Source organism: Amia ocellicauda, chromosome 7, assembly GCF_036373705.1.
Source record: "Amia ocellicauda isolate fAmiCal2 chromosome 7, fAmiCal2.hap1, whole genome shotgun sequence".
In the NCBI taxonomy this organism is placed as follows: Eukaryota; Metazoa; Chordata; class Actinopteri; order Amiiformes; family Amiidae; genus Amia; species Amia ocellicauda.
In genome coordinates this window covers 34,678,869-34,750,289 of record NC_089856.1, presented here as the reverse complement: position 1 = coordinate 34,750,289, position 71,421 = coordinate 34,678,869, and the positions used below count along the sequence as shown (strand labels likewise).

Here is a 71,421-nt window from a genome sequence, read left to right as displayed (position 1 = left end):
AAACAGCAAATACGAGTTCCTCACACTTAACACTTTCTGATCACCATTGATTAGGTCACAAGTTTGTGAATATGCAGACTTCAGTCAAAAGAGATCTGTTAGTTGTGTTTGTTTTGTTAGCTTTTTTTTGGCAGGGTGATTATTTCACAACAGGGCAGGAGAAATACCAAAACAACTGTACAGGGGAAGATATTAAAACTGCAAACATAATTAAATCTGAACCTTTTTAAGGCTGGTAATTAAAAAAAAAAAAAATAACCCCTTTTTCTTAATTGAATTAAGAAACAACTTGTTTTTAAAAGAGATGAATGAAGTAGGACTATTGTAGGCAAACTGACACATCAGACACTCCTGAAAATTAAAGTCTGAGGACAAAGGCTGTAAGTGGCGCCCCCTTGTGGTAAAGTGCTATTACCCTAAGTGCTAAAAATTAATATGCCTTGTTTAAAAAAATGTGGTTTCCTTGCCTTTATAGGCCATACAGGATGCCTATATGTTTATTTCCACAGGCCTGAATGCTGGGGATATTTTTAACAATTAGGGCCAAACTGGTAAATTGACAGTAATGGCAGTCCACATTAGCAATCAGGGGACAATATGTAATAGCATTTGGCTTGACTTTGCTGTTGCAACCAGCAAATTTAGTACCAAGAAATAAGCAAGGAGAAGCTAAATGGTGTAAACTGCCCAAGAAGGCCATCAGGAGATGCTGAATGTTATCTGAGGAGAATAGAGGGCACCATTCACCACTACAATCTCAGCAGACAGACACCAAGGTCTTCCCAGCCATCGCATCTCTCCCTGCTTTGAGGTTTATCAGTCAGAGCTGGCAAGCAGCTGCATTAGTCTCTTAAAAGAGCTCATTCTGCATGAATTACAGTGTGCCAAAGACTGAGATGAGAAGAAAAGCTGAAAGTCGTAATTAAAGTAACTACATCAGACAGAGAGATTTTCTTTTCTGATTAGATAAGAACCTCTTGCAAATTAATACTCAATTAAAAAGTCACTGAATTCCGATGTAAAGCTGTGCTCAGGCGCAGGAGGTAAATTCCAGCAGCCACATGTCAGCTAGGTGGATAATCACTTGGAATTCAAAACCCTGAGTAGAAGAGGGTCTGAAATTACCTCCTTTGAATAGCAAATCAGCAGTGCTGAAAGCGTAATGGATTTCCATACAATTGTTATTCTTCATTAAAAATATTCGACATGGGCTACAGGATGCAACAGGTGCAAAGGCAAATGATGATGGGTGGGGGAAGCATTATGCAGTTCTTCAGAGGCAAAATGAGCTGATAATGACCTTTGCTGGAATAATCCCATGTTGCTATTACCCTGCATAATAGCCCTTCAGTTAATATATGGTACTAGAGAATCGGAGACTATTCCCATTGCTTTGAAGGACTGCAAGTGCTACAGCAACATAGATCTGTGGTGATTCAGGCTTGGGCACTCATTTAGCAAAACAACCATTACAAACATTTTAATAAAATAATGGGAAATGTGCATGGGGGAGGGAAAAAAATATATTTGATATATTTAAATATATATTTTATATAAAAAGTTACCAGGTTACACTGTCTCTATCATGATCTCTATCCAGTTCAGTTTATGTTATTAAACATTAAACATCTTTTTCCAACCACCACACATGTCCTCCTGTCTCTCTCTCAACACAATAGAACACCAGATGAATTATAACATTTGGGGAAATTGCAAACTGCTTGTCTTCTTTCAAACCAGATTAATTACAGCACATGAAAATAAGCAATTGAAACTGATGACAAATGACAGTTTTTGAAGCTGAATATTAAATTAACTGCCACAAACACAGACTTTATTCCTTGACAGTCCGAAACAAAACAAAGCCAGATGCATATCCATGAAGCACACATATACATCACGTCAACTAAAAAGAGACTTAACTTTCTATTAAAATTAATTTCTTGCAAAAAACAATCAATCTTTATAGAGGTCTAGTCTGTCTCTTACCTCAATCAGTTTATCTTCTGCAAGGATCTACCTGGATCACAAGGACAATCTACATTCTACATCTACATCACAGTCAAATCTACATGTGAATTATTGACAAATGTAACAGTAATTAATAGCTTTTTGGTCAAATTGTAACCTTACCAAACCCTATAAAAAAATAATCAGTACAGGATTCTATGATCCGTGACTGCAATCGATATCTGGAATTGATATGCTTTGGCACAGCTGGGTGCACTTCGTTGAAGTGTCTTTACTTGCAGGATGTCCGCAGCTAAGAGAGGGACTTATTCAAATATCCAGCACTTTAGCAAGAGCCCACTTGAAACATCCCCTGAGGTGAAACACCAGGTATAATGTGCTGCCTGAAATATCACAGAGACTGCAGGTGGGGAAAGTGGGACAGCACCGATGGCTTTTCCAACAAGAACAAGACAAATGTGAAACAAACACACCTTCTGTCACGTGGGACTCATTAAAATGCAATTTTCTTAGATTAACAACAGATAATAGTTAATCAAGGCCATGAAAGACAGTGCCTTGTGCAAATACAATTAATATCATTGTGCTGTATGAACAACGATGAAGAAAATAATCTTCTTTTCTCTCTGCATATAATCATAGAATAAATCTTATCAATAGCGGTCAAAACAATAGTATACATTTTCTAGATACAAAAATCTTCTCTTTCTTTTTTCTTCTCCCCAATAACCTTATCTAACAGATGTCTTACATTTCTCTCTCACTTACAGAGATCTTCCATGAGTTTAATATAAACTGAAGCCAAGGGCACCTTGCGTGAGATTATTGTGCAGGTTTTCGAATTCACACCTTCCTCCTCGGGTCTCTGAAATCAAGTCCGGAAAGGTGTTCTGATTGGTCAATAACTCCTCAACCAGAGATGAGAGACAGCAGAAAGGCTTCAGGGGATTTCGATTGCTTCCTTTTGTTCCTTTAAAAATGAATAGTGTCAGTGATTATATTGTTGCATACTGGTTTAACTTCTTGGCACCACACAACAGAGCTTTAAGAAAAAAGGAAGCATTCAACTGAGTACCAGGGAGCAGTGTGGGAAAGACAGATACCGGCCTATGTAATCAAATCTGTCTGTAATATGACAGACTGTGATCCAGCCGGAAGATTGTGTGAGTTAAACTATAATGAAAATGTCAGCAACACTTCCAAGCAGCTTCAAAGATACTTATCAAAAGACATCTTCACTCTTGACCCTTCCACCATGCACAGAGATAAGCAGGCACACTGTACCTTGTGCACAACATTACTCGATTCAATTGTGTAGTCATTTCATAGCTCAATAGCAAACTTAAAGGGTTTAATACGGAGGTGTACATCAGACACGGAGCAGAGGGGGGGGGAAAGAATTAGCATATAAATAAAAAAATTAAAAATGTACGAGTTCAGCTGAGTGACAACGTGCTTGTTGTTCATGCATTACATAATTCTGATTCAGCACAGAGGTGGACGCAGATGCAGAGCTCAGAAATATGTTTAATATGCTTTTCTTCTACACAAATGCAACAGAATTGTTTTTCCTTTTTCTGTTTTTTGTGAGCAAGAACATTGACATGTCTGTTGTCGACCTGCTGTAACTGTGTCAGCTGTCAAAACACAGAGCTGATTAAGAGATATACTCATTTTTCAGTTTGTTTTGAAATCACTAAAACAAACTAAAATATTGCTTTTCAGTGTCAGTACAGGTACATTATTATTCCTGACATCTAATATGATCAAAGTTTGCCATTCCAGAAGAAGCCAACATTTGATGTGTTAGGCCTTTGTATTTCAGAACTATTTTTAAATGGACTAAAAATAGCTCTGTGCAATCAATCATTTGTCATGTATCTAGATCTCTGTCTATTTAGATTTATCCATCTGTCTATCATGTAACCTCTGCTAAACATTAATTGCTCTAATCCCGAACTAAGAAAATAGACTAGATTTATTTGGATGAGACCAAATGGAAGATTACATGCATATATCTCAAAAGAAGGCTAGCGTCCATTGATGCATATAAAACTGTAAATGGATTATGAACTTACACACTAGAATTGATTATTAGTTATATTTTGCGGGGGCACCCTTAGACTGTCTTTGAGAAGCCTCGCACAGGTCTCTGGTCTGCAGTTCAAGAGCCACTAAGTGTACTGTATCAGAGCTACCTGCCCCCTTAGAGTTTAGTCTCTGATATTGCTTTCACCGTCTTTACAATGGCATAACACTGGCATGATCAAATGAATTATAGATTCTCAAAGCCTCAGGGGACAACAGTGAAGCTGCCCACCGCTGCGTAGTGTCCAATAATAGTGTGTCACTGGTTGATGAAACTCAGTGATAAATGCTGGATTTGTGTGCCTGGGTGCCATTCTCATATTTGATAACTTCGCCAGAAGGCAAACCATGTGTCCACGACAGCTGACAACACTGCCAACTTGCCTGTAGGAATCTCAGTTTCTTCTATTATATATTTGTTTGTTTATGTGTTTGTTTATTTGTTCCGTTCTCAAGATTTCTGCATCTTCCTCAGCATTCATCATTAGTGAAATTACTCAGCCACACAGTAAAAGTAACCCTATGAGTACAATTCCAAGCCGAAGAAAGTGTCACCAAATGTACAGGTGATAGTTTACGATTGCTAATTAAAGGATTGTCTAACTGGGTGCACTCTGTTTTTATTAGAGTCCAGTTGACTCCTCACAGTAAAATACAATTCAATGCATCTGCAGTAGGGATGAATGCATTTCTGTTGTGTTCACGAGTACTTGAACACTCTGTATTGAAAACTGGCTTGCAGTGCCATGTGGAAAAACCATTCAAAAAGACGTTTTGCAAATATTTTGTGATTGAAAATTATGTCAGCTATACCTAAAACATATATTTCGTAATTGACACTCATTTTAAAATGTAATGTAGAGATAGTCCTACTGATTAAAACAGTGATGACATATATTTGGTGATTGCACTGTTTTGTAGGTGAGTAGTGTTAATTTACAGAATATGTCCCAGATTCCTAATTAATATTCCATCTGTATGCGGATTGCATTGCCTTTTCACTCGACACTACTGAGTCAGTAAGGTGGTCACCTGCCTTGTAATTTAGATTTTTTTACCATCTCTTCCTCAAGTCACACATGCACCTAAAACAAGAAATAAAGATTACAATGGAGGTACAAAAGTGTGGAGTTGGCCTCCTTTGATCCCACTTTCTATGTGAAATATCACATCAACAATGTGGCTTTCTTGAGCAAACATCTCTTTCACAGCTGCACCACCCACACATAGTCCCCTGTTTTTGAGCACATGAAAGGCACATCCTGTCATGTTGTGATTTATTCACCTCCCCAATGTGCCGGCAGCTCTGCAGACCTTCTCACTGTACATTCACTACTGTTTTCTTCTGCAAGGTAAATGTGCTCCTCAATGACATCTCTTCCTTCAAAAACTGTAGTTAAGTGGTATATAAAGGAAAATTGGCTGGAACCCAGTAATGTAGCTGTTCAGTGACATACACAGGATTTGAAACTAGACTTTTCATGTGTGTATACTGTGTTTGTTTTAGAATTTGTATATTTTTTTCCTGTAGAACTAATGATTTTTTATTATTATTTTTTGCACGCTTCTTGGCATACACTAGCTGAGCATATTGACTTTGCCAATTGCAAAAGATAAGTGCAAGTTGAATAGTATTTTTAAATGCAGTAAATCATAATTATGTAATGTTACTTCATTTCAAGTATATTAGTGTGGATAGACAGCAATATTCAGTTGCTAAGCAACCATATGAAAGTTAATTTATCTGCTCTTCCTCTCTATGACATACAATTAGTTTCAAATACAAATTGAGGTCACATTAACAAGGCCAATTTCCTTACAGAAAAAATCACTGGAAAAAAACAATGGGTATATTTTAACACCTTGATCCACATGTTTTCTCCAGACTTCAGGAGACTGAAAATAATTCAGACTTAAGATAGAAACAAATTTCATTTTTTTAGTTAAAATATAATTTGATGAAAATGGAAGAATGTTTGAAAAACAAACTGCATTGAATAAAACCAATTTCCACACTTTCTCATACAAAATAGATTGTCTTAATAATCAGAAAGAATGTGATTTGATGTTTTTTTTTTAGGTGTCCCATAAAATATGAATTGATATTATAATCTACTTTCTCACAGTACTGACACCTGATTGGTTGAATCATGTATATTTTCATAAAATAACTTCAGCTGTTATTTTTCACTCCTCATAGAATATGAAACAGGTTATGGGAATGTCTCCTATCAGTCAGAACATTTCGTAAATAATTACTATATACATAATAATGGTAATATACATATTAAAAGGGTTATGATTTAAAAATTAAACTTCATATTTTTGGAGACTAGTTCTAATGTATGATTAAATCAGTTGTAGAAGGAATACTCTTATCAGATCATAGAGTTTTTGATTGGAACTGATGATGAAAATAGATGCTTCTATTGACTGTCCATTATTGCACAAGCAAATTGTATTACTTGCCTAATGTGTAGAATTATGTGTTAAGCATTAAAAATTGAAGTGGTCAGGGGTGCAAATGTGCCGAGAGTGAAACCCCTAGTGAGTGCTCCAATCAACACATATTGAACTGCCTTGTAGTTTCTGCCTTGATAAATATAGAGCATTGAGGAAACATTGACAGCTCAGCTCGCCTATAACAATTTACAAAACTATTTGAGGACTAAATTGAAGTTTTTATATTTTATAAGTCGAGGCCACAGAAGTAGATGCTTGGCCATTTCATGTGAATGAAAACCTACACCGTTCAGTTTGTTAGAAATGAAAGTCTTCCCCATCTCTATGTGAACATCAACTGTCTGGTCAGCACTTACAGAAACCGGGGCTTAAGCTGGAAGGTACAGTTGTTATTCAGCTAAGTTTAATCAAAAGAGAGAGAGTTGTACAATGTAGAGCATTCAAGTATAGAATCAAGATTGAATCCAATAACAAAATAAAATAAAGTGTGTGTTTAACCATAGTTATTCAATTAAATCAAAACTGTTTTCTTGGGGAATAAGACAAACAAAACTATATAGGCTATACATTCCTATCTAAGTTGAATTTCAAAGCATTTTCAAATATAGATTTTTTTTTTAATGTTACACATCCCCTCTTCATGTCAGCATTAATTCTACGTTTTCAATTTGAAAGGATAATGGTATCTTTTCACTTTTCACCAACACATCTGAGATGACCACTTAAGGCTTTTGCAAAACGACGTCTACCTGTAAAAGCGATGTTAAAAGCTCATTCCCTGTTTGTCGTGTTTGGAAAGGCTCACAGAGAAGCCCATATCTGAATTATGTGTCTGTCTCAACAGAAGAGCTTTGGCAAGATAGAAATAAATATATGTCTGCCTGAAGAAAGCTGGCGTGGAAACACCATGAAGAATGCAAAGACCATCCGTCGAGGTCTCGTCGGGCAGTGTGAATACTGAGGACTCTGACAGTCCTATAAAACAACAGCTTTGCCTTGATGCTGTGGTTCAGACCAGGGACCATGTCACATTGACTTATAAAGAAAATGAAGTGCTGCAAGCGTCTTGATAAGTAGCCTACGTGTGCTTGGATTGAGAATTAGATGTTCAACAGACCAGTTATACAATAACCCAAAATCAAAACCACACTAAATGATATTAAAAAACAAAGTCCCTGCACCAGACTAGGCACTGATTTAGTAATGCTAGTATCATGCACTCAATTCCCTCTGTTAATGCATGAACACAACATTATAGACATTAAATATTAGACAGATTAATCGTTTTCAGACTCATTCGTCAGGTTATTTTCTATTTTCTTTAAGAAAATGACATAGATCCGACGTGGGAAAGAAAAAGACGGATTAGAGGCATATTTGTATTGGTATTATAACCTTAATCAGATTGTTAAATGAGAAATGAACTTAATATTAGCCATGCACGTTGTTCAAAAGGGGGGTCTGAGTCTCGGGACACTCAAAAACGAAAGCAGGCGAGAAATGCTAACGCGTTTGTTATTTACAGCGCAGAAGCGAGAGGGGAACTTGGCAAAGCTTGGATGAAAAATGAAGCCCATTTCATGTGTCAAACCAGCTGAGCAGATTTTTAATGAAATCTTTTCAGACGCTGCTGGCAATGGTGCAAAAATACTGCTTCTGGGACACGACAAAAAAAATGCCACTGAGTACCACAGCGAAGCAGAGGGAGAGGAAACCTTGCATCCAATTGCAATGGTAGTTAACGTGTGCAGACATACGAAATAAAAGCAGCAGAGCGCATTGCTCGTCTCTGAAGTGAGGCAGAAAACAGCCGCTCCATCCCTTCCACAGCTGCGTGGTGCTGAAACGGACAGCAGCCGCCAAGGAAGAACCAGGGGCTCAGGATGCGTTTGTCACACATCGGCGCTTTTGTGTAGTTTGTTTCTGGTTTGTTTTTTTGTTTGCATGTTTTGCTTATACGATCAGATATGTTTAGATTATTGTATATTAGCCTACTGCATGCAAAATATAATCATTTGCATAATTAGTTCAATACAGAGAACATGGTGTTTGAGTTTTCCTATCCAGTGCTATCGCTCCTGGTAACAACCTCTTGGGATGAAGAAATACATTACCCTGTACATTATAACAATATTAAAAATAATAATACAATTTGAGTAAATGCAAAGACATCCAGCCTTTGTATGGCATGCACTAAGAAACCTACAGTTAAGATGACGCGATACTCTGGTTATCTCCTCCCTCTCCAGATATGAGTAAACTGCAACTGGTTAAGTTCAGTATTGTTATTCATATATGCATTTTTTTTATCATAGAAAACAATGATCCGGACAGAACAAATAGAAAAATAGAAAAATGCATACTGCAGAGGATTTTGCACACCTTCATATTTTCTCAATTCAAGTATGACGCAAAGGAGAAGCCAGTTTAAAATCAACGCAAAGTGAATGTGCGACAAAAGACTGTCACTCCTGGAGAATATTTTTAAATCGGTTTTATCTGACATGTCATTGGTCAGACTGGGTGATTCTGCTCCCTTCATTCAATCCAGTCCAACTCACATATAAAAAAACATGAAGACCTAAAATGTTACTCCCCAACACTGTTCTCTAAAACCGTAAAAAATGCGGAGGAAACAATACACAGTGCTACATCAGAATCATCCGGGTCCCTAAAAGATCACAGTCGTTTTACATATCGCCGGTTATCTGTCTTCGTTTGGTTTAATTTGCCCAGCCCCTAATGAATATCACAGCCCGAAAGTTTCATTTACCTGATTGATGCAGCGAGAAAGCAGGCTCGTCTCCCAAGTCTCTGGTAATGTAGCAGTGTGCAGTCTATCGCCGTCCTCTTGACAAACTGTCCTGCAAGAACAAGAGAAGTTGATAGACTTATACATAATATATGTACCTTAGTAGAGCTCTGTAGACGTCTAGTTTAAAATTCTATATGCATATATATATATATATATATATATATATATATATATATATATATATATATATATAAATATGTATAACATACATGCATATATAGATATACATACACACACATGATACATTACATGCCATTTCCTTTCCTTTGATCACAAAAGCAAAACCGATAAACACAATTACCTTAATACTTGGTTAACACAAGGACTGACCGATAAGTGGTGGTTTTCAGCATCCTATGAACCTGAGTGCTCAATTCACAAATAGCCTCACAGCCTGCGTCCCTAGTTTGAAAGTGTCCTCGTAGCCAATGAGATGTTTAGGTCTTGCATGATTTATACTGTTGGTCGCCAGGACTGGAGTCATTTAGTCCAGTAATCAACATCAATCACTGGCCCTTTTCCCCCACATTTTGCAGTGCGAGCGAAATGCAGTCTTCTGAACAAATTACAAGCCACCGGTAAGTTTACAGCAGCTCCTGGAAATGTTGGCACGTAATACAAATGTTTGTGATACGAAGGTGATTGAACATCATTAACTGACATTTTTCATTAAACATGTGAAGCTCTGCGCCCCAGCCCTGCCTAGAGACACATTAAAGACGCATAAATCTCTGCAGCCGAAGAAAACGATCAAGGTTTCGAGAGTTTCTTAAATCATTCCAGAATGAACATTTTAGAAAGGAAAACGGTTAATAATACGAGGTAAAGTAGGTGTGTGTGTGTGTGTATATATATATATATATATATATATATATATATATATATATATATATATATATATATCAATGCGTTTGTCTGATGCACTGTGTTCTTATTAGGCATGTTTATTATTGTACTTTAAGATACACGGTTCATAGGTAGTAAGTTTTCAATCGATTGAATACAATGCCTTTAAAATGTAATAAGCAAATCAACTCTTACAACATACAGCAATCATGTGGTTTAGATCAGTGTCAAAAAAGATGCCAAACTATATATAAACATTGAACTACAATCCCCAGCATCCTAAGGAGTAAACTAGGCACATTATTTTGATAGAATATCTCACCTGGTTTAGTACTGGTCAGCCATTTTCAAAGATCTGTGAACTTATTGCCTAAACTGTTTTTTTCTAAGACAGAATTTCCATTGAGAGACCAGAAAAGTCAAAATCAAGGTCACCCTCAGCTAAACATGGCAGTAGTTGCTTCAGGACCAGACTACACCTGTAGTTCAATACAAACACACAAACAGGGCTCAGTAACAGGGTTGTGTGCGGTTTGCAGCTTGGACTGTGGAAGAGTGAATAATTGGAAACGAATTGCTTTAGCATAACAAGATACCAAGATCCTTAATTGGGCTTGTACTGTAATTAGTGGACAGCAACACAACACACTCCAAAATGCTCCCATCCTTCTGGTGGAAAAACACAACAAATAATCCTGTTGTTCCTGCAGAGAGGGTGAGGATGCCAACTTCCTATTCTATCCTATTAGAAGAAAGAAGAAGAAAACAAGCTACAAAAGAGACCTCGAAATCCAAGAATTTGTGCAATTTTATTAAAAAATATTCCATGTATGCACAGAAACTAACACATCTATCAGCTTTGCACATGTTCATGCATTGGAGGAAGGGTAGATCAAATGGAACAAAATGGTGCCATCTGAAGGTCAAGTCTTCAACCTCTGGAAATGTTTTGGCCAGGAACTTCTACCCTCTAAAACCAATGTATAAATAGTCTATTTTGCATTTAATTGTATTGAACATTTTAACATACAACACGTGTGTAGTTCATTTTAGATAGTAAGAGATATGCAACATGGTCACACATGGCAGCTTTAATAGGAATTCTTATGAGTTTTGGGTCTGCAGAACAAACCAAAAAAGAACACAAAAGCTGAGTAATAAATCATATTTCAGTATTAGTACATTGTTATTGTTTTTTGGGGAAAAATGTCATATTTCAAAGGAAGATGACCAAATCACCTGTCCCCGTATTCTCATTAATATTGTTAACATTAAAAGCATTTTACAGAAGAATATAATTTGTATTCTTCCAACGAAATATGTCAACTAATAGTTTGATCTCTTCAACTCTGTTCATTGTATTACTCATATTAGAAACCATTCAATACTCGTATTACAATGCACATACTGCGAATTTGATGTCAGGTTAAATGGGGGCAATATTTCAAAGGGATATCTTAGGTAAAACTTCTAGGTCAAAGTTGAAAAAGTTTGAGAAGCGGTGGTACACTGAATTATCCACTGTCATATGTAAAACTACAAGGACGTTTGTCGTTTTTGCCTACGCTCAGCTAGGCTTATATTATGCAAGAGGCGCAGATATATTTAAACAAACACGAACAAGGAAGCACCGCACTTCATGATAATTTAAAAGATAAGGCGTTTCTTTTTTCCCCACAGAGTACAAAAGCAAAGAGAAGTGCAACGGGGCTGATACTGTGACTGAGTGTCGCAGGACCAGGGACAAATTCTGTCGTTTCAAGCTAAATGTCACTTTGGACTGAACTCTGGACTCAACTTCTGTGTGCATGCAAGTATTTCTATTTAAATCATTACAGTTCAAGTGAATAACTAAAACATGTATTCGAGAATATCACAGACAAAAATAAATTAACTTTGTCTTCCTACAAGATAAAAACTTTTCAGAAATGTTGCTGGATACAGAAGAGATCTCCATCAGAGCCCCGAGTCTGGCTCCTGCAAACAGAACCCAATGCCCGGTGAGAGAGACTTATAAACGGATTCTACTACCACTGACATACAGTTTGGTCTTTATTTTGGGAGTGGCTTTGAACGGAACCCTGCTTTGGCAAATAGGTTACAGGTCGAAAAACTGGAGTTGCTCCATCATTTACTTGGTGAACCTGGCGGTGGCGGACCTGTTGTATGTGCTGTCGCTGCCGCTGCTGATTGTGAACTACGCCATGGACGACGTGTGGCTGTTCGGGAATGTCGCTTGCAAAGCAGTGCGTTTCTTTTTTTACACCAACTTACACGGCAGCATGATGTTCCTCATGTGCATCAGTGTCCATCGTTTCCTGGGAGTTTGCTTTCCAATGAGATCGATTGGTTACAGGACGAGAAAACTTGCCATCACTGCATCAGCAGCCACCTGGATTTTGGTAGCCATTGAGCTCTTACCCACTTTTGTTTATGCACATACTGGGTTTATTAACAACAGGACTGTGTGCTTTGACTTGACTAGTCCTAGTAACTTTGGAAGCTATTTCCCTTACGGTGTAGCTTTGACAATTTTGGGGTTTCTAATACCATTTTTGATCATTTGTATTTGCTACTGTTCAATGATAAGGACACTCTGGAGGCCTGAAGAAAACATCACTGCAGGAAGGAAGATCCGTAGAAAATCTATTCGGACGATCCTTGTGGTGTGCCTCCTCTTATTGCTTTGTTTTGTACCTTTCCACATTACCCGGATGATCTACTTGTGTGTCCGTGTGTACCTCATCAAGGACTGTGCGATTCTAAATGTTGTGATGCTCTCCTATAAAATGTGGAGACCGATCGTAAGTTGTAACAGCTGCATTAACCCACTGCTCTATTTTCTGTCGACAGACAAAGGCAGAAATCACCTGCTTGGTAAAATATGTAAAAATAAAGTACACCCATCTGCCAACAATGAAAATCAAACTAAAGAGATTGACACCATCCAAGAGAAGATTTGAGGAACGGAAAGAACGCACTGGACATCTGTCCAACATTGTTACCAAGAACACATGTACTGTGCAACCAGAGATAAAACCACAACACCTAAATTGGCCTGAAAACACCAGACTGATAAGGAAGCTTTGTAGTCCATTATTAAATGACTAAACAAAAATGGTCTAGAAGGTGACAGATGTCCAGCTTCTCTTTGCTATTTATTTTCAGCATACTAAGATGAACATGTTATTGGATAAAAGGCAAATATGGAAAGATATGTTTTGTATTTGCGGAGCCTACAGAAGCCAACACCATTTTTGTGGGTAACATGCATGCCTTGCAAACTGTCAAAGTAAGATTAATATAGTCAGAAACACATAGTCTGCTATTAAAAATGTTGAATAGTCATAAATACACTTATTAACTACTGGGTAAGCTTCTATTTTTCTTTGGGTCATACACACATTACAGGATCAAGTAGAAAATCAACTCAAGTTTCTTTTGTGTTCTTATGTCATACGTTGATGACTGATTACTTATCTATCAATGCATTTTTGTCCATCTGCAAAAGTTCTGGGGAATAAAGTAATACACAATACTGTGACTCGGCTGTTAGTGTGTATACAAAAGGGACTGTTGATAGCTACAACAGTTTGTCAGCAATTGTCTAGAGTTTTAATTATGCACAGAATATTTAAAGTTCAATAAACCAACAAACATTAAATAACCAATTACCAATAGGATCATGTTTACTACCACCACTACTTTCCTGGTATACACTTGTAAGCAAGAATGCTGTAGCTACTACAAATCCCATTTGAATTTTGAAAGTAGTACTATTCACAATCATAAAATCAACTTGACAGTAATCATATTATGAATAAAGTTTATTTGAAGTGCAGAATTAAGAGCAAATATTCACAATAGTTATGTCTGAAAATGATTTCAAAACCAGTGAGGAAACTAATTATAACTTTCTAAATCATACTGCAAAAATAGGTAAAACCAGGTTTAAATGGAGTACATTGTAAGCACAGAATATACCATTTGAACCACAACAGCAGGGGACAAAGCAATACCTGTCAACACTATACAATTCTTTAGCAAATATTTGACAATACAAATCTGTACAAAAACAGGAATAATATTCAGTATGTTGTTTCAGTAACAATAACTGAAAATACAGATTTAGGACAAGTTAATGAAAGTATATTTAACAATTGACAACATTAAATCAACAGAACCACACATGCATTTTGTGTAGCATTTAATACATGTATTTATGCTTTACTATTTAATGGACAGTACAACCTGTACAAATTCTCAATTTGGTTAATTTATCTTAAAATTAGATTGTTCAACGATTGCTTCCAAAATCTCCAGACACCACGATCAGTGCATTGCAAATACATTGATCTGCATTATACAGTATGTCTGTTCAAGGCACATTTCAGGATCATCATCAACACACATTACCAGTCTTCACAGAAGACCATGAGATGAGTGGTCATACCAATATGTAAAATTAGGAATATCAATACCCGATGAGTCCCATACTTCACTCGTTTGGCAAAAGGAGGCAAAAATGTCTTTGTACATCAGTGTTTCCCACCTTTACCTTTAAATATGTATCTGCAAAATAAATACATTGTACATATTTCTATCAAAGAATTTCAGATTATGTACTTTTCAGTGCAAATAGTTTTAAGCTTAAAATTATCATTGTTTAGAAAGCAAAGCATAATTGCACTGTAACTCCCTCCCCTACAAAAATGTGAACAGACTACTAAACAAAGTGATCAACTTTCTATAGTGAGTGCTATAGTCATTAGTCTTTATAGGCAACTTTACTTAATAGACTCATGTTTATCACAGCCCAGGAGAGAAAAAAAAATGTATATATTGCCACAATATCTTTATTAACATGAGAAAATAATCAAGTGAAATTTTATCTTGGATCAAAAGTACCTTAAATGTAGAGCTGATGAATACAGATCTTACACCAATTCAATCCCCAATTGCTTTTAAGGTGCTGAAGGCATAAAGACTTCTCTAATCTTCTCTAATGTCTTGGCTTTAGCAGTAGAACAAGTTACCAAGCTAAACGCTTTTATTTTAGGACACTTCTGTGTGCTAATGAAGACAGGTGGGTACAGTAGTGCTCCGGAAGCTGTAGAAAGTAGGGAAAAACAAAAACAGGGTTAACCTTTTAGAACTTCAAAATAGAAGATAGTGTTGCTATCAGTGTATTAGTCCCATTATTGAATGGTCAATTTGGAGATAGTTAGTGCACAGTATAGGTCGGACAGACCGTAATCGTTCAGTTTTGAAGACTAACGCAACACTGAACTGCTCTTTTCCGTACGAGTCTCAAGTGTGTAAATGACCATCTGTACAAAGCTCAGTGCTCTCAGTATTAAAGCGTGTACCTGAGCTCCGAGTCTGGAGAGGTATCGGTTCCTCAATCCGAAGGCGGTCATGGGCTTCAGGCGGGACAGATCCTCATCTTGCTGCCGACGTTGCTGCTCTCTCTTCTCTGCTCTGAAAAGATATGGGTCGCAGTCAAAACCACATGACAATGTCATTCCTGTTGTAAGCACATCTATAAATGCACACGAGGGAGAATAAACAAATTATATATATATATATATATATATACACACACACACACTTACAAATTTACACATTTTTAACAGGGCATTTAAGGGGCATTTTAATAATACTCTGCAAATTACAAAATTGAAGTTTCAGTTTACTAAAAATAAACAAACCAGACAATTTTTCATTTGATTAAAATTTTCAATTTATTGGCTTGTGTTCTTAATTTTGTTTTAATACATAGTAAAAATCTTAGATGCATACAGTACATACATAAAAGAGCTTTAAATCTCACTCTAAGGTGATCCTTTATTAATCTCAGATGCCGGACGACTTACCCAGCGGTTCATGCTTTATCCTCAAGATAAAAGTAATAAAGAAAATATAGAAATCTGAAAGTAATTTAAATGCCCCAGATACAGACAGAATAGACTGGCTTGCAGCCTATAATTTACAGAAAATAAAGTGCATTAGATGCAACCTGTCCAGTTGCATGACCCTGTAACTTTTAATGTAACAGCTATTACACCTCATTATAAAAATGTTATTTTCTCAAGGGATTGTTAAACATAAGTGGTTTTACATAAAACAGATTTAGCATTAAAATACTATTAAAAAACATACAAATCATACAAGTTTGAAATATTTTGTAAACTCAAGTGTTCCAACAAAAATACGATTTTAATAATTCATAAATATACATGTTTGTGGTTTCAATCATTACAAAACAGTGCCCTTACATCACCATTGTGCAGATTAAAACCTACAGAATGTCTGCAGTATTCCTCCCCTCTATGAAAAAGGTTAGTACTTGAAGATAACTGTCAGTGTATTTGGGGTAATGCCCAAGGTGAGAATGCAATAAAGAATACTCTTCAGCTTGAGGTTTTGGTGACCACTTCAGGAAGGATGCTACTCAATATCCTCACCTGTAAGACATTACAGTACAGTGAAAGTTATTCTGTGAGAGGTGCCAGTCTACAGAAAACATGCGTGTTAGAGAAATGAAGTCATGCTCTGGAGTGATGGTTTAAGATGTTTTTGTAGACTGCATGAAGCGTTTACATTATAGAATCCCAGTATCAGAGAAATCAATGTTATTAGTTATGTGGCAGAAACCCCAGTTCCTTAGGGTGATTTTGTGAACTAAGAAAAAAGCATTGCATTAAGAACAAGTGGTCCCTGTAAACCCAGGAGAACTGTATCTAGGTTTAAGTGCACACGCCCAATCTGACACCCTTGATTGTGTTCTGAAGATGAATCCAAGAGCTTTCCTTTCACTTGGCTAAATGGTTCAGCAATGTTTAAAGAGCACTTTTGAGATGTACAACATAAGTTAGAAAAGCAAGATTGATTATAATAGTTTGCAGTGAAATGTACAGCGAGTATGCAAATGTTCACAGTGAAAGGTCTGAGGTTTGAGCGCATGATGTGCTCTTCACACAAGCAGATGGGTGTGGGCAGTTGTGAGATGAACCTGTTGACTGTGGTGCATATTTTCATATTGCAATGGTTCCAGTGAAATCAGTGGTAGTAAAAAATAATGAGCATGGCAGAAAAAACAACTCAAACAAAACATGAAAACTCAGTTCAAACTCATTAGTCCCATTGAACCCTATTGTAAACGCAAATATACATTGATTTCTTATGCAGGATGATGGATCTCATAAGAAACACATAAGAATATACATCTTCAAGAATGTGATTTACTTACTCAGCATCAGAAATCTTTTGAAGTTTTCCTCTCGCTGAAGCTGATAAATTAAGTTCTCCTCCTAGGATTAAGACATTTACATTATTGCCAAAACTAGAACAAAAACAAGACGTCAAATTATCATCATTTCTTTTCCCTTACCTCTGAGAAAATCAACCAAGTACAGCATCACCACTGCAATCAATGCCACTAAAGCAAGGAGAGAAAACAATTCACATTACAACAGTGTCCCTAGATTAACACGTACATGTTCAATTAATCGTTGTAGCCTGTCAGTCACCCTTATTTAGGATTTAAGCAAAGTAGTCACAGAAAAGCTTTCTTCAATTAAGTACAGTATCAGTTCGATGTACTATATATACACACACTATTCAAAGACCAAAGAGTAAAGCCCATCAGGCTTTGCAGCACATTACTTACAGCTGACACAGGCACAGAAGAATACTTCAAGAAACAAGTAGCCACTGCTGTCCAGTATCGATCCAGCAGCAATGGAGATCAGAGCAAGTCCTAAGTTCTGTATGGACTGCATGCTAAAGAGAACGGAAGTGTGCGTCAGGGAAGGGTTAAAAATTCATATCCTTTAATACAATGCATGCTGAACCAATAGGCAATTAACATCTTCAATTAGGTCAATGGTGTTTTGAAGTTCCAAGTACTGTGCCACCTATTTATACCACCATTAAACCCCAGGTCACTTACAATCCATATGCCGTCCCCAGCTGGTGTTCTGGAACGACAAAGGCCACCATGGGCCACAAGGCACAAGCAAGAAGAGAATAGGAAACTCCCAGTAAGCTCTGGAAAAGAAGGGGGGCAGCCATTAACATTATATAATATACGTTATACACACACACACGTTCCCATCTTTAGTACAGTGAGAGTCAAGAGCAGCTTAAAACGCAGCCAATTTTACCATTGCTATCCAGGGGTTCCAGAACGTGAAGGCAAGCATCATGTGGGCAGCGAGAGTGGACAAAACCGCAAACAGCATCCAGATGATATTCTTTCCAGTTCTGTCCACCAAAAATCCCAAAACAGGGGATGCAGGGGCGGAGATGATGTACACAATGCTGTGGGAAAGGGTAGATTTATATACACATGGAGATACAGAATTTAAGTCTAAGCAAATTGCAGCTTTCTAAAATCCTACAGTTTATCAGACCTTCTTTCAATTAACACACTCCGATCAGCTTGTCATAGAAGTCCAATTAAATAGTAGGAAAGAGTGGTGTAGTTGGTTACATGACATTACATAGAAACAAAGACTGACATCACCACACATCCCATTACAGTGTGGACAACAGTGCCACTATTAAATGGACTGAAAAAAACAGCACCACACCATCACGCCAACCATAACAGCGCCTTTCCTATAAAGAGCATCTTCGGGAATGTGTCAATAAAGGACACTTCAGGTGAAATTATTGTTCATTGCTTTTTAATCTTAGTAGAGTGAAATGCAAATGCTATTGTCCATGCGGTCGTGTCACGGCCTTATCGCTGTAATGTCACGATACCGCTTTAGGGATCTTTAACACGAGTTGCTACTTAGAGAGGAGAAACAAAGTACCTGTTAATTGCTCTAGCTTCTCCAGGAGAAAAGTTGAATTTTTCAATGAAGAAAACCCTAAGCAGAGAAAAACAGAAAAAGATATTGCAATGCATTGAACTAGGTAATGATCACTATTTTATTCCTGTACAAAGCACCCCTTTTCCATAGTCTGGTATCCTGGCAAATTGATTAATTAAAAGCTGCAGCCTAGTGACAAAGTGCTGAATAGATTATTCTTATAAAAAAGGATTTGTTTAACAAACACAGCCTTTTAAAACCTCTATGTTGCTAAGCAATAGAAGCTGATAAATGTCTTTGGTTGATGTCAGAGAGATTTTTTTTTTTTTTTTTTTTTTTTTTTTTTTAAGAAAATATAATTTGAGCTTCACAAAATCTGTATTTAAACACTGGTTTTCCATTAGGCCCTGCAAAGCAATTTATGGCACTTAATAGACTAAAACTGTGAGCTTTTTAATATATATATTTAGATACTTACTGCCCAAGACCAATGAATGGAAAGACTGCCACATAATAACCAACACAAATAATGAAAATCAGCCAAAGGGAAAGTGAAAAATCTTTCACATCTGTCAGCTTTATAACTTCACCTAAAGAGGAAAAGAAATCACAGACAACCTGAGTCTCTCTCTGATTAAGGATTATTTTCTGGAGAACATTAATTGTTTTTATTTTCATACTTTGTTATGTAGCTGCAACCTAAGAAAATACAAGTTATTCCTACCATGAGAACAGTGTAAATGCAAGTCTCACACACTAGGTGGAGTGTTTTTCCAAGAGACCACTTAAGTGGATTCATCTACCTAAACGAAATTTTATTGGTTATGGATTTCAGCATTTTTGTTTTCATGAAGTCAATAGCGTGTAGAAAACATGCATCCACAGCTGAGCAGTTTCCTTGCACACCTAGGGACCACTCAGGAAACTAACTAGCACAAATACGGACAGTAACCAAACATTTCTCCGGCATCGAAAGCCATGATTGCTATGTTTCTCATTTAATAACTCTTCCTTAAACACAGAGCACACAACTCACCAGTCTTCCCCTGTTCTTTGTTTAATATCCTCTCTGCTCTCTTGTCCAGGAAGCCCAGGATCAATGCACATATTAATGAAAAAATACAAGTTGCTGAACCTAAAAAAAAAAAAACAGAAGGTCAAGTATATACTGTGAAGGCTCTTTTCACACTGGCATTTTCAAGCTCCCTGTAATGGATGATGCAATTGAATGAATGAATACTGAGATGTTATACTAACATGAAATAAACATACATGCATGCATTGCTTTTTCAGATTCTGTATTCTCCATTTTTTTCCTGATAGGTTTGGAATATGTTCTGTATGTTCCCTGTACTGTTTGAAAAAAAATCTGAAGCATTTAAATTCACTGACAGGAAAACAGTATTAAGTTACAAACAAGGTAACTGATATTGCACTCTATAAACTAACACAACTTGAAAATTAAATCTGAGACCCTTTTTCAGAATATGCACTTCTGAGTAGGATAACATTACACATCTTGTGACAGTCAAAACCAAAATGCAAGTACAACACATATACTTGGCCAGGGTGCCTTTCAGATTTTGTTTCAGACATAAGATAGCACTGACACATAATTCTACTTCTAACTACTTAAAATCATAAAATTGAGATGTTTTTGCATATAAAAATAATTGGCATTTTTAAAAACTTTTACAATCTAAAATCACTATTTGTAGATTAGAAATGTCTGATTTGTTAATGTGAATGAACAAAACTGCTCTGTCAAAGCCAAGCAAAAGCAATGTGGTCCACATTCCTGAAATGACAAACTAGCCTATACCCACCTATCATCAGTGTGATGCCAAGCGTTGTGTAACCCGGGAAGCCTACTAGTCCTTGAATCCTCGAGTAGATCCATCCCATGATGTTCATGTTAACTGTACTGCCCTGGAGAAAGGAAAAGGAGGTAAAGGCATACTTGTATATCAGCAAGTAATATCCAGGCTGTTTTTAACAACCTCAGATCTCTGTGAGTGTGGATTATTTCTAACCCATAGAAGATCAAACACATCAAGTTCATTTCTACATTTATTATGCAATTATCTTTCATCACAGTCTACTTACTAGTCGAGCCATGCTAAGCTGAAGACCAAACACTAAGTTCAGTTCCTTTCCTTTAAACCAGCTGACAGCGTATGTATTCTGGGCAACTGCAAGGGACTCCCCACCAATTCTGAATAAAAATACAGAAGCCATTAAGTCAATGATTTAAAATAGATTCATGATTTAAAAGACAGTACACTTAGGCAGAAGTTAAAGTGAATAAATCAAGAAACATCACCAACAACAATACATGGATCAAATCAGTGTACGCTGACTTCTGAAATTGTTGCATACAACTTATACCTATAAACACACAATTGTATAGCAATTTTTAAATAAACATTAAATATAAATTCATGAACAATGCAGAGAAACTCAGGAAACGAACACTCACCCAAATACAAATCTTCCAAACTCCATCAACCAAAACATATTAAGTAAAGCACCAGTTGCAAATATGACCTAAGATGACAAAAAAAATATATCACATAAGCATTTAGTAAAATGTTTAATCAAACCATACCATGAGAATGTATTTTGGATGTATACATCAACATTGAAAATGTAGCTCCTGGTGATAAATGGCAAATTTCTCCAATGTATTATGAATCACAAACCTTACAGTAACAGGTCAAGAAGTTTATTAATGTGCAAGTTTAATTTTGAATGATTATATTTTGCTAAATCAAATATTTTTAATTTAATCATGAGGGCAGGTGCTGCACTGTTTTTTTAGTTGCTGAAAACACAGTCATTATGTCTTTGGTACCTACCTGTCCGCCACAGACAAAGAGACTGAAGATAACAGTACCCAGCCTGAAAAATAGCAAATTACATTTAGAAGAAAAAGAAAAAGCCACAGTGACAATTACAGAATAGAAACCAATCCTATATAAACAAGAATAAAGACTGGGCCCATTAGTGAAAAGAAAGAAAAAGCTCAGCCTGAAAAAGTAACTACATACAGTTGAATAGTGAATTTCATTAAATAAATACTAACATTACAGTCTGAAAATAACAGGGCATGTGTTTGAGGATCAGAGGAATATCACCAATATATCCTGAAGCATTTCCCCTGAACTCCGAAGTCGGTCAAAGTCATTGATCATAAAAATGTCTGCCATTCCTTTTTTACACAATAGTTCAAGGTGTCGCTACAATCAAAAGGTGGGGATTCAAAATTGTTGATTGCAAACTGAGAGGATATAATACCAAGATGATAACAGAATCCATATAATAAATACATGGTGTTGGTTTTCATTGTGAAGAGGGACTAAAACAAAAATGTAACCGGATTGACTGATCGAGTTGTCCCATGTCACGTCTTGCTTACCTTATTCCAAAGACCCTATCAATCAAAAATCCTCCTAGAAAACAGAGGATCACATTTGGCCAGGAATACCAAGCATACAGCTGCATAAACTTGGATGTATTCAGTTGCATATCCTGTTCAGGGAAAAATACAAGCCTTAAACATTGCACAGTTGTAAATGGAATCTAATACTGCCTGGTTAATTCGTGAATACCCAATACATTTTTTACACCCATGTACAGCATGTCAAAGAGGGAGTAGCATTTGTTTTATGTAAATACACTATAGACAAGTCCTGGGAGGACAAAATTAAAACTATCTGAGAATGTGGTTCTCGTGTATTGGGCATTTACCCACAGAGTGACTTATTTTAATGTTTAAATACACAACAATGATTTTGTGGATACAGTATGGAACAGGTGGAAATGTATGCAAGCAGAAGCAATAGCAGGGTAAATGTCCTCACAATGAATGTGGAAAAGTGGTGATCATAGATCACACAGCGTATGGATGAAGCAAACAGCTGAAATGTTAAATTGAACAAAGTCTTTGTAATTTACATATTTGTTCAACCCATTTAAACTTATGCAAAAGCAAAATCAGAAAATGCAGTTCACTCAATACAAATGTTATTTTAACCTTCTTAAATAGACCACCATTGTTATATTAAAAAAAAATCATGTACTCTTATCCAGGTGATTGTTTGCACTGCATTATACTGTGATTTGCGTGCAAGTCTACAGTATAATTAAATTATGCTGGGAACAAAAAGTTCTCTCGCACTGGTTACCTACTGTACACATTAACAAATAAAATGACTGAATGCAGACAACTTTTTTAACAGTAGCTTACTGATGCAATAATTTCCTAGTCTTTGATTATCATTTGGAAAAAAAAAAAAAAATGGTAGGGCTCGATTTCTACTGGATTGGGAAAATGTCCAGTTCATTGTGCCAAGATGTGGATAAAACAGTTTTTCTCCAGAGAAAAAGGGCCAGATTGAACAGATATGAGCAATAATATAGGCCATTTTCTGAATAACAGGGCAAAGTCACAATTTGAAAATGTTACAGTTTATACAAATGGCAATCCAACTGGTTTTAAATGCTGCTGTTCAGGCAATAAAATAAAATGATAAACTAAGATGATGGTGTTTAAAACCCCCAGGAACTTAAATCAAGGCAAACTGATTCAATTTCAAAAGACTTCAAAGTCCAAGATGAACCTGATTTGATTTGATTTGATTTATTTTTGCCCATATACAAGTATGCTCCAAGGTGTGATGATTGGACATAGTTTCTAGCATTGATTCAAGCTGGGTGTTGGGGACGGGGACGTGAGCTGACCTGACCCCAGTCTTAACTGCTGCCCCCGACTAAGGTTTACGCATGCGTTTGCTAGAACTTGTTTGAAGTGTGTACAAGGAAAGTATGCTTTATTTGTTTACTACATATATAATTCCATAATCAGAGCAACCTTTCACAAGATCTACGGGTGTTAAACAAAACAAAGAGCAGCACAGGATCTGTAGTTTGACCTTACTTGCAATATCTGTGTTTGCAGTGCTGCCGGGTTATCATAGCAGAAGTAGCTGCCTGTCATGGGAGAAAGAAAGAAACAACACTGAGTCCCCATTGCTGGCACTACTGGTGTGGAGGGATCAGTAGGAGGCACACATGTGAAAATGTGCAGGAACACACACACACACACACACACACACACACACACACACAAGCAAAAGTCACTATAAAGTTGCACACTATAATGCAATTATTAGTTACATTTCTCAAGTGTTTTTTTTTTTTTGCATTTTCAAACAATGTTATGATCTATATGTATAGTACAGACATGTTAAGTTCCTACAACTTATTTTTAAAGTTATGTGCGGTTCGTGATGGGATTGAAACACCAAAAGAGTTAATCACGTTTCTGCATGACGACCCAACATGCACTGGACTCACCGAAGCCTAAAAAGCACATGAAGACCAGCACGACAATTCTGTGAAGCAGGGTGCTCGGGTCAGTGATAGCGGACATGGGTCTCCTTGAAGCGGGGTCATGTCTGGACCCAGGGAGGGACGGAATTGCAGGCTCAGATTCATCTTCATCCAGAAGACCCCTACGCTCTTCCCCGTCCGCCATCTTCCGCCTCCTGCGGCCGCAGCGCGAAGTCATGTGACCGTGCGGGTCATGTGACCGTGCGGGTCAGCTGAGCGCAGGCGTGTGACGTGTCTGTGGGGACTGGATAACAAGGATAAGACAGCAGAAACAGTCCATTTGTGCTCATGCTTTAAGATCTTTATATGAGTGTATCCCCCTGGCTCTGTTATTTTGTAATGTACTATGTTACATACCGTTTATAATGTATCATTTGCTGTTACTTGCAATACATCATTAGACAGACATGGGGAATGATCATTTAATTTATTTTGGACTGACCGGTGATCCGTGAAATGTATAACAATGTTTCTTTTATCTCTGCTAAAATGCATATGATTCCTCTTTCAATAAAGCACTGGAAAAAAAAAACAGATATAACATATAACAGTTTTGTGTTAGGCTTGTTCAAAAAAGCATGCACTAAATTGTTTGAACTTTTGTTACATTAACCAAAGCTGCATTTGCAATTGGTGTAAATCCCTTATGGCTGGACGCAATGCCTTCACTTCAGATCATGTGAGAGTGCAGAGATGTCGTCATCCCGGGCTTGCAGAGTCATCACTTAAAGCAAATGAAAATGCAATGTGTACACAGCTGTCCAGGATACATTTTGAGGTCGTTTCTTTTTAAGCTATATCCAAAAGTTGGGGAAACTATGTCAAAGAAAGCTGGTTACATTGTATGGGGTAGAGTCCCAGACGTCTTCTATGGGGGTTCAGGAACAAATCGTTTTTGAGGGCTTTTCTCAAATTCTCAACTTGGCTGCATTATTACAGTATTAATTAAATGCTGAACTATTTTTTTGTGGCAGTGTGATATCATATGGCTTTGAAACTGATCAATTGTAATCTCTAATTACAGGACTGAGGAGTCATTCACATTCTTGGCTATGAGAGTGGTGACCTAAAAGAACATTGTCTTGTTACTATGAAATAATGAATGGCCATTTGCTGAGAAGGTGCCCATTCCCACTGTGAGAAAATGTCACAATGACCTGGTTTCTGACATGCATCAAAGAAATGTGGAATGGAGATAAATGGTTTTTACATTCATGACAAAGGAATAGAAAAAAGTAGAATAGCCCAGAATGTGGAAAAAGGTTGAATGTTGAATTCTTATATTTGCAAATGCATAACCCCTCTGTAAAACTGCTGGCCAGCTTCATTTTAAGACCTTCTTAATACATTAGTAATGATTCTTTAAGCACAAAATTTGCAAATTATTTTAGTCCTGTAGATAATGCCCCCAAGGAAGAAAGTTAAAAAAAAATGTAACGGCAAATGAAGATATTATACCATATAATCGTAATTTCATCTGCATTCTGGTGTCTTCTCTGATTTTTTATTTTATTTGATTATTCCACTGGCAGAACATTTGTGGCCTATATCATTCCCATGAATGTCATTTAATACACCCACAATTCATTCTACCTGAGTCATCTGTCAGAGAATTTAATCTCAGGATGACAAACAGGTCTTCCTCCTGGAATCCTATGTAATCATGTTGTAGCTCATTAATTCGAAGCCTAAATATAATCCTTTTGCCAGGCAGGGGAGATCATATTTCATTATTATATTAATCAGTGCCTGGAACAGACATTACTGTAAATCATGGGAAGAACCTGTTATGTAGTAAATTTCACAGTCATTTGTTTGTTCTGAACCGGTTTTGGAGCTAAAATTGAAAAGCAGGATACTGTGAATATGCCTTTTTCAGAGTTGGTGTATTTCATATAAACTCACTTAAATGTCACATTTTTCATCTTTTACATGTATTATGTAAAATAGTGAATGATAATAAGTCCATATAATATATAGATTTCACAATCAACCCATTGGGACAATCATATTTGATTATAAAGGATTTTGTATGATTAGTCACCTCACTGTTCTCAAATAAAGCACCCTGAATCATTTGTAGAAAGTGTACTATTAAGTAATAAAACCAAACAATCCCTTTGCATAACAAACGACTACTGACTGACATGTAAATCATGTAGTAATCCTATATTTAGCAAGTGGTAAACCTTAACAAAAAGTCCTCTAAGAATTCAGTCCTCATTCCTATTCAATTACATATTCATATAAACGGACCCTCTGATTTAAAATGTTATCCGACAAGAATTAATGTAATCCACACTAATCTCTGATTATATAGTCATACATTGTAGACCTTCATTCTCACCCCCACCCCACATCCCCTACAGTTGCCTAGTAGATACGAGATATTAAACCTTTTAATTTCAAAATGTTTCTACTGGTACATAAGTGGAGTATTAGTATCTGAAATGCTTTTTTTATATTGCTTACATATTTTCTCTATTTTTAATACTGAATTGAATATGCACCTGGTTTGATTATTTAAATTTGCATTTCCTGATTATTCCAATTTTGTGCAGATATTTTTCAATCATGAACACAAAAGGACAAGAATGCAGTGTCTTTTACACCAAAAGCAACACAGATGAGATTGTAAACATACATGAACCTCTCCAGTCCCCAGTTTTGAACCCCATTAAGCATGACTGAGTTCTAACCAGACTGCTGCTCACAAAAAGTGTTTCAGTGAACCAGACACCTTTATACAAATTGTGTGTATGCAAAAGACAGCAGTTCCTCAGACCAATGCTGCTGGTCTTGTCAAAATAAAGGATAAGCACTACTGCTGTCAGGCTTAATGGAAGGATAAGCATTGACCTGGTTCATATTGTACCAGAGCGATACATTGTTTCAGAATAAACAGGTGTTCATTCAAACCTGGGAGTCTATTTGCAACGTAAAATCTTTCACATTAATAATTTTTCTGTGGTTTCTCTGTTTGTGCTTGCCGAATGTCAAAAATATTTATACAAATAAGGATGCCAATGGATCCCAGAAACAATATTTAACTTCATTTATTGCATAGCTTGTTGCATAGCTAGCGTGTTGAGTTTCATTCCAAGCAATTCATAGTAGTCAACTGACAATTTCAGACTGGCAGCAATTTTGACAAGCTCATCAGTTCTCTAGGCAGCCTATGAAGTTAACAGTGGATTAATATGGCTCATCATATCTCTCTGAAACCATCAAGGCAATTGTGTTTCTTTCATTGATTAAGTTCTTAACATGTAAATACTGAACACATATATATCAATCTTAAAAACACTTTTGCGCACAAACAAAAAACACCACCACCACAACCACCTGATATACTTTGCAAAATAGGATACTGAATGAAATATAAAGAATTCAATTTCCAGACATCCGTGTTTCTAGACACACTGCATTTTATCATCTAATGGTTGTAATTTATCTTAGTCCAATACCAGCAGCAGTGCTGGGGAGTAGCTCACTAATAATAGCAATGCTGTAGTGTGGAGAGCAGATTTTTTCTGCCAGTAGCTTTCTAGCATGTCAAAATTTGTATTCAATGATAGCTATTTACACTAGAAAGCTACATTTCCCAGCACCAAATTAGCAGCTACAGACAGTGTTTTACAAGATAAAATCCCCTTATCTGTTAGCACAAATAAAAGGGGTTTGCTCTGTCATGCCTCAAAAAGTGATTTTCTACACATCTATTGTACTGTCTGCAGGTAAGAACTGATCACCACTTCAGTAGCATTTTGGTAAGCTTAATGTCAGCCGTTTTTTAATGCCTTTACCGAGTTTGGTTTCTTTTTTTTTTTTTTGAAATCTAACAAAATATATGCATTGCAAAGTTCATAATTCAGGACAAATGAAGGGAATAAAGGGAAGATTCATTATGAAAGTTTTATGAAAATCTGTGTTTTTACAGAATGTAACTGATTTTTACACAGGCTTTACACAGCTCCCATCACTCTCACAGTCTTAATTATGTCACAGAATTAATTAATTGTTTTACTGAACCAATAAAGCATCTTTCAAAATCCTAATCAGTTCAGTATAAAATTGTGCCCTCCAGGTCTGGGGTTGTAAATCCCTGTTGAGAACCATCTTTCCAAAGCTGTGTGCAGGCAACGCTTTTTCAGGGTAGATCTGCTCAACAGTGGTGTAAATAATACAGACATCTGAAACAATTTTTAAAATGCAATCGCAAAAAATGAAGAAAAAAGTACACTCCTCAATCCATTGTTATTATTATTATTTTAATGTGTTCTAGCTTAAACTCTGATATTGTGTCTGGCATCCCAGTGTTTTAAGTGATGAATGAATAAGAAAACGTAAAATCCCCAAGTAGCTGAGGAACTGTTATAAAGTGGATTTATTAATGTGGATTCATTATTTCTTACACACCACTGTATCATTTATGACTTGATGGACCACGGAGGACCCTGCGGCCATGTGTGATCTTTTTGTATGGCAGCTGGGTTCCTGTTCGACTTGATTAGGATGAATTCATCTCAGAGTATTTCTGCAGCGTCTACAGACACATCTGCTTCTCCCTTTCACATCTTCAAATCAGCGAGGACTGATATTATTTCAAAGCCCACGTTGCTTGGCATGGGGAGGGTGTCAAAGTTAAGGATGGTATCACTTTTGGTTATACTACACTCCACATGAGGAACAAGTAACAATTTAATAGCATTAAAAAAGGTATGCATAAGCTTATCCATTGCGTTTCATATAAAGTCACAGTACAAAGGAGACTGGCGGTTTTGCTTAAGTCTGTGAATAAAAATGTGGCGTTTCAATTCATTTTTGTATTCTTAAAGAGGGAAATGGCCTATATCTTTCAAAGCTTCACAAAACTAGAAGCAGGAACTTTTCACAATATGAAAATAAAAATAAGGTTTAAGAATCAATGGCAGCTTTTAGTCCATAATAAGGATGAAATCTGATATAAATACGGGCCAAATCAAACATCTGGTGTACTTCTGAAAGTACGGAAGGGTTTAGCAAATAATGCAAAATTGGTGAACATCCGTTTTCAATAAAACAATAATTTGAAACAAGACCAGGAGTTAGAAAAAGACAGATCTGAAGATGTTGGATTTGTCACACATTGACATGAATAATGGAGGGAGAAAAAACATAAATGTCTGAGAACTGAATAGGGGCAATGAAAACAAAAAAACGGACATGGCCTGAGTTCTGACATCTGGATATGAACCCTGGCATCGACTCAGCAGCAGCAGCAGCAGCAGGAAATTACACTGCTTGCAAAGTAATGAAAACCAAGCCAAGAGTCTATGCCAGTATGTATTACATTACTTTTCCCTGAAAACAAGAATGACAAACAGATGGGGGGAAAAAGGTGCAGCTTAACCTCCAGAAGTGCGAGACCAAGGTTTGTTTAAAATGAAAGGAAAGAAAGGAGAGAAAGAAAAAAAACAAAAAAGCTGATCTGGAGAGTGTCACTTACCCTTATCAACGCTGGGAGGAATCTGATGGTCTGACGTACGCGGAGAGAGGGTATAACTGGAACGTTTCTGAAGGTCTCTAATCCTCATTCCAAACAAACATGGGCCGGGCACTGTGGATCGCTCTGGCCGTACTTCCAGTGGTTTATGGCCACCCTACACTTCTAACTGTCCAGACAGAGCTACAAACCGAAGAGAGAGACAGAGATCCCCCTCACCTTCAAAGCGAGTCTCCCAACAGTGTTATATACAAAGAAGATGATGGCAAAGAGTTCTTCCTTGAGGTAAGCACCCAGATTGTACCACAGCTTTTTAGCACTGTTCTCATCATATTGTATTGAGAAATGTTACATGGTATGCAAGAAATATAGTGAGACAAAACATTGTATTTTAACAGATACTTATGACCTGAATGGTGGCAATAGACAATACATTGGGCATAAACTTAATTAAGCATATCTCACTTTTCCCATGTGTATTTCATTTTCATATTTAATTGAAACAGGGAAAACAAATCTAATATTCAATGTTTATTCTATTTATTTGTATATAGATAAGTCAAGATGACACAGAGAACAAACTGCCAACACCAGCCTCAGATGTGGAGGTAGGAAATGCATGTGGAACATTCCTATAAAATCATTAATATTGAAATACGAAAATAAAAGATGGGTCACTTGAAAACTGTGCTTTCATTTTTTAATCTTTGATTTGTGTGAAATAGGTAATTACAGCTTTGTTATCTTGGTAAGTCAGAAAATAACACCCCAGTTTTTTTTTTTTTTACTTTTTTTAATACATATAATACTCATTTTAAAACCTTTTAGACCATTCATTTCAGTAATATCAAAATGAGTCAGACTTTTGATTTGTATATGGTAACAGCAATTCCTAGCAGGCTTAATGATTATGATCTCAATCTCATTCCGCTGTCTTATGATTTTATGTGAATACAAACACAAAATGCAATTAACATAATACATTTTTATTTTCAACATTCTAAGCTGTACACAGTACATAACCTTCTACTGTACACCCTGAAACACAGTCTAAAAATAAGTCCCTGAAAGCAGTGCCATGTACTACTGGATTATGAGCATTTGAATTGCAAAGTAAAATGAGAATACAACTCCTGTAAAACAGATTCAGATAGTGGGTGACAAATTCTGAAACTGCTGAGTTACAACAATGGTTTCATGATTATTTTTCTACCCCACTCTCTCTCTCGCTCTCTCACACACACATTTACAGTACATTATTGAAAGGACAGACAAAACTAAAATATACAGTTTAATTTGTAGCAGACAAATATTGTTTTTCTCTTCATGGTGACTAGTTGATGGTTGAATATTGATCAGATTTATTCCTTGAAATGACATGCTTTTGCAGTGTCTATACAATGAAAAGAGACTATTCCCAACAGGTTCAGGTGTTCTCACAGTCCACATTATTCAGAAGTATGAACAGAAGGAAAATTCCAAAACATGACGAGGATTTTTAGTTCTTGGCCTTGCCTTTCTTTGCGGGGAGCTGACCTGTTGCTTCTAGATACTTGTTGACTAGTTCATCTTGAGAGCTGGGTAAACATTCCTGGTACCTGCTGTAGTCCATTGTATATTCACCTTTGCCCTAAAATAAATTAAACATTAAATTGATATCTAGGCCTATACCACAATCAGCAATAACAATCATCTCATGCACAACATTTCACATTTAATTACAGTGGTTACTTAATTTGAGAGGCAAAATTAAATGGCCAATTCTGGGTCAACTGAAGCAAAACAAAAGATCAACACCACGTTATTGGCCTGCATAACAGTTGTACCTTTTAGTTCAAGTAAATGCATTTGAACTAGCCCATTCTGGTTTCAAAAAAGTGCAACCACTAAATCTGTTTTCGTTGTCCTGTGGATTGTTATTGATTCAACTCGGATTTCTTACCTCTGTGCAAGACCTGAGTTCAGTGGCATAACCAAACATATCATTCAAAGGAACCTGCAAAAAATGTGGGGGGGAATAAACAAAACTGAAACATCACATCGTTTTAAAAAAAAAAAAAAAAAAAACACAGAGGGCTGGATTCCTACAGATTCTGTAGGTATGTTAAAATTCAAACCCAAGACCGATCCACCCATATCATAAGGTTATTATATTATATAATTATACAAATAAAAAATAAAATTAATATTCAGAATTTAATTAATGTTCAGAAAGACTAAGGGCTAACAAATCAAAACTTTGATCTACCCACTAATCGCTAAGTAGACTCTACTGCGTTTTAATGTATTGTCAGAAGCCACTTTCTATAACTTATTATTCAAAACATGATAGGATAACATTGTTGTTTACAACTGGCAAGTAAGTCAAAGTTGATTTGTCTAGCCTTAAGACCAGAGAATCATTAATACATATTTGGACTTTCCTGTGTGAATGATAATGAACCAATATCAGGATATGCGATTTCAATTTAAGCAGCGAGAAACACAGATGACCAAAGGTCAACTACAACAGAAGCGTTTGTTATACGAGTCAGACAGCAGGGCATGAGAGTCTGCACTGCACTCACATCAGCATAGAGAGTGAAGTAGCCCTCTGCGCCGTCCTGCCCCGTGATGACACCATGGCGGCGGTTGATGCCAGCAATGACCGGCCCCTGGAACTCGTTGGGGGCCACCACTTCCACGGACATGATAGGCTCCAGGACAATCACCTTGGCCTTCTCCATAGCTGCACCATCGGAAAGAACAGCAGCACTCAGCAAAGCAATAAGAACATATGATCTCCCTTCCAACCACCAACCGCAAATTCACCTAGTGAATAACGTCCGCGAGGCCTGCGACAGCCACACTCACCCTGTTTCAGAGCTCCCTCTCCTGCCCTGATGAAGGACAATTCGTTGGAGTCCACCATGTGATGAGCGCCGTCGTCGAGGATGAAGCGCACACCCGAAATCTTGTGTCCCGTCAGAGGGCCTTTCTCACAAGCCTCCCGAAAACCCTGCAGCAAAGATCCACACCACTCAGCAGTGCTCACTTCAGAACTGGGCAAAGCATTCTGATCTTGTCAACGTCTGGTGTAGGCGACTTCATTCGTTTGAAAACAGAATAGATATTTCCATCCTCTTGTAAAAATACATAAATATATGAACGTATCAAACTACAGGATTTATACTGAAGCTATGTAATATTTCAGCACCTTTGTGTCATAATACATTTGTCAATGGTGCAAGTATGGTTTCAAATACTGAACACTATTTATATTATCTGTAAACAGCCTGGTGTTACCCCTGTCTTGTTATTAAAAGATATTGCTTGAGTTGCTGTATTTAAAGACTCATCATTCCTTCATCATTACAAGCTTTCAGGTACATTACCTGTGCAAGACAAAAAAAAAGGAGTTACCTTTTCAATTGCAGGAACAAACTGCTTTGGTATATTAGTGCCAACGGTTTGATCCACAAACTCCACTTTGGTATAGCTGTCAGGCTCGAGGGGTTCCAACACTCCTATTACTTTACCATACTGCCCTGCTCCCCCGGATTGCTTCTTGTGTGTGAAATCAAACCTGAAATTGGGACACATACACACAATATTTAATTACTGTTTTTTGCATCTGGTGGCAGCTTTAATTTGAAAGTACAGAAAAAGGTTGCAAATATTAAAACTGCAACATATATTATGGTTTCAAAAATACTTTTACAGAAAGTTAAAATTTGAAATTACATGAAATACATGATACGCTACAAAAAAGTAATATCTGTGGGAATTACAAGAACCCAGCCCATGGTATCTTGGGTTTCTTCTGGAAAAACGAAAACAATCTCTGATGGATTTAAGAAAAAATAAAAAGGTGCCTGTTTCTTTAAAGAGGCCATCTTTGAGTCAATGATTTGGCAAGGTCCCTACAGAAACAGGAAGTTACACCAGGCAGTGCAACCGAGGCACGGAAAGCAACCCTGTGTAGGTCTTTCCTGCTGTAACAACTCCAGCTGTGAGTTTTACACAACCTGGGCTTGCTAATGTTTTTTGCCCTCAAGATATTGCAAAATATTTTCACAGAGTTCAAAGTCTATGTATTTGTGGACACACCCAGTTCTAAGCAGAAACAGATCATTTTCCTTCATCTTTTCCAGTCCAACCAGGTGAATACAGCCATGCCTGTGGTGGAGCTCAATCCATCCTACTACCAAGCCCGCCGGGCGGCCAAAGCGGCAGAGCATTACCTGAATTACCATTACGGGTCCCCGTTCAAACTCTTTAGCATTCGGGACATTAAAAGCGCCACTTTAGAGGTAAGAGCACATCCACTTGCCTAACATCCAGCCACATCTTTATTTACTTTGCAATGTACTGGTCTGTTTGCTGTATTCGTATTATGAAGCATTGAAAACTAGACACTGCTTTGAATTGGATTGATTTCCCACATCTCCAGGATAAATTTAGGTTTTAGAGCCACAAATATGTTTAAAAAAAGAAAAAAAAAAAAAAGAAAAGAAAATCTACCTCTGTATACCAATGCACTCAGAAGCCAGAAGCCACTGGGAAAGAAATACAAGCTTTAATTTTTACTTTCTGAAGTTTTTTTTTTTTTTTTTGAGTTTTCTAAATGGTAAAGCTTTATAAATAATTAAAAATCATGTTGTTTTCTGCTAGTCTATGCATTCTTGTAGTATTTCACTAAATTTTCTTATTAGGAACTTCCTGAGGGGCGTGGAAAATACAACATGACATTTGCAGTGGATGACGCAATTAGCAATGTAAGTCAGACCACGTGTTACCTACCAAATGAGAAATGCAGAAGGTAATAATAATAACACTTCCTCAAAAGAGGTAAACTGTACTCCAGCATAAATGATTAAGTTTGGTTTTAGTTACACTGGGTAGAATGTCATAATGAAATGTTTTAAGATACTGTTTTTAGATTAAATGCACAGAATCACGGACACACGTTCATTGTATTTCCAAGGGCCCCCATTACTGAAGTTTTTGTCCGATTTTTCACAAGGCAGTAGGTTCTATTGTCCTCACAGCTCTTTCCATTTGTTTATTCTCTTCCACTAGAAAACTGCAGGAATCTGCACGGCGGAAATAGTTTTCAACAGAACAGAGGAGGAAAAAACGCCAGAAGTTCATTGCACTTGCGATGACCTCCTTAAAGTAAACACATCTGAAGCAGAGAACAGTTTCTTCCACCAAGTCATGCAGAGCACTAAGCTTGTGGAAGGGGAGTACATTCCAGGTACAGTTTTCATTTCAGTTTGAGTGAAGGGCAGTTACAGAACAGCAGAGACACCCACACAGTGGGCAGCTCACATCCACTGTACACTACTATACTGATTGAAACAGTCAGAAATGTCTATTACATTGACATGGCTTGTTTTATTCCTATAGGCAGCTACTCTGTTTGACTGTAAGTTTGACAGTACTTCAGACTAGTGAGCACTATAGGAAAAAAATAATTATATATATATATATAAAACTAAAAACAAAAAATTAAAGAGCTGTGGTCATGACAGTGATTGTTTCCATTTTGTTCTGTTTAGACAGCTTTGGCTTTATTGCTCCGGAAATGAAGCCCTGGTGGCAGTTGGGGATTCTGGCCTCCAGCTTTGTAATGTTGAAGGAGAGTAATGAAAGTACACTGTACAATATGGCCCAAATACTCAGTGTCAAACAGCAGGTAAGTTCAAGTCAAGATGCATTTTCAGTGATTTGAAGCATGATGTAAAGCACAAATCATAATTCACACCTTGAGATGCAAGAAAGTCCCTGAACATTAATTACAGCTTAATATATGCTTTCAGTAAGCACAGTGAAATTGTGGACTTTATGATATTTTCTTTCATCATTCTTCTAAGTTTTCACACTCAAGTTTGTATCTGTCACAGAAGTCAGAAGAAAACAGCCTACTGGTTGATTATGATGTCCTCCTGCATGACTTTATATCACAGGTAAGAAATAATAAAAAATAAAAAAAAATAAAGAAAAATGTGTTTTCTTAGAATTAATCCGTCCAAATTCTTTGTGTGTTATAGGAAATGATCCAGTGGCACATCCAGGCTTCCTGGAGTCCAACAACAGGAGTAAAAGTGACAAAGTGCACCTTGCAACCAAAAAAACACTCGACCACCCCTGCCACCGTGGACAGCCGTTAATGCATCCCGCAGTGTAATCTAATGTAATTAATGCTGTACTGGTTAACATTTAAATAACCAGGCAGCGGATCGCAATCATGTCCCGATAATGCATTTATAATTACAATTATCTGGTAAATTAATTTGTCCAGAGCAGAAAATGAATAAAGCAATGATATTTGTATAAACCTATGTGGGAGTGAATGTGCACAACAATTATCCTTTAACCTGCTTATCACATTTGGGTATGAATTCCAAGGAACACTGTAACTGGCAATAGTAGTGCAGCAAGAAGAAGAATTATTAGTGTGGGGGAGCAGGTGGGTGATTGAAATCCCTATTATACAGCAAGACGAACGGCAGCATATACAACTTTTCACTCCGTTTTCTTTTGCCGTCATATAATCAATGTGTTATTTTGTAAAGCTGAGGGACGTTTGCAATATATTTGTACTATAGAGATAAAAAAATAAAAAAATAAAGACATTTGGAAGTCATACTCTAATGGCCTGCAAGGAAGTTAAAATTGATTGTGTTGCAGCTATATGGGGCGAATTTTTAATAAATGAAGAAATATATTAACACGCTGGGCTATGTGGTCTCCAGCTAATAACACTGCATGAACATGCTACTGTCCCACACTGTGATTAGCGCAATGAAAACAGCACTTACGGTGTGGCTGATGAGATGGTTTCTCTGAAGGCTACTTTAGGTTTCCCCATCACACAAGGACAGCTGTATTCTCTTTCCATTCTCTGAAGGCAATTCAGGAAAAAAATGGTAAGTGTTTTCAGCTTTCCAGATAAATGAGCACATTGTTGCGAAACCTTCATAAAAAGCTGTAGATTGCCATATTAACCTATATGGGGTCGTAAAGTTTGTGAAGCGAGGTTTCTGTCATTGAACTGTTGCGATCAATTGTTAAATGTATTTTATTGTTATTAACACAGCCCTAATACATAATAGAACTAGCAAAGATTGAAGAAAAAAAACTGAGATGCATTGGGTACCAAAACGATACTGGTGCCATTCAGATTACATGGCAGCAAGGAAAGCATGACATTTCAGTGAAAATTTTATACCACAATACAGCACCCACCCTATCCACAGTTGGATACAAATAATAAAAAAAAGAAATCCAAATTGTTCAGCATAAAAAGCAGGTGGGGGGGGGGTTATTTGCATGAAGAAGGAGCTCCTAAATGATCACACGTACCTGGGAGTAGATCTCCAGATGCAGCTCTCCCATTCCTGAGATGATAGTCTCTTTACTCTCCGTGTCATAGTGGACTCTGAACGTTGGATCTTCTCTCGTGAACCGGTTTATGCCCTTGGAGAACTTGTCCAAGTCATTCTAATAAAACCCAGGAGCAGCAAATCAGCACTGATTTAAAACTGCAGGCACACATTACTTCACCCTCCCCAAAAACTCCCTATTTTACCCAAGCAACAGATTTTTTAATTCATTCAGAAAGTCAAAATAGAATCGGGTTCAAAACCAAGGGGAAGTTTTATCAGAAGTAAAGTGAGAAACATCTAATCACTGGGGCAGACAGGACCCATCTGCTCAGCTGGACGACATGTTGATAGGACACTTTACAAATGCTTCAATTGCAATCATATGTCAAGCAGCTTTCGTGGCCCATCAGTATGATCTACTGTAAATAGTGAATGATCTTGGCTTTCACTCCATTAACTTGATCAAATACACTGCTTTAGCTCATTTGTAACGGTTGACAACGCCAGGCTGCCTGGAGAGATGAGGAGTTTTGACAGGGTAAAGCAAAATCCATGACCGGCAGCCAGCGTGATCAAAGCTCACCTTGTTCGCAGGCCTCATTGCAACTGAAATCACTGGATCTGGAACATGAATAGATTCCTGCCAGGGAGAGAGGAACAAATAAGAAGTGTTTATGAATATGGTACAAGAACAGCAGGTGTGGAACTTCTTGTGCAGTTACCCACTGAGCTCTAAGGTCAAAACCAGGGAGGGAGAAAGAAAGAGAAGAGGCAGAGATTGGAGTAACATTTATGATTTACAAATTAATTTCTCTCTTACCATGGAAAGATTGGAAGAGGCTCGGGCAGTGAAGGTGTCCCCACTGGCACAGTCGATTCCAAACAAAGCACAGATGTCCCCAGCATACACCTCCTCTACATCCTGTACACAGGGAGCAAAACTACACTGAAACCCAGCCGTCCTGGAGAGCACACCGATTCATCTTTTGAAAAATGAAAAAACGAGTACCAATTACAGAAAAAATTCAAGCTCATCATTTTATGTGCCAAAACAAATGTCTGTAGGAAGGCTACAGGTTGTGGCCACATACTCCGTTTTAATTCCTTGCCACCTTAAAGTAGAACAACCCCCCCAAAAAAAAAATCAGCAAGCAAAATCTCAAACATCTGTTGGTACTGTACATTTCTATTAATAGGAATTAGGAAAACAATGCATTTCTCATATTAAGGCCTTTGGGTGCTCTAGGGAAATACAGCTACAAGGGCAGACGGACATCTGGCTAATCCCACTGTCTAGTACAGAAGCACCATTAGCCACTGACACCCAATTCTAAAGCAGATGGCCTGCGAATCCCAATAGGACAAAAAAAAGAGGGGATATTTTTATGAAAACTTAATGGTAAGGCTTGATGCAGCTGGATATAATTAATTTGTGCATCTGTACCCCAAAGCATTTCCCATTGAGACCAGTAGGTGAAGAAAGAAATTTGTCCCCTCTCTTTTTAATGAGGCCGCTATCACATTTTTATTTATACCTCACGCGTTGCCTTCTCTCTCTCCGGTGACATACTGCGGATTGCAAAAGCACGGCTGCTCACCCTTGAGCCGTAAACTCGCAGGAATGTCAAACTAATTAATCTTCTGATGATTACATTCGGTCTCTGATTAGGATGATGAAGACGGCCGCACATCATTAGTCTCCCACAATTACTGGGGAACATAAACAGTAAATACTATTGCAAATAAGAAACAAGTTAAGTGCTCCTCGCACGTCATCCATTATACTGATAAAACAGTACAGTCTTTGAGGGTTTTGCCCTAGCTTCTGAACAGGAACGTTGAATTTGTGAGGCATTTAAAGCACTGACTGCAAATAGTAGTCTATTCTGTATGGCTCACCTTTTAAAAGAGTGTCACGGCTCAAATACAAGAACTCTGTACAAACACTTTGCGATGTATTTTATGATTTTAACATTATTTTCCAAGCTGTGACAGACGCCACGAACCCACTGAGCCCTGTTGCCAGCTCCAGCACTCACCTCCATCTGGTCGGAATGAAGGCGCACCAGTCTCTGCACGCGCACCCTCTTGCCCGTCCTGGTGTTGTAGATGTACTCGCTCTTTTTCAGAACCCCCTGGTACACCCGCACGTAGGTCAACTGGCCGAAACGCCCAGCCTATCGCCACAGCGGCCACGAGAGAGACCACAAATTAAACTGAGAGATAAAACACACACATCTGAATAAATCCCAGTCTAAGTCTGATCAATAATAAAACCAAGAAGCAAACGCAATCTCAATATGTGTATCTGATTACACAATTATGCATTCTCAATTCTTCATCACCATCAAGGCTTTCTGTTGTATTTATAGAAATTAGACAATCTGAAGGAAAAAGTAAAGGTGCTCTAAGTATACCAGGGAAGACATTGAATAAAATATAACTTTTTTAACATGTTTTGTACACCAAAAGCCCTTCGAGTTTCAGCTAGCTGGTGAAGTTTGCCCACAATTATCACTTAGTTCCGTCTGTAGACAACGAACATACCTCTAACTTGAAAGCCAAACCGACGAATGGCTGGGAGCCATCTCTGGTTGGGTCCATTAATAATTTAGAAGCGTCCTTTGAGTCCCTGTTTTCACAATAGAAAAATTAAAATGTTTTGTAGATAAGTCTAACATTATTAAGGAAGTGGCCACATCATTCACACAAGCGAAACAGGAACAGACAATTGTCGTATAAAGCATAAGGCAAACGAGTCTCTGGTTGCCTTAGAAAAATGACTGTGTGCGTAAGTAGCTGGGAGCCATTATTATGATACAAGACAGATGTGGCAATATGAAAAGCAATATATTCTCGCTCATATAATCCTGGGGAAGAGACGTCTGCTTCGGATCATTACATCAATACAGTAATGAAGCCGAGGCGCTGACCCGATGCATCTGGACTGTGCGAATCACAGTCATACATCTAAAGTTCGGGCTGAAATTGTGAAATTATGACACGGCTACCGGCAGCAATTTAAAAGATAAATAAATATGTTTTGCCCCCTTTCATAGCACAAGTTTGAGATCAATGTTACGTTTCATTTCATATTACAGTCCATGTATTATTGTATATGGGGTTAATCTGAGACTTCTTTACTCAGAGCACTCGTATGACCTTTTACATATACGTAACTGTAACCAATAAGCAGTGGAATATCAACCAATTAACTATATGAGAGTGAGAATACACAAGGCACAAAATGTTCATAAAGAATATCCTTTTTGTTTACAGCACAATATATTTGGTTCAGACAATGGGATTTGCTATTTAACCAATTAAATCCCGATCGAAAGCAGAGGACTGCATACGAAGCATCTGAGCGACACACTGTGAAAAGCTCTTACTCTTGGTTGTGGATGGCGTAGTTCTGCACCTCGGTGGGGTTTGGTAGATACTCCAGAACCGCATCCAGCAGGGGCTGTACCCCCTTGTTCTTCAGGGCACTTCCAACAAGAACTGGGCTGAAGGAGCGCTGGACTGTAGCCCTCCTAAGAGCCACCTACAACACAAAACAAGAGCACTTGATATGGTTCGCACATGATTTAACCTTGGATTTCCAAATAAATGCCCAACAGGCAGAGTTGACCTTAACATGAACGAGCTAAACAACAGCTCTCCGGAACCCATTTACGATGGATCGACTGCTACGATATTGGAGAACAGGGGGAAAAAAGAAGACACGGACCTTCAGATCGGCCACTGTGGGCACCTTCTCCTCCAGGAACATCTCGCCCAGCTGCTCGTCTGCATTGGCCACACACTCCACCAGCTCCTGCCGGCGGTCTGCTGCTTCCAAGCGGAAGTCTGCTGGGATCTCATCATAGCGTATGTCCTGCCTGCGGAGGAAGGAGGAATGTAGGCATCACCCCACCATGACACAGAAGGACCAAACCCGCTGAGGAAGGGGCTGCAGGGAGGTTTGTGGGAGCATACTTTCTAAAGGCTCAACATTAGCTATACTTGTATTTAACTTTGGTTTGCTCCAAATTTGAGGACTTATTGAGACTTATTGAGGCTGCCACAATCTGTCCCAGGGCCTGGTTTAAAAGCTGGTTGAAAGTAAAAGAAAATACTTTTTTTTTTTATTATGCACACAAGCATATCAAACAAGCCTCATATGGAAATGAATGTAAAGCTCACCTATAGTGCACAACCGATTTTGCATTCTTGGAAGCATCAGCTTATACTTACCCAAACGGTCCTTCAAAATACAAGGCTCGCTCTTCAATGAGATCTATAATTCCTTTCAAATTGCCTTCCAGTCCCATTGGGATTTGCACAAAAGCTGCATTCTGATTAAGCTTGGTTCTATGACAAGGGAGAGGGGAAAGAAAAAAAAAAAAAAAGTTTAATGTGTTGGTAATATTTGCCGATTTTCTGACAAAACATATATTATTTATTTGACAATAAAGTGGGAAAAGCCTGGGGCAGACATCTTGTCACTGTGCTCTCACCTTAAGTCCTTCCAAACACAACACATCCATTACTCTGACAGACAAAGGTGTGGGAAAACTTACATGAAAATAAAATGAAACACTGCCTTGCCCTTTTCTATGAAATGCTTAAATCTTTACACCTAAAACTGCATTTGTACATTAAATGGTCAGGAAGTGTGACATCTAATTCCTTTTACAACAGTAAAATCACCAACCGCAAATCTTTACGGTCTGTGACTAATGGAACTGGATTTCCTGCAATGGAGCAACACTGCCCTCTAGAGTAATCTCACGGCCAGGCAGGCTAGTCAACAACAGTATCAGTCAAGTGCACCTCATCTGCTGGAGGGCCCTGGTGGGATTGGCCCCGAGTCGGTCAAGTTTATTGATGAAGGTGAGGAAGGGCACGTTGTAGCGCTTCATCTGCCGGTTTACAGTCATGGTCTGACACTGCACTCCCCCGACTGCACACAGCACCAAGACAGCCCCGTCCAGCACCCTGAGGGAGCGCTCCACCTCTATAGTAAAGTCCACGTGACCTGCGGGGACACAGACACTGGTCAAAAGACGCACAGTACACTCGCAGTGGCTGTCCTTTTGTTCTTGAATCAGTCACCCCATCACAGCGCTGCTGGTACCATATTTTATGAAGGAGGATGTGGTTTACATTCTCAATTGATGCATCTTAAGTATGTATTCACAGAGGGTCGTCAAGAAGAAAGCAAGGAAAACAATGGAGTCTGATCCGGTCTCCATTTCCCACAAACCCGTGCTCTACCTGGGGTGTCTATGATGTTAATGTTGTGCTGCTTCCACATGGTGAAGGTCGCGGCCGACTGGATTGTGATGCCTCTCTGTCGTTCCAGCTCCATAGAATCCATGATGGCTCCAACCCCATCTTTTCCTTTTACCTGAGAAAAACACAAACAATAACACCTTGATAAAATCTTGTTTTCTTCTTGGCTCGGTATCATCATTGTTTTTAAATTACAAAAAGATAAGTGAAAAAATAGAATAGTTCCGGAAATCAACAATAATGTATTGTTTATTCATCCTTTGAGGAGTTGGCTTTCTTTTCTTCCATTCTACATTCTATATTCTGCTCATATCTATGCTGAGCACCAGCAGGTATGCCTGGTCTTCCTTCCCACCCCACCTCCACTAAAGCTGGTAAACGATCCCAACAATACAGTTAGGCACTTGTGTAAAATCAGATTTCGGACTGTCAGTACACCCTTAGCAATTCATACATAAAACAGGATGATGACCGTACCTCATGCATTTCTGAAATTCTGCCCGTGTAGTAAAGGATTCGCTCTGTCAGAGTGGTTTTCCCAGAGTCGATGTGGGCTGAAATACCGATGTTCCGGATTCGCTCATTTGGGACGATGCCAGAGGAACAGGCCCTGCAGCTGTTTATTAACACCTGGAGTGAAGGAATGAAACAAGACACTGATCTGAATACTGAATTTCTGATTTTCCTTTTTATCCTATTTTCATTTCAGCATCCAAATATTCATTTAATAAAGATATGGTGATTAATTAAATAATATTCAGTATCTTTACTCTGAACTGTGATATTGCATTGCAGTGACAACTTTAGAGACCTAACCCAATGCTATTGCATGACATCGGTGGGTTACCCGTCTCATTTGAAGGCCAATCAACAGCCTTATAAAATACCTTATAAATTAAGGTTTCTATTATTCATGTTTTACTGATCAAGGTTTTTAATCATCTATTTAATGTTCTGATTCTTGCTGTTCTGGGACCTGCAAGGTCGACACAGGGGTCAACAATGAACTGTATACAGTGTCATCCTCAAAAGAGTATTTTACTGATTTTGTACAAGAGGGGGATTTTGCGTCTGCTTAGTTTACTGAACCTTATTAATGATTAACGTTTTTTTCTGTTTGCGTAGGTTAGCGAAAGTCCAGTTTTCCAAAAAGCTAGGAAAATTAGCAACTAATAAAGTGATAGACTGAAGGGACCCACACACCGGTTTAAAACCCATCAAGGCAACCAAACGAGTGAGGAAAAGACAGGGACATAAATACTCGCCGCAGAAAGAAGCAAATCATGTTTTTATTAACGGGTCCTCATAGACCACATAGAGACACTGTAAAAAGTCTTCCTCTGAAAGGTTGTCATTAAATGATCACTTTAATTCACCCCCTTTGCAATAAAAGTAAACGCAACCAACTTGAGAAACTGGGTCCATAACAGAACATTGCTTAATTGATGTGACGTCAGCAAACTGCATCGTAACTGCGATTTTAAATGATCCTGGGTTACAATTATTTTGTTACTTTACACCACAGACATCATTTATCACAGCAAATGTTATATCATCTCATCGTAATCGTAGCAGCCTGAGTGGCCAAAGTGATATATGTAGCATTGCCTCTTTTAACGTACCTGTTTTATAGTTAAGGTTCCCGGGTTTCTAAAATGTCGCTGGCTCAAAATCAGTCCTGCTTTTAATACTTGCATTTTGAAACCATCAACCGGTTAATCTAAAGTGTGTCTGTGCGGCTCCTACACACGCTCCCCGCTGGATGTCAGTGTGAAAGTCACGCCGGTTCCTGAGGCCAAAGCACTTCCGGGGTCACGGCGGGGTCAGGAGGAAACAAAACCCACGACACTTCCGCCTGAAACTAGAGCGCTTGATAAAGAGCGAAGTGTAAACATTTCACTAGAGCATCATCTAGTGGTAGACTTCATACTACAGCTAGTCCTGTGAGGCATTTTATGTGACAAATCCTTTACAGATGATGTTGCCGATTTTAATTGACACCGTTAAGAGTTGTTTATTTTGATTTTAATCATGTTTTGTAGTGCATAATAATACATGAGCTTTGACTTTAAATCAGCACCTATTTGCTGTGGGTCACAGTCAAAGTATACTGTATCAGTCAGATCCTGCCTACTTACCCCAAATCAGTGTTTTCGATTCTTTGCAATTAAAGATGGAGTTGCTGTTATACACACTAAGGATTGGTCCCGTAAGAAAGATGAACCAGTCTGATTACGCCCCACAAAATGAACAAGGCTGACAAAACTGCTACAGCTGCCAGTTCTACCAGATGCCACTGCCAGCTCAGGACTGAAATAGAAACTACAGTTTGACAGCCATTATCAACTGTAGGCCTACTAAACGCTGAATAATCACAAAGAAATCAGAGGAGTAAAAAGGTGAACCGATTTTATTAAAGGTCAGAGATTTTCTGTCCACCGAAGTCAGGTGTTGAAAGTGGGATTCTAGCAGCGTCATCTTTATTTACCATCAGTGAAGCAAATCCTTGCAAAGAAGAGCGAACGATTGTATTGGAAACTTGGTACATACAATACTGGTCAAAAGCCGCACAATTGTATTTCATTGCCTTTCTCTGAGACAGAAACTCAGACATGTTAGTTATTGAGATTTATTTGTTTTAAATTAATTGCTTACAACTAATATGTCTGAACATTTAAATGACTGACTAGTTAAGAAACATAGACAACAACCACCAGTAATTAAATTAGCTATTATACTAAACAGCAACAGTATTGGCCTGGCATCTTTAATACCTAGGGTAAGAATATAGAAATGAAAAATGTAAAGACATATCTCCATTTGCCAACATTATGTTCCATCCTAATTTGCATTTTTTTGTATCCTACATACTATTTTATTTCAGGTCTAGAATGACAATTTATGTATTAGCATCAGAGAACAATAGGTAATATAAAAAAGGGAATATAGATTTTTTTTTAAAGAAATATCTTATGGATTAAAAATATGTTCTTAAGAAGGATATATTAATTATACACCAAAAGCTAAATTCAGCAATAACTCGCAATCTGTAAGTGTATTCAGAAATGTTTAATTATATTATCAAAAAATATATCAATGCATTTTTTACATTTGATTTATAGGTTATATTCAGAGAAAACTACCCACTCCCAGTCTAAGTTTCATTTCTTCCATTGAACAGATTTTACATGAACTCAGTCGGCTGAATTATAAAAGTAATTTCTGAGAAAGTGACCTAAACATCAGATTCTGTTTCATCACACTATATGATTTCCTCTTAACTGTTTATGTAAATCTGTTTGCATTCCATTTAACCAAATTCATGCTTCTGAATACAAGTCACGCAGCTTTTAAAAGCTTGCACGTGCGTATGGATTTATTTTTGATCACACGATTGTTAGGAATTACCACTGACATGATGCTGTTTGAGGTAATGAAGTACTTTTGCTCCACGAATCAGTTGAAAAGGCGACACATACATCCTTGATTGTAATGTGAATGCAGAAAATGAGAGATTCAACATTTAGGATCAGTCCATGACCAGACTGACCTACAAAGAGGCAAATCAAAGATTTAGAACCGGGAGAGATTGGTCTGAGATACACGTTGAAGCACCAGAATATTTTGTTGCTGGAAAATGTTTAATTGCTTATTGCTTCTTTACTCCCGAGCCCTTCACGTTCAACTCTTCGAAATGAATGTTCTTCTTCTTTTCAGCAGGAGCTCTCGGATGATGTTTCTCCCTAGGAAAAAAACACAACAAATCAGTCAAACGCATACTGTCAAAATCACAAACAAACACATTCGGATACAGATCCTCGTTGTCATTACCTTTTCCCTTCGTCAGTGGTGTTGGCGATTGCTGCACGGTGAACGGTTCTTTGTTTAGGTGCTTCTAAGCGGGACAGAGGAACAGATGGCCTGAATTTGGACACTTCCCTCTGCCATTCTTCATCAAATGTCTGAGCTTCAGCTGTTAAGAAAGGGCATAGATCACCTTTGGGACAAGATTTTCGCGATACTCAACAAGGGACAACACTGGGATTCTTTAAACTCTCCCTTGATAAAATGAATATTTCTAAACCTCAATGCATTTCCTTTAAAATGTGTGTATGTGCATTCTACAACATATTCTGTGACAACATGTAAACAATAGCCAGCTCCGTAAATAAGCCTATTTTGGTATGAGCAAAGAGCTTTTTTCAATATTACAACAGCAAGCGGTCAATAAAGGAGGAAGTGAAACAGATAAAAGGCAAAAATGGAGGTATCTTGGAAAACGAACAAGATGTGGCAAATGTTCTAAATGAGTATTTCACAGAGGTTTTTACAAAAGAAAAAACAGATGACATGCCACAGGTTAACAATCAGTCCAGTCAAATCCTAAGAGAGATCAGGATAAATGAGGAGGAGGTACTAAAGGGACTAGCAGAATTAAAAACCAACAAATCTCCTGGGCCAGATGGTATATTTCCAACAAATACATAAAGAAATTAGGGAAATTATTTATAGGCCACTAACTCAAATATTCCAAATGACACTTAGAACAGGGGATGTGCCAACTGACTGGAAGACAGCAAATGTCATACCAATCCACAAGAAAGGGGACAAAACTGAGCCAGGAAAATACAGACCAATCAGTCTCACCTGCATTACTTGTAAAATGTTGGAAAAAATGATTAGACAGAAAATAGAGGAGCATCTCCATAAAAACCATATTCTTGGAGATAGTCAACATGGGTTTAGACGAGGCAGATCATGTCTTACTAATTTATTAGAATTTTTTGAACATGCAACTGCAGCTGTAGATCATGTGAAAGCATATGATACGATATACTTAGATTTTCAAAAAGCTTTTGATAAGGTTCCACACCAAAGACTGATCCTCAAATTGGAAGCTGTAGGCATTCAGGGTAATGTAAGTTGATGGATTATGAACTGGTTGATGTGTAGGAAACAGAGGATGTCGATTAGAGGAGTTGCTTCTAACTGGAGTGAGGTTGTTAGTGGAGTTCCACAGGGATCAGTACTAGGGCCTGTGCTTTTTCTAATCTATATTAATGATCTGGACTCTGGGATAGTTAGCAAACCTGTCAAATTTGCAGATGATACTAAAATAGGTGGCTCAGCAGATACAATCTTGGCATCACAGGCTATTCAAAGGGACTTAGATAATATTCAGTATTACATGCAGGTAACACAAATATCCACTATAATTACACTATGGGAGGAACAGAACTAGATGAAGTATCGCATGAGAAAGATCTAGGAGTCTATGTGGACTCATCACTTTCTGCATCCAAACAATGTGGGGAAGCAATAAAAAAGGCAAACACAATGCTAGGGTATATTGTCAAAAGTGTAGAATTGAGAACAAGGGCAGTAATGTTCAGATGTACAATGCACTAGTTAGAGCTCATCTGGATTCTGTGTGCAGTTCTGGGCTCCACACTTCAAGAAAGATATCGCTGCTCTAGAGGCAGTTCAGAGGAGAGCAACCAGACTTATTCCAGGTCTGAAGGGAATGTCCTACTGAGAGACTGAGGGACCTGAACCTTTTCACCCTGGAACAGAGGAGACTATGTGGGGACTTGATCCAAGTCTTCAAAATCATGAAACCAGAGGAGCTTTTCCAGATCAGCTTTTCCAGATCAGCAGGGACACACGCACCCGGGGACACAAATGGAAATTGGGCTTCAAGGCATTCAAAACGGAAAACAGGAGACACTTCTTCACACAGAGAGGCGTCACAATCCGAACAAACTCCCCAGCGATGTGGTAGAAGCTGAAAGTTTGGGAACATTTAAAAATAGACTGGATAGGATCCTTGGATCACTTAGATATTAATGGACACCAAACGAGCACGATGGGTCAAATGGCCTCCTCTCGTTTGTAAACTTTCTTATGTTCTTATGATTGTTCTCATTTCATATAGTAATTTGAACAGATTAGTATTTTTTGTTTTATTGTTTAACAAGTTAAAAGGAGGTTCAAATGTGCATTTAAAGGAAGACAGAAAGATAATTAAATACAAACATACATTCGTCCAAGTTGACAAATTCCTGATTCAACTCCTGATTTCCAGTTTTCTTGTTTTGTTTCTGCTCAATGACGTGCGCTCGATCGTTAATGTGATGTCCGATGGCCATCTTCTCAACGCCACTCTCGGAATCCTTCAGTGACTGCCGCGTCTCTTTGATCTGAAATATGCAGTATCGGCAAGTACATTCACCACACTGAAGTTACACAACCAACACAAGTTAACAGCCACACATGTTTATCACTATCTACTACTACAGCCTAGGAAAAGGTGTGATCTATTACATTTTTTTAACTGTGAACAATTAGAATCCTGGATACATGATGAACATACTTTTGTTCATTCACACAGCTACAAATCCACAAACATGAAGGGAAACATGCTGGAACTCTACATGTCAAACAAATAATTAAGATACAAAACATACAGCTCTCACCACCAAAACAGCATGGAAAATAACTAGCATATGCATTTCTGAAACTTTCAAACAGATTGGTTGGTGACTATGTAGCTACCTTGAAACAGTTTTATTAATGGCAGCCCTTTGATAAATTACTGCAGGGTTCCTGCATAATGAGATTTGCGTATTTCCCAATGAACTGCACAAATACTGAATGGTACATCAGCTGCAAAGTCACAAGCACAGTGGGTGAGCTTCACACAAACACAGTGCCGCCCACAGAGAAACAAAATGTTTTCATGAAGATGATCAGGACAGGATTGTACTTTCCCTTACTGCATGCTTTTTTAATTAAGATTTCATGTCTGCTCTAAGGCCTAGACCAGATTAAACCCTTGAACCATACCAGAGTCGCAAATTTCCAAAGTGTATCCAATCAAGTTTTAGTCAGACGCCACTTTCTACTAATAATCATATAACAAAAACTGCCAAGGTGTACAAATCTGTATTGTGCGATCTGCAGGAATGTTAAGGCTTTGATTTGGTCTAGGCCTGACTAGGGTGATGTCATAGACCTACCCCACCAGGAGCTCTGCGGGTCTGGCTGGAGGCCTGGAAGACCTTGGCGGGTTCATCCCCTACTTTAGAGTACGTCATGACTGAGGAGGAGCTGAAGGAGTGCGTGTTGGAGTCATTGGACAGATTCTCCTGTCAGACAAAACATCGGAATGGACATAGAAAGCAACTGCCGGACAAGGTGAGACTCACAAAGCACATTGTATTTTATTTAACTATTCCAACCTAAGTTTACCATTAGGAATTCATGCAAGCTGACATTACAGCAAAAAAAAAAAAAAAATATATATATATATATATTAATGTATACTTCGGAGAATAATAATAATCACATTCCTGAAAAGGTAAGAAAAAGGAACTTACAAAATTCCTGTGCATTTCCACCATTCTGTTCCTCATGCTTGACATCATACTATCCATCATGCTGAAAGGATTCCTGGCCTCCATTTCCTGCAGACAACACATTTTCATGCCATAAAGTCAAGCTTTTAAGTCAGATTCATTTTGCTGTTGTAAAACTCCTGCTCTGCACGTTGTGTACGTTCAATATGGTCTGCTGTTTGACTTCTTAATAATAATAATCATCATAATATATATTATTTGTTAAGCATGCCAGACTATCTCCAAGCTACAAAGCAGTCTCTAACTGTGGAGAGTTCGATCTGTAATTAATATTAAAAGGATCAGCAACTGCAGTATTATATTCTGCTCAATGGGTGTTCCTTACATTTAGCCTGGTAGTTATGCTACCTAATGGCTTTGTTTGCTTCAAAGACTTCCCAGTGCATTGATTTTAGTTGTTTGAATATGGGGCTGGTGAATGTTATGATCATGCAGAATAAGCATCAATGGTACTAGCAGTGGGGAGTGCAGAGTGTCAGCAGCAATAACAGTCAAAGCATTTCCTCCCATGAACTTAATAAAGCTCAGTCCTCATGGCATTTCACTACAGAGCTCTGCCAGTGCCGCAAATCTGCCAAAATGTGCCCAGCTGTGGCATTTTGATTGAAGGTCCGGAGGGGACAAAACCAAAGACACCAATCACTCCTCACTGGTGAACAATCCCATTTGAACGCAGGCCCACGAGATGAAAGGTTCAAAAATATACTCCTCGCCTCACACTTCTGATTGATTCACATTTAACAGACACAGAATATTTATGTTGACGGGATATCTTCTACACATGTGAGAATCACTCAGGTATGAATACAATGTATGCACACACACACACAAAGGTTATTATGTATCTTAAGAGCTAGAGAAAAGGTCAAAGGTTTGCGATAAAGTTAAAACATGCCTCAAGTCAGTAGCAGAAACAGAAATGTTTACAGTTTCACTTGCGCATGCAGTAATACTCACTGTACTTCCGAAACTGCCAAAAGGCATAAGAGACTGGCTCATTCCCTGAAAGATAACAAATTAAGGAAACATCATATACAATTTCATAACTTATACAATACATTCTGCCGTGCAAGGAGTAAAACAAATTCAATTATTTTGCCATGGGAAAATATCACTGCAGCAAAATAATGATGAACACTAGGGCGGATTTAATCTATGGTGCATATCCAAAGCCATTCATATTATATATATTTATATTGTTTCTGTTGATTGAAACAAATATTTGCATTAGATCATGAAAGAACATCCCCTTTGTGAGTAATGATCAACCCACCGATGGTAAGCAATCAAAATATTTGATCCAGTTTAAATCTATTTAGATAACAGCACAAGACATGATTACTGGGGTGTTGCAAATTATACTCTCTCACCATTAATTTGCATCCAGTGCTGAGGATTATTGTAGGATTTGGCAGTGAAATAGATACATATTCCAGGAATCATTTGGAGATCCAATCGGTTAAGCCACTTCAAGCCACTGTGTCAGCAGTTTCAAAGGTCATACTAAAGTAAAACTATCAACGCTTATGGAAGTGTCTATGAACTAATAAAGCCCATGAGGCAATGTATATTTCTGCTCAAGTCATATTTTTAGATGGGGTTAAAAGTGTAAAATCCAACGCATCAATGGCATGATCTTTAACACATTATTTTAAGTGCATCAGGCCCATAGCTCACGTCACTATGGTGACTGAATACCAAAGTTTATTCACATATGGTTTTTATTGGCTTGTCATATAAAAGTTTGGGCACATACAGAGCCCCTAACATGACCTTCCAAATGGAAGAGTGTTATTACAGCATGGCACTGAATCAAAGCAACTTTTACTTGAACCCATAGTACAAATCAAACTCTAAGCACCATGGTCTGTCTAATAACCAAGGAGACAAACACATTTTAATGCAGAGAACATGGAAGATTGTCCGAATCTAAATCTGCAGCTCAGTAGGGTTTCAAAAGCCTCACCATACAATACATTAACTCTTACTATGGATTTCCTGTATTTAATTGTGTGGAGACTTAATTAATCATGTTCAAGTAGATAAACTTGCATCAATACAGTTTCTGAAAAAGGCCAATCTAAAGCTTTTGGAATTTAGCAGTCCTTTATGAGTTATTCTCATTGTTACATGTGCTTTTCCCTTTCTAGTTTACTCACTTAAAACAGCTAAGAAAGCACCTTGACAATCACTCTTGGCATAACATAAGCAAAAGTCTAGTTCCAAATTACTGGGTTTGTGGGATTGAATACTGAACACTACAGTTATGAAACAGCTTCTGTCTCTGTAGTTTCACTGCAAGATTATATTAAGCCAGCAAATAGCTCTGAAATCAGAATAGGCTGGCAACCTGATAGGCCCATCCAGCCATGAAACTGAAGACAAGTTGTATGTGTATTCACAGGCCCTGGAATGGAGAAAAATACCCAAGACCATTGGGTTAAAATTGTAATTCTGCTTACAAGGGGTTACTAGGGGTTAGCTGCTTGACACAATATACATTTCTTTGGTAGATTACAAAAAGCAGATTATTTAAATAGGGTTGTCCAAATAATACAAATAATAATAATAATAATAATAATAATAATCACACATATATATTCTTAAATACTACAACACTAAAATAAAATGGAAAGAAGGGCATTATTATTTGAGCAAAAGCAGTGTACATTACAGAATTACAGAAAGGCTACATCCCAGTCCACTCACACAAATGACATTATTATATAAAGCACTTTCATATGCTTTATTGTGAAACATGACATGTCTACTGATTGTAGCCTCTCAACTTGCTTCTGCGAAAAAAAGGTCATGGGTCTATGAACAGACTGGCATTTGATGAAAGCAATTACTGGGGATAAATATACACTACAGAGAGAGGAGACAGATTAGCACTTGATAGTTGAGGAGAATGCAAAACCTATGTTTAGCACTTCTGGGCTTTTCAAAACACAGCCAGCTGGTAATCATAAGACCCTTTGCTGGAAGGTGTCTTCAGGCAACACAAGAATTAAACCTTTACGGAATCAAAGTTGAACACAAAACCTTCCTGTTCTTTTGCCTTGAGCACGTTATGCCCATTGTCTTTAAGAAAGGTGAACTTAATGCGCAGGAACTTTGTGAGCTCATATGAGGAGTTATTTCTACAATCAATGCCTTCCTGCCTACCCTCAAGCTCCGCCTGTAGCATAAGCTGTGACCTAATTCATAGGATATTTGAATATTTATTTGTGGTCTTAAAACTATTATCCCGGGGTTCAGAATTAGTATATGTAGAAACTTGGTGATTTTTAAATACAGAGAACCAATGCACACTATTTTGACAGTGAAGCAAAATCAAAAGAAAAAGGTTTGGGTAAATAATACATACTGATTTCTCTCTCTCTCCATGGTAAAGATAGAACCGAAGAACAATTGTAGCATTTTAATAAGAATACCGTCAGCAGAACAATGTGGCCCTCGGCTTCTATAAATACTGCCAGCTAAAGATAACTCTGATCTTAGACAAACTGGATGTTCAGCAGTAACCTTCTGTGACCCGCAGATGACAGACGTTTGTGTTTAATAAGTCCTATATTACTGTGCTACTATTGGGTTACAGAGTATGGCAATTATCCTCCTTGTACAATTTTCTTTTTCTGTGACCCCTGTACCTTGTATCACATAACATGGTTTTACATGGAGGGAAAGTGAAGGTGCCAGACTTTCTGCTGTGAATTCGCATCAAAACTGCACTGTCAGAGTGCAACACGTTTTTTTTGCAAACTCAATCCCTTTATAACAACAAGGTAAAGTCATGTATAGGTCATCACTTATTTTTTCTTAAATGCACACACCTTGTTCCTGCTTTAACTCCACTAAAGCGGTTAGCCTTCAGCCACGGCACTGAAGCAATCACACTGAGCACGCTCCCTGGAGCTTTTGGAAGACACCAAAAACCACTCTGCTGACACTCCAAGAGCAAGCACACAAAGAAACCCTCGTTTTTAAAGCAGTGATACAGAAATAGCCGGTTTCTAAAATAAACAATGCCTCCAGGTGTGTGTGTGTGTGTGTTGACCTTCAGTATAGTTTTTTTCTTCATCTCGTTTCTGAGTGACAGGCCAGTCTATGAAAATGTGAGCCTCCAGGTGGCTGCCTGATCGTGAGGTCTGAAAATACACACAGCTGGTTGTACGGCGAGTTGTCCACTAAGTAGCCCCTGTGGTGTTTGTGTGGAGATAAGAGCCAATTCCTGCCTTCAAGACTCAGTATTTCAATATGTCAAACTCTAGCACAAACTGTAAAAAAAAAAAAAGATGCAATAATAAAGATGATTAAATTAAAACAAAACTAAAGAACAATCTTTATGGCAGCTTCTCAACTGACAGAAACAGAACGCTGTCAGGAAGTAATGCTTTTGGAAAAGTCATCAGTGATCTTCAGTTTTTATTGTGACCTCATGAGGTTTTAAGAAAGGATATTCTGGAACATTAAAGCCACCTTAATGCTACTGCCCTTGAGTGGGAGAAGATAAATGAACCCCAAATCCCAAAATGAACCCACAATGAAGAAATTATTAAAGGTTTAAACAAAAACATTAACAATACTCATTTACTCACTGGCATGGTTGTTCTAACTATCTCACAACTCCTAGCATATGAAAACTCATTACGGTGTCGGGGACAGGCGATGCAGTTGACGCTCGTGTGGTCTGTGGGCACACAGATTTTGGAGTGCATAAATCCAGGTTATGAAACTCTTACCCTGTGGCCCTCTCTCAGTGCCGTGCTGGAATGAAGGTTTCCTCTCCGATCTCCGGCTCTACCATCAGTGACACTGGGGAAGGGATCCCTGCCAAAGGGTTCAGAGAAACTTCTCATCATCTGACGCACATGTTCGCTGTGTGCCCGGAAGGGATCACTATGTGGAAAAAGAAGTCGATGACACTGTTAATATTACAAACATTACCTGTGCAATTCTGAAGAAAGACAAAAACCTTTTGTTACCACATTATGAGTTGTTTAATGTACTCTGGGATCACATCTACTTACAAAGCATTACTACAAAGAAATAACCATAGAGTTCTGTTAGCAGGATTCTCAGCAATGTCTCACACAGCCAGACTGAAACATTGCCATGTGTCCAAAGGCAGCCTCTTGTTTTAGTGATTAAAGTCTTTAAACAAATCTGCTGAAAGAGACTGAAATATGTTTGATATCACTTACAAGCAAATCATTACAGCCATATCCAACAAGGCAAAGTAACTCCACTTGGCAGGAACTTGTAGAATCTAACAAGTATGAGTGCACAAATAACACAACACTTATGCACTGGTTACTTGTATAGTAGTATTTGTTACTTATAACTACACACTGATGTTTACAACTTTTACAATTTACCACTTGAAACTGGGGTTCTCTTAAAAAGAAAGGCTACAGTCAGTTTTTTTCTTCTTTCAAAATATATATTTGTGTTTAATAAGAAACACTATGAATTTGTTTTAGAAATTTAACAATGTATTTTTAATAAAGTAAAATGACCTAACTGTACTTAAAACAAACCAGAAAGGACACTTTTATAGTGTAATTAAAAACTGCATTAATAATTAGGCAATTCCTGATCAGACACTAAAGCATACAGTTATGCATCAACTCAACACTAGTGATTTATTTATCTGGAGAAAACTAGCAGTGTAAGAAAGCTCTATGTATAGAACTCAATGAATATACTTACAGATCTTAAGCATAGAGTTTCCAAGAAGCACATGGCGTCCTTTATTGACATACTATACATACCATTGTTGGGCTGCCTGCAGTCTCAATTACTCAGGTCAGTTTAGACAAAAAATTAAAAGAATTCCAATTGTAGAAAATCCCAATGTCTCTTCATGATAACATATCATTTTCACCTATTTAGAATTGGAAACATTTCCATCACAAGAAAATGGTGCTTAATCTGAAGTATTATAATACTCCATATACATAAATTAGGGTTGAATGTGTGTTGAAAACTAAATTCAATATTGTAGTCATATATTTAAAACCTAGCACAGATGTTACTGGCTATCTAGTAAAGCAATATTTAGTGTCTACTGTTGCCAAAGTTATTAAATTACATGTTTGGAATGGGACAAGCCATTAAACCAGATTGTGTCTTGAACCAAAAAGACATATGTGCTTCTGGGAAACAATCAAAGACATGAATCACATGCACTTCCAGATAAAGAAATATTGTTTCATGATGAACCCCTGTTGCCTGCAAGTCACTTCAGTGTGCACAGAGACTATGCCCCAGCATTATTTTAAGTTGTGTTGAATTGTTATTTCACCCACAAGAGGTAACAACAGTGGCTACACACAGTACAGTTAGTGGCACTAAATTATCTGCAGCATGATGTGGGCTCTGACCCAATCACCTGCCCCTTTTCGCGAGGCCCTGCACTCCCTTTAAAAGAGAATGTAGACTTCGAAGGCAGCTACTCCGTGAGGGGTATTTTGGGAGCAGCACTCCAGTCTCACTTTTAACCTCAAGCCCCTCAGAAGAGAAGCACTGGCAGGTCGCAGTCTGGGAGCTCACCACCTCCACCAGTGACAGCAAGGGCTGCTGCTCATGGGTTTCTGAAAAGGTTTTCTGGTTTGTGGTCCACCCAACCTCCCAGCTACTTCAGAGAAACAATTATTGGTTGCATGGGGTTGCAGCTGCAATACTGTTTCCACATTGTATGCAGAAGGTGATTAAAAAGAAGAAACAAAAAAAATCTGACCACATTAGACCACAACCACCGCAAAAACTCTTGTTTATAAGGGTGTTTATTCTTGTTTCATTTTAATTTGTGAATTGCAGAACAATATATGCACAGACATCCAATTCTAAAATAGGTAAGTGTAACAGATGTGTATGACAATGTAGGTTTTTAGGAAGATACAGCAGTGTGTGTGTAAATCACAGAATAACACAATAAAACGAATGCTCGAATTAAAGCATTTGCACTTCAATGTATTTAATGCTAAAATAATCATAATTAATAAATAAATAAATAAATAAATACATACATAGCAGCAATTCACATCCGGCGGATTAAATACATGCAAAAGCACAACAAACTACCAGTGTAACTTATTCATTCAACATGACTGCTGTATTGACGGAGTGACGGGCTCTGGCAGTAATTCACTTACGCAAAGAATGGATCCTCGTCAAATTCCCTGAGAAGGCTGTTAAACATGTCCGATCACTGTAAGTTAGACGACAACAAAAAAACACCCAGAAACGCAAAATCTTTCTGCAGTGTTACTTAAGCAACGTCCAAAGCGGCTCTGTGTCTTTGGCTGGGATCTGCGCAATAGCTCCGTCAACCCGCAACATAGTAGCACACCGGCCGCCAGACACACCCATGTGACCTCCATCCGGCTCTCTGATTGGCCACTGCTGAGAGACATGCCTAGAGAGCGGCGCTGCACTTTTACAGCAGAAAGGCCATGTTGTGGGTTGGTGCTATGGCAACGAAAGATGGAGAGAAAGTACTCGAAACATCCAGATAGGTTTCTTTTACACATCTTTTACATAGACAGATGGAAAAGAGCGCTATTAGTTGCATATGTGTATGTAGATTATATTTAATTGATTGATTGAGGGTCCTTGCAGAAACGTTGGATAATTATATTGTTCTTTTTAGAGGTAAGGTGAGAGTGCAAACTGTATGTGTTAAAAACAAAGTGCCAAGATCAAACATTTACACATTTCTATCATACTCCACTTTCACTCTGCTCTTCCACAATTTATATAAGGTAATCTGTCCATTAATAATATGTCCCTACCACTGGATTCGACAGGCTCAGTTTCAGTGGGCTTTTATGCGTCACCATCTCAATTGAAATAGTGGGAGCAGTTTTGTGGAAACTCCCCTTCCTGCAACTGGATCTGAAATCTGACCCTTAACACCAGAGGCAACCACAAGGAATCAAGTCTTGGAATGACAGGATAAATGGGTTTCTTCCATATTTGCCAGACTTTGTGGAGTAAAAGACACAGATGCAGATGCTCGGTACTTTTGGAAAGTTGAGATGTTTTTCAAAGTGTCCCCCCAGAATACTCAAGAGATGGTGATATTTTAATTACCGTGTGTGATTACAAATGTACGAGCGGCTTCCAAAATTGCAACCACTCCTATAATAAACCAACCACCTGCTTTAAATGCAAAAATAGACTGCAATAGACTAGTTTTCTTCACAGAGAACTGTACATTTAACACTCAAGAGGCTGAGAAGTAATACACGGCATGCATCTCTCATTTTGTTTTTTCTGTACTGCACTGCCTTCATTACCACCCTTACCATCATTCATACATGGCTGATGAAGAAACATTTCAACTTTTCAATGTGTGCAAACTGGAATATTTTCAAAAAAGCAGTATTCAACAGTATATTAAAATTGTCACTTGAACTATTGTTGATGTTCAAAAACCATAACACATTTCTGTACAAAGATCTACCCTGAGAAAGCAGTGTTTTCTTTTTTGGGTATTTTATTTAAAGAAGGTAAATATTTTAAATATAACAAACCAATATAGTCAGTCAGAAACCTCAACTCAAATGTAAATCAAGTATTCATTTAATGAAAATACCCATCAGCATTTTTACTACAAAATAACTGAACGCCATACTTAAATTCATACCAGGTTTTGAATCTTAAAATCTCTTTTTTTTCAAGGGATAACACATTCTGTAAGAATACAAATAAAAACAGACCTCCAGATTTCTTTTTCTGTCTTTATTTTTAATACCAAGATCAGAAAAAAAAAAATCACACGTGACAAAATAAAAAATCGAATTTAAAGGTTCATGGAACAGGACTTCCCATGAGCCTCTCCTGTCGAAGAGTCATCAGTCTGTGGAGCCACATCTCTTCTGCATCCGTCTTGTCAATTAATAACTGGAGCAGGAAAAGGAAGAGTTAGAGACCTGATTAAACCTGCCTCAGCACACTGACACTACCAGCCATGTGGCCTTTATCAACTGAATGCTCTTGCTCTAAACCGAATAATCATTTTTCTTTCCTCCTTCAGTCACATGCACAAGCATCTATTAGTGCTGCATGTTCACTGTAAATAATGCACATTGACATTAAATAGGCTAGTTCCAGCAAACCCCTATGCGGCCATGTGCTGCCTTTATCTCAAATAAGTTACACTAACAAAAACCTTTATTCTTTTTCCAAGAAAGACATCAGCTGTGGAAAGTGATATTGTGAAAGCATGGTGTAAAAAAAGGACACTAAGTGGATAACAGAAGGCTCCTGTACTGTATCGCACACAGCTGTCCATTTAGTACCACACAACAGTGCCTTTGTACAGCATGCTGGACTACAAGAAGGGCAGGAGAGTGATTATTATATTTCAGAAGGCAATAGACCAATGCACAGCACTCGATAGAACTGTCAGGTGTAGGCTTACACAGACCCCAAGGGACGAAGCATTGGGGGTCTGATGGTAATTGAATTATTAAGAAGTAGAGTCTGAACTGTACATTTCAGCTCAAATTCAGAAAGTTACTTGTATAGGTTAATATACATCTGTATTTAGATTTGTTTATCTTGAAAAACCTACATAATTCTAATGTGTATATATTTTGTAAGTATGGAGATCAATAACCATGCATGGTATATGAAAATGTAGCAATTAATTGTATAGCACCCTATTACCATTGTTTTTAACTGTACATGCTAAACCTCACACTAGATAAGACAAGTGACTGTCAAACGTATCATGTAGCTAACACTTAGGTGCTACTGGAACCAGCTCTGGCTACCTACCATGTTTACATGTTTAGAGCCTGCTCTAACACTGTTTGTTATTAACAGGGATATTAACTGCACACTACAATTTACAGTAAAATCTTACACCATGAAAATAAATAAACAATCTAATTTTATGAATACATTTGTTAAGCTGTTATTTGAGAATATATTAACAAGAAGAATAACACAGAATATTGTAGTTACCACCAAATGTTACACACACACACACACACACATATATATATATATATATATATATATATATATATATATGCATACATTATGCATACAAATACAAAGGAGATAATCAATCAGTTAATGTCTCAAACTATTTAAAAAGTTAAAACAGAACAATAGACATGTTGATTCAATGATTATACATGATTCTTCTCCTCCCTTAACATATTGCTGACACAGATCGCACTGTCCGTCTAATATACATAGTCACAGGTAACTAAATTCTGAATGCAAGTGAGATTAATTGTTTCGCACACTTTGGCACGGCTGTGTCACATTATTCAAACGTGTGCTCTTCTTTGGTTTACTCTGGGATTGTTGAAAATGCCAGATTTTCTCACAGTCCATTACATTTTATTGACTGGTATTATATTTAACAGCAGAAAATGCTAGGTGTTCCCACTTAAAAAAAGTGAACAAAACAATATTACATTTCTTAGTAGACACCTTTATCCAGGGTGACTTACAACTGTTGTCCCTTAGATATACAATTAACCCATTTATACAGCTGGGTATAGCAGTGTTTTTAGCAGTGTGCCCCACCTGGGATTGAACCCACAATCCTCCAACTCAAGAGTCCAGAGCCAGAGTCCATTTTATACTTTATAGGTATTCAATTGCATACACATTTTCTATAGATCAAAGCATTGTAAAAAAGCAGGCTTGTATATACTCGCACGCACAGAAACAGGATCTAGGCTTAGGTGTCAGTTGTACTCACACTGGGATGAGCCAGGGAGTCACTCTCCTGGTAGTGGATTATTGTGGGGATATTGCCGATGTCGTCTTTATCACACTCCAGCCTGGGCAGGTCCACAGAGTCAGGATCTTGTCTTGTTTCTAATGATTCAACAACCTATATCAGAAATAAAGTACAATATTAAAGGGATTTATGACCCTTCTCTCTTAAACATGAGCACTGGGAGTTGGGGAGGGGGGAACTGTGCAACAAGCTTCTATCTTATAATTAGAGTATTAAAATCAGATGAATTACAATTTTAAAATAGTCCATGTTCCATATTTTAAGATTGATCTACTAATTGAACTAGAAATATTTCATATTTGTTTGTTTACTGTCCAGAAGGTGGCAGTATATCAACAGGTCATGAATTCTACAGCAATTCAAATGTTTAGCAAATATGCAAAATACGATTTATTATTTAGACAAAGTAGAACAAAAAGTTAATTGGTATTGTTGAATGTGATATACATACATATATATCTGAACCAAAAGGAGGAATTAAAAACTGAACAGAGCAGATTTATGAACATGTTTATGTTTATTAGTTACCGATATATATATATATATATATATGCAAAATTATAGTTTCTTTAAATGTTTTGGAATGGAAAATGATGGTCAATTCAGTCTTCTGTCTACTGCAAAAAATAAAACAATAATAATCATACTGAAAATATTTTTTTTGATGTAGCAATGGAAAAAAACAATCACTACCTTTTTACTCTCTCGGTTTGATTTGAAAGCCTGTGCAACAAAAGAGTCGCTCTCAATGGCTTCAATGTCTTTTATTCGTTTCACTTGGTCAGCCAGTGATGTTTCTTCTAAAAAGGAAACAAAAGAGTTTGCCATTGTGCATTTCATTGTTCCAGGTAGCTTACTTCAGGTATGCTTAATGTTTCGCCAGTCCTACTTACTCAGGAATTGTGCTTTATGACAGATGAAAAATGTAGAGGAAACTGAAGTGTGTGAAGTACACAGATTTTTTACATGATCATGAGATGGCTGTATCTTTCTACCCTTTAAAACATTTCTCTAAAGACCCAAATAAGAATGTGACAAAGCTGTGTTTATATCAGTGGCAATTTTTAAATATATTAAAGAATAGAAGAAAAAGAAGGAAAGAAAGAGAGGCAACAACCCAAAGGCGACAAACGGATGTGCATGCATAACATAGCACTCATAAAAGTAACAGTGCTGTAATCACAGTAGAAGTGACTGTGTTGAACATGCTACACTGACTGGACTCCGTAAGAGGGCAGTGCATACAAACTGTGCATAAATACTGGTCATGCAGCACTATTAAACAGACACATTTCCTTTATGAGGTCCACAAGGAAACTAATTACACCCGTCTAATAGAAACAGTCAGTCTCAATGTAGGGGATTAAGCACATGAAACCACAATGTTAATCTACAGTCTGCAGCATGGAACATAACAAATGCGTCTTTCTATTGCTTTTTCACAACACAATGCAATAATGTAGCACAAATACATGGTAGCACTTGCACTACATATATACAGCAAAGACGGGGATTGTGGAGCTCAGAAGTATGTATTGCAACCCTCATTTCCCCTAGTGAGCCTAGGGTAATGACACGCAATAAATACCAAATTAACATACACCATTTTCAATTATTTATTTAGACTATTGTCAGCTGAACTGATTAACATCATCATACCTTAAACATGAATCTATCTAGCGAACATAAAAATACCATACTTTCTCTCTCTTTCTCACACACACACGAGAATTTGCTTATGAAAAAGGCAAATGAAATGTTATATTAGGTCAAAGTTTGAAGCTATTGATTATAAAAATAAAAAAAACTTCAACAACTGTACAAATACATAGACACAGCTTGTTGAATGTCCTATAGAGAGACCCCACATATTTAATTTGCTGCTAATGAGTAGAATTAATTTGATCTATTAACTGCCTGCAAGCAACTGTCGGAACAGGTTTTCATACAGCGTATGTTTAATGAATAAATGAATATTTGTTCCGGTTTCATTTGGTTAGTAGTGAAGCACATTTTTCCCATACACTGATTTCACTGTTCCTTCGTACCACAGCTGAATATAAATTTGCTATATTTTTTTTGTGTCATGGAGGAAGGAGGAGAGGGCTATTTTTACTTTTTAGAATTTACCATTGATTGACAGCTATAATGCGTTTTGTTTTTTTCTTACCAAAAAATATTTAATGCACAAGATATATATCACTTGAAACATGCGTATAGTTTTCAGAGTTAAATGTTCACACAATATCCTTTAGGAAAGTGAAGCTTGTTCTTCATATGCCACAGTTCACTTCATTGTTTAGAACGTAATGCATCTAAGGTCAGAGTTACCTTTCAATCAGACATCTATTCATATTGCACATAAACCACCATAAAGAGATCCTTAATGACAAGAAACACAAAATTACTGGAAAAAACATCTCGGAAGAAATCTATTGAGATATATCAATGACAACTCCATAGCAAAAAGTGGATGGTTAGGAAGAAAAATCCATTAATGCCTCATACTTTTTGACAAACACATTATTGGTAGATAAAATGACTTCCATATGCTGTTTGTCAGATGTCAGTGGAAAGGATATGTATTTCATAGGAAAATCAAAAATAATGGACTTTGAGAGACCCAGATAGCTACAGACGGAGGAAAATCAATACTAACTCTGTGGAAAGCAAATGCTCCTCACAAAGCTTTAAGGTAAGGAGGTCAAAGTTGATATTTAATATTGACACATTATCTTGGAAATTAATTTAGCGGCCAAATAAATTGTCCCTGTATTATTTAAGTCTTGCTTGTCTGCAGTAAAAGAGTATGTGATGGAAGCTAGGCCCTCTAATATAGGGCTGTGCAGCTTTTTTGTGTTCATGTTTTAGCTCAAGTTCAAGTAAATACACTTTAAAAGGAGTGTTGTTGGGAGCCTGTGTCAGTTTTTTTGGGGGTCTAAATAAAAATACACAGAAATGAAGAAAACAAATAAACAAATAGAACAATAAATAAATAAATGGAAATAAACTTTGTATATCTGTCCAGAGCTGTGGTATCTTAAAATGAGCAGATCTGACATATTTAAGAAACAACTTGAACAAAACACCAAGCACAAAATGGAGATGGCACCAACACATTGGCCTTATGTACCCTGTGGGACCTGGTGCACGAAATCATGTAGGTGTGAGCAACAGCTGGGGGTCACCAACCACTCACAAATAACTAAGGATGGATTATTGATGTGAATGAAAAGATTTAAACTTTTTTGCTGATGCAACTGAGGCTAAAAATGTAACTACAAACTGTTTACTTTATTACAGTATCATGACAATTTCTCACTTGCTGGTGTTCCTCTCACATCGCCTTTTCTCTCCGAGATTAACAAATCAGATATTGCTTTACACATTCTTCATGCTTTAGTATGCGGCCTAAGTTCCTTTTGGCATTTTCATGGTCTCAGCAGAGGTTCCCCCCCAAATATCACTTTCTCAAAGTTGTCTTCTTTTTTCTGGTTCATTTTCATGTGAGATTGAAATCTGCAGCAATCTATCTGGTTAGTCCAGCCTGTCCTCTATTTCATTCTGCCATTTTTGTTTGAATAGCTACTATTTCTTTGTGTTCATTGTTGTGTTTTCTTTAGACTTGGCATTGTGCTCACCCTTATCTTGTGAAAAGTACCTATAGATATCATTATACTTTAACTATGTCTTTGCAACTAGGCTAAGTTACAATACAACCCTATATAACACTCTCATCCGAACAACTGAGAATTAATCCCAGTGAGACATTTCCACTGTAATGCTTTCTTTGGAAATGGATAATGAATGTTTATTGTCTAATTGTCTAAGATTTCCATATCATACCTAGGTGACCCCATCATTTTACACACCAGGAATGTAGAGTGGTAATGCTCACAGTCACCCCCTTCCCAAACTTATCTAGTACAATGTACAGGGTGTGTTTGCATCAGGGTAAAGTAAACAAATAACCAGCAAAGTCTTTTTTCATCAAATACGCTGATCTCTATGAACAGATAAGCGCTTCCTCGGAGTGAACTCCATGAAGCTCTACACGACTCTGGGAGCAATTAAATTTGTGAACCTGTAATCAATAATTTATTGCTCATTCTGAATAGCTGTTTTTCCTCTGTATTGATCAGGAAACGGGCATTTCCTGAAACATCCTTAGTAAACAGATTCACATCGAGCTTCACAGTTGAAATGTCAGCCGATTAACAGCAGAGGGCATCATTTCATAATATTTTGCTACACTACCATTCCCAACTTGACTTTACCCTTTGGTTTTTTAATATCAAAATAAATAAATAAACACATTGTTCAATGTTGTGTTTAGTCAATTGCTAACTCTCTAAACTGAATATGTTCTGTTTCCAATTGACACCACACCTTGAAAAAGCAATGTTAGTTTTTCTTAAACATAGTGAGAATTTTAATATTACAGAGAAGCTACATATATCAACTAAAAATAACCTGTAACCTTGTTTAAGAGCACAGTTAATATAAGCACTTCTTTATAAAATATGCAAAGTGAAAGGAGATAATATGAAGTCTCTTAACCATACAGATAATTAGGAAATTTTAGAATGTCATTCATAGACACATTTATATCTAAGCAATCCTACAACACTGCAACCACTCAAACTACACGCACACAGACATATTGACAAAATGAGTATAACACACCCACACAGCTGCACTGTGTATGTAACCAAAAAGGAAAGAGGGGTGAAACAACGAAGAAAAACACAACAACAACAGTTTGTGACCTACTGGACTCTAACCAGATGCCCATCTTAAAGTTATGTTTTGTTTTAAGTTTAAATATTTGTGCTTTACAATCCAATCAGGTGTGGTGGGGGTTAGTGGATCTGGTTTAATTAAAACTCAATTAATAAGCTGTGACTGCATGGGAATTCTTCATTTGGAGGAGAAGAAGGGTTACTGAAAGAAACGCTGTTTCAGTAATGAAAGCCCAAAAGCCAGACTCCAATATTCCTGTTAACTGTCCGTTTTAATTCGGGAGACCTTTTCGAGCTTTAATTAATAAGGTCTAGATTGAAGTGCGGCCTGTTTGCCGAGGCCCGGGCTATTAGAAGTCGTCTGCCAGGCATCTCCGAACACCCCATAACCACTCACAAGCGGGCTGTCAGGAGAGCTAATGCAGACATCACAGGGCACACCACATTTGTCACTGTGGCTGATGTCAGAGATTCACTGCTCCCTCTTCCCCAACACGCAGCAGCAAGATATGTAATTCAATGCTCAATTTACCCTTGTCTCACAGGAGATTTTTGCCTGCTAATTGATAGAAATTAAGCCATTAATCAAGCCACTAGCCATCATTCAAGCCAGAGAAGATGAATACAAACTTTCATAATAACCACCTTCCCCATTTTAGTGCTCATTAGCATTAATTTTTAATGCAATTATGCTATTCTTTTACGCTGAGCTCATAAATTACCGCTCTTTTGTTGCTGGCTGGCCTTGTAAAATCCAAAGTAATGCTTTGTAGTCTGATCTTTAAGGCAATTACTGGCTTCTTCAGTCTTTTATCTCTCAGCATTTCCAATAACCTTTTCTTCTAATGATTTATTCCTTCATCCCAGTGTTATGTTTTTACCCCTTTATTGCATTTCAGTTCTAAATAAAGATCCTTTATCTTCGGATAGATTTTTTTTTTTCACCCCCTAAATATAAAACTCCAACAGAATAAACTGTTTGGGCATCAAAGCAACATTTTATTCAACACAAGGTATTTAAAAAAAAAAAAATCTCATCAAGTGTTTATCAATTTACTAAAACAGCCCTCTTTCCTTCTCAGGGATTCTTAATTATGTATTATGCCCCATGAGTTGGAGAAAGACTGAATCTTTAATGCAGATATATTTCTGTCTCTATTTTCACATATGCAATTGTCTCCTCAATTGGGTAGTACCAACACAATTTGTATATCTCCATTTTCTTGAAGGAACCCAAACTGAAATGCACACGCTAGTACAGTAAAATGTACAGTCCTGTATGCATAGAGCTTTTATCTGTAGCTGAAGGGCAGAACACATAGTGTTTGTATATACTGTACAAAAAATACAATAAATACATGTCAACAGTTTCTTAATTCTGTTCTGCAGCATTCCTCAGCTGGTTTCTATGGGAAAACCTCAGCGAGGAAATGTCTGGGATTAGGAGGAGTTCTAAATCCATACAACTTTCTTTTATGTGCCAAAAGAGCTGTTTATTGGCCCCTTACCACTGCAAATGGGCCTGGTATAGGGTATAATATTTGGTTCCTAGACAGAGCTGGCTGAATATCTTTTTTGTGTTAGTATGAATGATACAACTGAATACCACAAGTAATAGACTCTTGCCAAATAGACCTGCTTCAGGTCTGTGTTATTCTTGATTCAATATTTTGCCTGAAAAAGAGACTGCAGGTACTGGTACTTATTATTTTTTCTGTCAGAGTCCCGAGTTTGAGTTAGTGATGTTCATTTTTATATTTGTTTTGCTTCATGTAATGATAGCCCATTTTGTCATGAACATATAAATAAAACTAAACTGTTTTTCTGGGTCAGAACATTTACTTATACATAAGCGTTGATTAAAATGTTAATTAATCTGACAGACTAAAGCGGGAAAATATTATTTGAAGAGTCTCGTCTAAAGTCGTTTAATTTTGTTAGCATTAATCTACAAACTACGTCAGCCAATTAGCACACGTGTGCTAGATCAAAGAGAGCAGCTCCAAAATACATGTAAATCCACCACAACCACTCAGGATTGTTTTGCCATAAACCTTAAATAAACCTGTTGTTATGAAAAAGTGTCTGGCAGTAATCAGGTAATAGTTTTTGACTGAATTGATTATGCGCTGACAGTTTTCCATGTAGCCCTGAAAATGCATCAACTGTGTAATGAGGAGCTATTAAGGTTATTGATTTGCTGATTTCAATTGATAGCCAACAGGCCAAAGATACACATCAATATTTGCATAACTAATATCCAGGAGCCACACTATCTTTTCTGACAAACGAAATCCTGACAGAGCAAACACAGAAAATTAATAGCAACTTAAAGAACCATACTAATACAAAGGAACTTACAAAAAACACACTTAATGCAGAAAAAAATGGTTTGTTTAGCCCTGGACAGATGCAGAAGAGGACTAAGAATTAAACATGTTTAAGGAATTACAATATGGTTTGGATTTAATTTATTTTCATTCTTTTTTATTTATATAAATATACACATTACACTTTAAAAAAATTCACATTTGATTGCAATAACAATAATAATGAATAATCATCATAATAATTAAGAACATGAATATGCTTCTTAAAATAGCTGCACAAAGATTCTGATAACAGCACTAAGAAAATATTGTAGCTATACATTTAGTTTAGCAGTTATAATTAATTTCAAGTCTCCTATTACTGCATACATTTCTGACAATTTTAGCAAACAGTTGTAATGCTGGTACGTGTGCTCTTTAAAACTTCTCAACTCACAGAAGAGGTATAATTAAAATTTATTTACACACGTAAGCACTACAAAGGCAGGCATCTGTGTCTCTCGCCTGAAAGACAGTAATGTGGCTTACTTCTTTGAAGACAAGCATTGCTGCAAATTGTTTGAGATGTTGCAATTAACCATATGCTGTCTGGGTAGACAGATGTATGTATGTATAATATATATATATATATATATATATATATATATATATATATATATATATATATTATATATAAAAAGAAGAAAGATGTATAACCATCTATCGATGGTGCTTAATCAGAATTTGAGTGTGGAAGTATGTCTCTCAGCCCACCATCGGCGAGATGTTCTGTATATTTCACATAAAAAATAAAAAATAAACATCATATAGGATTTGGAGAGTAATTAAAAGCTCACAAAGTTAGTTGAGGCTTTTCGGCCTGAAGAAGAGTGACATTAACAGACAGATAAATTCTATATTTGACATTCAATATATCCTACATTAAATATGTAATTGCTACTTTTTTTGGCTATCAAATCAACAATTTTTAAAGCTGAAAAATAAGCAAATCTGTGTTTCCTGAGTGTGCAGCTTAATGTGCCTGAATCATTTCATGAACATTTGGTATAGTGTCCCTGTCTTACAGGAACGTGCACAGAGGAAGCCCTGCTCATCCAGCAGCTTGCTCCCTGCATTTGCAAAGCCACAGCCAACCGGCATCTCTTCCTGTGGCTTCTTTCTAAGAGGAGTAATTAATTTGACGACAGACCCATAAATTCCTGGTTTGCAGTTAACAATGCTCCAGCTAAACGCCCCAGCGTTGAAAAATGAGCAAACCTTAGTGCGTTATTAGAGCAGTTTGCCGCAAATGACTGAAATTGCACTCCCTCGAATTGGCCGCGCCAGGATTAGAATAAAACGCTGCTGTTAATCTTTGTCGTCCCGAGTTATGATAACTATGCTCCTAAACGGCTGCGCAACCTCGTCTGCATGTGGATAATATGAATACTAATGAGGAGCAGTCAATGGGTCAGCAGATTAAGATCACAGCTCGTGCCAGATGCTGAGGTAACCCCTGGAGATTGGAAACATCCACGCCAGGTGGTTGTGTCAGCCTAATGAAGCCGAAGCACAGACATGAGGGAGGTCCCCTGCTCCCCGCGGACTCCTCTGTGCTGACCGAGGTGCTCAGCTCAGCCCCACAGGCCCCCGCCGCTCCTCACTTAGCAACCCGCACAGCCGCACACCCACCAGTCCCCGGCAGAAATGCCTGGGTGCTGATATCTTCCAGATAGTGATCTACACGCTTCATTCAATGAGAGTCAAATTATAAATTAATTATCCAAACACAAGGCCAAACAATAGGCATGACAAATGGCACGCGCCATACTAGAGAAGCACACTTGAATCTTCAATGCAATCTAAATTAGTTTTTCCCCCTCCCCCCTGCCTCTCTTCTGTGGTTATGTTGCCGTTCCTGTGCGGGCTCAGCACAGAGAGGCATTAATTGTGATCTTTCCTGGTAAATGCACCACACAACAGTTAGGTGAATATAACAGGATGTGTTACTTTAGGGTGTTTTAAAAAATAATTTAACTTCTATTACTGAAACTGCACACAGACTTACATATGCATGAAGTGCATATTATACCTATATATATATATATATATCCATCTATCTAGATAGATAGAAAGATAGATATAAACATGGTGAAAGACGATAGAGATACTTTATTCTTAAGATGCAAAACATATTCCAAATGACATACATACTTGCATAAAGACACACTGAGAGCCGTCTATTGGTAACCCCCCCAAACCTCACATATATGCAAACAAACACACCGAAAGCGCTCTGCTCTAGAGGGGCACTTCTACTCGGAAGAACAAAAGATATTGACTTTTTCACACTGTCCAAATCCCACATCATCTAACTCCTGCAAGGTAGCAGACAGTTAAAAGCCTTCCTCTCCCATCATACAGCACATCAGTTTGACTTCCAGAAGGTTGAGCTAGGCTGCATTTTTCCCCCAAATTACCAAATTTCCTCTGGCATTTTCAGTAAAAGACAGCATACTGAACAGAGAAGTGCCCAATTTCTGTATTTTTTAATACACAGTTTGTTACAATGAGCAATGTTATTCTCTTGAAGGTATTTGTACCATGCATTTCAAAACAGCTGTTTGGCAGCTTTCAGATATCTTGGTAGTTTTCAGATATCTGAGCGATCTTAATAGTAATCACAATGGTACGGTAAATACCAAACAGATTTAGTATTATATATATATTTTTACGATTTTATTGTCAGTCATTCTAGGCAACTGTGGTATGTTTCTCCAACACTTCAATTCGTGATAAATAAAACGTATTAAGAGAGCAAGAGATCCCTTTAAATAAAACATTCATCTGTCTGACTTGCAAAATCATTTGTTGAAATCTTGCAAAAATGCGAAACATACACTGCCTATACCATAGATATGTACCAGAATTGTTTATCTTCAGCTTATATACATACAAAAAATAATATGTAAAATGAACATTTCTTTGTTCCTTCTCAATTTGCTGAATTATCAATAACAAGGAAAAAACAACTAACTGTGAACTAAGATCACAAATACACCATAATTAGTAAAGTTAACAGCCTGTATGGAATGCTTACAAGGAAACAGATGAAATCTGTTGAGGCTACAGTGGCCACAGATTTGAAAAACAGATCTTCATGGAGCCTACCAGAAAAGTGAGATGTAACCTGCTTTGGGGATAGATATTGATACTGTGCATAGCAGTGTGGGTGATTACTCCCAGCTGTTACAATATGAAAAGGTCCACAGATGGTTTTCTGTCTGCATTACATCACTGGTTCACTGTAAAGTTTGAAGTTTTCACTGCCTGAAAGACATGTCTTCAAGATGAGGTCTTCTGCTTGCAGATAGCCTCCACACCTTTCACAACACTGTTGACATGCTAGGCAACTAACAGGAAACAGTACACAAGAACCTCCTATTGGCAAAAACAGCAATAAATAAAATATCCAGGGAGCTCTTGAGGAGCTTTTTCAATGAATTACCAAAGACTGAAATGGGAGAGTAATGCTCCTGGACTGTAAATCATTTGCTTCCTTTGCTATCACTGTTGTGCTCACGGATGCCGGAGAAACTCTGGAGGTGACCTGATGAATTTGGCCCAAAATGGAA

At 37.5% G+C, this 71,421-nt stretch overlaps 6 protein-coding genes across 12 annotated transcripts in view; 2 read left to right on the top strand and 4 right to left on the bottom strand.

The window, feature by feature from the left end:
• The first annotated feature begins 12,111 nt into the window (after positions 1-12,111).
• On the top strand, positions 12,112-13,589 carry LOC136753861 (P2Y purinoceptor 3-like). The gene has a single exon (XM_066710245.1). The coding sequence runs from the start codon at positions 12,112-12,114 to the stop codon at positions 13,144-13,146; it is 1,035 nt and encodes a 344-aa protein (XP_066566342.1). The 3' UTR covers positions 13,147-13,589.
• Positions 13,590-13,992: 403 nt separating this feature from the next.
• On the bottom strand, positions 13,993-24,595 carry mfsd1 (major facilitator superfamily domain containing 1). Of its 2 annotated transcripts, XM_066709348.1 has the most exons (17): positions 24,367-24,595; positions 23,948-24,000; positions 22,427-22,539; positions 21,867-21,909; positions 21,488-21,555; positions 21,115-21,223; positions 20,835-20,937; positions 20,045-20,143; positions 19,487-19,598; positions 19,009-19,065; positions 18,352-18,508; positions 18,138-18,235; positions 17,856-17,968; positions 17,577-17,624; positions 17,436-17,496; positions 15,553-15,664; positions 13,993-15,293 (listed from the first exon to the last, which is right to left on the bottom strand). In XM_066709348.1, exons 1-17 carry the CDS (start codon positions 24,578-24,580, stop codon positions 15,234-15,236), a joined length of 1,620 nt encoding a protein of 539 aa, XP_066565445.1. In that variant the 5' UTR covers positions 24,581-24,595; the 3' UTR covers positions 13,993-15,233. The 2 variants fall into 2 exon arrangements, with proteins under 2 accessions (XP_066565445.1, XP_066565447.1); XM_066709350.1 differs by lacking the exons at positions 13,993-15,293; positions 15,553-15,664 and adding an exon at positions 15,902-16,650.
• Positions 24,596-29,768: 5,173 nt separating this feature from the next.
• On the top strand, positions 29,769-36,526 carry lxn (latexin). Of its 2 annotated transcripts, none has more exons than XM_066709346.1 (8): positions 29,769-30,172; positions 30,442-30,495; positions 34,021-34,179; positions 34,582-34,644; positions 34,949-35,126; positions 35,431-35,567; positions 35,746-35,838; positions 35,923-36,526. In XM_066709346.1, exons 1-8 carry the CDS (start codon positions 29,990-29,992, stop codon positions 36,040-36,042), a joined length of 987 nt encoding a protein of 328 aa, XP_066565443.1. In that variant the 5' UTR covers positions 29,769-29,989; the 3' UTR covers positions 36,043-36,526. The 2 variants fall into 2 exon arrangements, with proteins under 2 accessions (XP_066565443.1, XP_066565444.1); XM_066709347.1 differs by having other exon boundaries at positions 29,773-30,172; positions 35,776-35,838.
• Positions 30,657-44,338, bottom strand: gfm1 (G elongation factor, mitochondrial 1). Its single transcript, XM_066709345.1, has 18 exons — positions 44,163-44,338; positions 43,018-43,170; positions 42,523-42,655; positions 42,079-42,283; positions 41,500-41,616; positions 40,994-41,144; positions 40,653-40,807; positions 39,808-39,892; positions 39,300-39,437; positions 38,081-38,182; positions 37,844-37,900; positions 37,238-37,375; positions 36,694-36,776; positions 33,290-33,452; positions 32,741-32,885; positions 32,455-32,615; positions 31,830-31,883; positions 30,657-31,517 (listed from the first exon to the last, which is right to left on the bottom strand). Exons 1-18 carry the CDS (start codon positions 44,235-44,237, stop codon positions 31,386-31,388), a joined length of 2,247 nt encoding a protein of 748 aa, XP_066565442.1. The 5' UTR covers positions 44,238-44,338; the 3' UTR covers positions 30,657-31,385.
• Positions 44,339-44,932: 594 nt separating this feature from the next.
• mlf1 (myeloid leukemia factor 1) lies at positions 44,933-57,310 on the bottom strand. 3 transcript variants are annotated; one of them, XM_066709342.1, is made up of 9 exons: positions 55,736-55,753; positions 55,166-55,230; positions 54,704-54,860; positions 50,916-50,960; positions 49,920-50,006; positions 49,560-49,688; positions 48,581-48,740; positions 46,372-46,513; positions 44,933-46,283 (listed from the first exon to the last, which is right to left on the bottom strand). In XM_066709342.1, the coding sequence occupies exons 1-9, from the start codon at positions 55,736-55,738 to the stop codon at positions 46,190-46,192; spliced, it is 882 nt and encodes a 293-aa protein (XP_066565439.1). In that variant the 5' UTR covers positions 55,739-55,753; the 3' UTR covers positions 44,933-46,189. The 3 variants fall into 3 exon arrangements, with proteins under 3 accessions (XP_066565439.1, XP_066565440.1, XP_066565441.1); XM_066709343.1 differs by lacking the exons at positions 55,166-55,230; positions 55,736-55,753 and adding an exon at positions 57,119-57,310; XM_066709344.1 differs by lacking the exon at positions 49,920-50,006.
• Positions 57,311-58,694: 1,384 nt separating this feature from the next.
• Positions 58,695-71,421, bottom strand: part of rsrc1 (arginine/serine-rich coiled-coil 1) — a 111,199-nt gene continuing 98,472 nt past the window's right edge. For all 3 annotated transcript variants that reach the window (XM_066709339.1, XM_066709338.1, XM_066709341.1), the window contains 3 exons: positions 61,429-61,535; positions 60,694-60,828; positions 58,695-58,871 (listed from right to left, as the gene is read on the bottom strand). In XM_066709339.1, the coding sequence (XP_066565436.1) occupies positions 58,779-58,871; positions 60,694-60,828; positions 61,429-61,535 (335 nt within the window). In that variant the 3' untranslated portion in view covers positions 58,695-58,778. The remainder of the gene's footprint in view (positions 58,872-60,693; positions 60,829-61,428; positions 61,536-71,421) is intronic.

Bases quoted from the DNA above. Each gene is read 5' to 3' on its own strand.
- LOC136753861 (XM_066710245.1), top strand. From the start codon at position 12,112: ATGTTGCTGGATACAGAAGAGATCTCCATCAGAGCCCCGAGTCTGGCT.
- gfm1 (XM_066709345.1), bottom strand. From the start codon at position 44,237: ATGCAAGTATTAAAAGCAGGACTGATTTTGAGCCAGCGACATTTTAGA. The intron at 38,183-39,299 runs GTGAGTGCTGGA...CCCTGTGTACAG, and splicing joins TTCATTCCGACCAGATGGAG to GATGTAGAGGAGGTGTATGC. The intron at 36,777-37,237 runs GTACGTGTGATC...AATTGCCTTCAG, and splicing joins ATCTGGAGATCTACTCCCAG to AGAATGGAAAGAGAATACAG.
- lxn (XM_066709346.1), top strand. From the start codon at position 29,990: ATGGGCCGGGCACTGTGGATCGCTCTGGCCGTACTTCCAGTGGTTTAT. The intron at 30,496-34,020 runs GTAGGAAATGCA...CATCTTTTCCAG, and splicing joins CACCAGCCTCAGATGTGGAG to TCCAACCAGGTGAATACAGC. The intron at 35,568-35,745 runs GTAAGTTCAAGT...CATTCTTCTAAG, and splicing joins TACTCAGTGTCAAACAGCAG to TTTTCACACTCAAGTTTGTA.
- mlf1 (XM_066709342.1), bottom strand. The intron at 48,741-49,559 runs GTAGGTCTATGA...TGCATATTTCAG, and splicing joins CCCGCAGAGCTCCTGGTGGG to ATCAAAGAGACGCGGCAGTC. The intron at 46,284-46,371 runs GTAATGACAACG...TTTTTTTCCTAG, and splicing joins ACCACTGACGAAGGGAAAAG to GGAGAAACATCATCCGAGAG.
- mfsd1 (XM_066709348.1), bottom strand. From the start codon at position 24,580: ATGACTTCGCGCTGCGGCCGCAGGAGGCGGAAGATGGCGGACGGGGAA. The intron at 21,224-21,487 runs GTGAGTGTTCGT...ATTTTTATTCAG, and splicing joins TTTGGAAGATTTGTATTTGG to AATTGGTGGGGAGTCCCTTG. The intron at 20,938-21,114 runs GTAAGTAGACTG...TCCTTTCTCCAG, and splicing joins AGCTTAGCATGGCTCGACTA to GGCAGTACAGTTAACATGAA.